This window comes from Oreochromis aureus, linkage group 3 (assembly GCF_013358895.1).
Source record: "Oreochromis aureus strain Israel breed Guangdong linkage group 3, ZZ_aureus, whole genome shotgun sequence".
Lineage (NCBI taxonomy): Eukaryota > Metazoa > Chordata > Actinopteri > Cichliformes > Cichlidae > Oreochromis > Oreochromis aureus.
The window spans coordinates 108945695-109017783 of record NC_052944.1 but is presented as its reverse complement, the minus strand read 5'-3'; the positions used below and the strand labels follow the sequence as shown (position 1 = coordinate 109017783).

Below are 72089 nucleotides of genomic sequence, written 5' to 3'. Positions count from 1 at the left end.
GCCGATGCTAATTGTGTTAGCGTGTCAATGGGAAATTCCATTATAAGTTAGCATTAAGCTAGCGGGATTTGGGGTTTACATATGTTCATTTATTTTTCTTGGCTACACAAGCAGTAATTCAAGTCTTATGTCTGTACTTTGTAATGTGAGAAATATATTATGTTCCAAATGTATGTTTTAATATGCTTTTCTTATGTTTGTAGTTTTACAGTGCCTTCATTAGGGAGACAAATAAACCCTGCAATGAGAACTGGAAGCCTTTGCCTCTCCTTTTGAAGAACTGTTTATCTATCTGCCAAACTGGGCATCAACGTACAGGGAGGGCAGAATACATGTTAAGCATTTTTTCAGCTGTCCATTTTACTTTACCAATATTTCTACTTAAGTTATTACTATTCTGCTAAATCAAGGTTAGAAATATGGACACATATGGAAACACAAATGCACAGAGACACACGGACTGGATCTAATCCAGTCAACCAGTCTGAATATATTCAATTTGAGTCCTACAATGAGGGTATTCAGGGTTTATTTTTATCTTCACTGGGCTGGTGCAATATTAGTAGGGCAATGTGCAATCCCTGAGCTGGGCTCTTACCTTAGGGAGATTAGGTCTCGCAGAGGTGCTCCGTGTGGATTTGCTGTGATTGTAGTGCTACCAATTATTGCCTGAACTAAAACACTTAGTGCATGTGATAAGTGTTCTGTTGGGCTCGTATTTATTTGGGGTGGATTTGTTTCTTTTAAAGCAACGAGCATCTGGGGCTGTCGGGGGAGAGCAAGCCCTCAGGTGATAGATGCATTGCAGGGTGCACCAATAAGAGCATATTGTGGTCATTAGCGACCTTTTTATTGTGATGTTTTAGGCCTATTGCAAACCCTTTGTGTTTTCTTTTAAAATAATAAACCTTAACGTCTCTGGCTGATATTGACCCTCTTGTCCTGTTTATTCTGGGCTTGTTCCTGCAAGAGCTTTGGGCCTGAAAGTTTGCACGAGTAGTATAGAGGCCCTTAGCGGTTACTCGGTGGCTTTTACTCGCTACATAAACATAAAAAACCCCCCAAACACACACACATTTTATAAATTCGCTGGGAAACTCAGTTCAATATTTGTCATATCAAAAAACATTTTTACATTGATACAGTATTAGTTCTTTGTGATTTACAGCAAAACATAATGTAGGAAAGGTTGCAACTGCAAGAAAATATTACTGTAATTTGATTTTGATTTATAGTAGCATGAGCATGCTAACTTAGTTGAAATGTCTGTTGAAGATTCATTTAATTATTTATAGTGTATCTATATGGGCTCAAATTGTGGTCAGAAGTATTTTTTACTTGTAAATCAAATCAAAGCGCTCCTCCGACAGCCAAACCCATCTGTTCTCTGATTGGTTTCTTAAATTTGTGATTGGCATGACGTTGACCAATCAGCTGAAAGGAAGAAAAATCGGGTCAAAATCCGTACTTTTAAGTTGAAAGACACACACAGCAAGGGAACCTGAGTGCAGAGCTTCACACGTAGTTCTTTGCTTTGTATCTGTAATCAGACCTTAACAAAAAACATGAACTTATGTAACTTGTCTAAATATTTTTTACAAACACACAAATTCTTATCTATAGATGCACAAACATAAAATTTTCACATATTTTGGTTTACAAGGTTACAAAACTCAGTTCACAACTACCCATTTCATTTACAAGTACAAAATATTTATTTGAGCCCATATGTCTATTACGTATATAATCATATCAATTTAACAGTTAAAGAAATCCAGAGTAGAAGGTCCATCAGGCTATATGGCTTCAATTTCCTGTGCAGAACAAGAGAAAAAAATTATTACATCTTGGTCATATATATATAGATAGATAGATAGATATATATAGGTATATGATGATACCTGCTCTCACTGATGAATACACAAGATCCAGAACAGCTGGTTGTTCTGTAAGACATAACAGCGGCTTTACATACCTTGCACTACAGATTAGACCAGATCTTAAAAACCTATGGAAATTGAACTTTTCTACATTGCTCATAAAAATAAAACAAGATTTGGATAGATGGCAAAAGTTGCCACTTTTCTTTTTTGGAGCGTGTGAGCCCCTTCTTTATGGGAGTGGTTACATGATTATCTTAATTCTTATTATCTTATATCTTATTCTCATCTAGACTCTTGGTCTGTTTCACCATCTTCACTTTGGACCCTAGTTGTCTGTGACAAAAGGAAATTACAAACAGAGAGTTTAAAACTGGAGTTAAATGCATAAAAGGTTGGGCAGAGAAGACTCCACTTCCTTCTTGACTCTTTTGTTGAGAAACAAAGATGTGGTGTGATTAAGGCATGGCGGGTCCAGACGTAGGTGTTTTGTCATTGTTTCATCTTTATTCGTACATAACACCACCACAACACACACCACAAACCTCATGTTTTAAGTTGGCGGACCTGATTGCGGATGCTGTGCAGGTGCGTCCGCCTTCCCTGCAAGGCACCGCAGACCACGCCTCACCACATACCCCCATCGCCTGACTGGAGGAGCCATCCAGTCGAACCTTCTCCCCCCGCCGCTGGCTTCCTACTAAAGATGTAGGTAGGACATCAACTGGACTCATTGAGGGTTTCATTTGCTTGCTCAGCCCTTCACTTATGCAGGCTAGGCTGCATAAGTGAAGGGCTGAGCAAGGCGATGACCCGAACGTCCACCCCCAGCACCGTCACCACGTGCTCGTCCGCAGACAGAGGAGCCTCAAGACTGAACTTGCAATGAGACACTCGAGGTCAGACACAAAGTCCCAGCTACTGGGCGTCCCCGTGCTGGCCGTGTAAGTCTGTGACACACAGGCAAGCACCAACAGGGAGCCAGCATTGCAGGCTGGGGACCTCTCCCTCACTGGCTGAAGTGTCAGACATAGCGAGGTCTGACAAGCGCTACCCGCGGCACGCAGTTGGAGCGGCAGAATGCCAGATGCATGGGGCCGTCGGTTAGGACCAGCCCGTGCGTACGCTCCCCAAGGATCTCCAGCTGGAGCCTTCAGGGCCCGAACCCGGAATCCCAGGAGCAGAGAGAGGAGAGGTAGCGTAGCTCACTGAGGCGCTGATAGGGGACCCTACTGGGTGCACAACCCTACAAGAAGCAGGCAACAGCACACAGGGAGCCAGCGCCGCAGGCTGGTGAACAACCAATCGCTGGCTGAGGCATCAGACACAGCGAGGACCGACTTGCAGGCAAGCCGGTGAATGCGGCAATACGCCAAGAGAACACAGCCTGCAGCCACAGCACCCTATATGCCAGACAGAGACTGGCTAAAGGAGGCTGGAGAACACACATGCGCCGGCTGAAGAAACAGACACAGCGAGGTCCAACTGGCGCATAAGCCGGTGAATGCGGGCAATACGCCAGGGGAACACAGCCTGGAGCTGCAGTGCACCCAGGGACGTGACTCGCTGGGGGTGTCCGCTCACTGAGCGGGCCCTGCTGGCCACATAGACCCGCAACATTTGGGGAATGTGCCAGACAGAGAGCTAGAGGCTGGAGAACTGTCAACCGCTGGCCGAGCCGTCAGACGCAGCAAGGTCTGACTGGTGTATGAAATATGCGCGAAGTGCGGCCAGGGGAACACAGCCTGCAGCAGTGCTGGCCACTAGGCCCAACTCAAAGGATGTCAGGAGGGAGGAGGGCGGCTGTAGGACAGCTGAACCTAGGTTCCGAGTCCACCCCGTCTCAACTGAACATGGCCGTCTCTGCACGCCTGCATAGGCCCCTTAGCTTCTTCATAGCGAGGTGTCCACAGGGTAGACAGGCAGTTCCATCAGCCAACCCTGGTCGCTCATAAACATCAACCTCCTGACAATCAAACCTCCACCAGCACAGGACTCAAAGAGGCGGGGCCATGGGAGGGAATGCTGTGGGAGGGTCCCAGAATCAGGTGATCCAGACATGGGTTCACCCGTCCGGGCCCCACTCCAGTGGCAGCTAGAGGGGATGGAAGCTTCTTTAACATCCACCTTATGATAATCAACCTCCACCGGCCCAGGCCTCACAGAGGCGGGGCTATGGGAGGGAACGCTGCAGCCATCATCCTATTTAGCCTAAGAAGCACGGGAATGAGGTGGGCCCTCCATGCCCAGCCCGCCTGCAGCCATCGTGTCAAGCTCCATCCATAGAGGGAGCGACAAAATGGCCACCAGCAGGGCATAAGTAACCCTGCCGCCACCCTGCCCAGAAAAGGCCCGAAGGGGCAACTAGGGACCAGTTGGGGGGCTAAGGGAGGAGGGGCCAAAGGCAACTACTCCTGCCATGCATGGCAGCAACCAACTGCGGGCAGGGGACCATAAATGCTGGGAGGCAGAGCACTCACTGCCTGCAACTAGGCCAACCAGGCAGCAGCAGCACCTTAGACAGTAGGTGCTGAGGCTGCATGATAGCAACAACCTTGAGGTCCACTCTGCTAGATAGTTATTTATTTTTCCTTTTTCGCCCAGGCACAGCCACACTGCTCGTGCCTATCGTAAAAAGGCAAAAATGCCATTCACAGACATGTTTGGGACGTGTGGGCTACCATACTTCTGCTACCAAGCAAGGGGGCGGGGCCACACACTAACCAGGAAGTGTTAACAGGTAGCAAGCACTAGCCGCAACCTGAATTCCCCTTTCACTGTTTATTAGCTCCTGCGTCACAGTGCTGACAGGTAAAAGCATATGCTTGGAACACATTTCCCTAATGTAGTCGGGCTACGAGCGGAGCACTGTTAGCCGCGTTAACCTGCGAGCTGCGGGCAACACGCCAGACAGGCTAACCAGCTGGAATGCTACTCGCAGGCCGGCTAACGATTAGCTGGCACGAACCATAGCATAATTCCCCACTGTTTATCCCCCACAGTGTTAAGCAGGCCAACAGCAAACACTTGGAACGCTGAAGCCGTATCCCCTTTGTGTTTACATACATAGCAGCTGAGCTGCACAGTGCCCAGGCGACAGCATATGCTTGAACACTGAAGCCGTGCCCCTGCTGTGTTTCCTCGTTGTGGCCGAGCTACTCGCTAGCTGGCACAGCGTGGTCCGACTGGCGCATAAGCCTTTTTTTTTTTCTTGGCGATGAGCCAGGGAAGGGAGACCAACCAAGGGGAAGCCAAGCTAAGGGATACCAGGGCATACCAGGGGAATACCGGGGAACACCAGGGCATACTGGGGGAATACCGGGCCTACCAGGGGAGTACCGGGGCTACCAAGGGAATACCGGGGAATAACAGGGGAGAGGCAGCGCCCACGGAGGATGCTGAAGCATGCTCCTGACTGATGCACATGCATACAGCACTCTCAAGGCACTCACACACACACAACACAAGTGGAGATCAAACAATCACCGGTGTCATGTCTGCACAGCTGTTTTATACTGTGTCGAAGAGAACCTTAGGATTTCTTTTTCCTACTGCGAGTAGTTTAGCGAAATAAGTGGTTCTCGCATCTTTCACCATGTTGATCAAAGTAGACAATAGTTCTTTTAAGTGTAGCTTATGAACCTCAAGTTTTGTGGCTTTCCACAGGTGCTCAGTTTTACGGCAAATTCGCCTAAACCTGCAATTAGCTTCTGTGAACCAGGGCAGGGATTTAGTAGTGCTGCCTGTCCTGATTTTAAGAGGATTCACTTTATCTAGAATTTTTTGACATTGTGAATTAAAGGAGGCCAAATGCCATTCTATATAATCGGTTTGAAATAAATTATTATCAAACAATTATACAAATTGTTCCACCGCAGAGTCAGTAATTTCATTACTTCACATGAACAGAGGACAATGTGTCTCAAATAAACGAGAGATCAAATAAAATACATTTATGATAACTAATTAAAAAAAAAGTTAGAGAAGCACGTTCCACCCTCTCTCTGGATATTGTTTTTAGGAATGTCTGGAAGCCATCCCTTAAGGATTATGAAGACTACCGTATTTTTCAGACCATAAGGCACACCGGATTATAAGGCGTACTTTTAATGAACGTGTCTGAATGGGTCTGTTTCATACATAAGGAGCACAGGATTATAAGGCACATTCAGCAAAACAAAACAGATAAGTTAAACTTTACTCAACTCATTCTTCTTGCTTCCTCCACCTCCATACCATTAATTCATTATTGTTAAATTCTCTCGCAGCTGCTCTATTCCCATGTTCTACTGCCTGATTGATAGAGTTTGAAATTCGCTTTGTAAGCATGTTTCTTAACAGGTGCCATTTTAGGGTCCCCATACTAACACAATACACACAATTCAGTAATATGTTAAGCCACAGCACGTATCCATCAAGCGGTGCGGCTTCGTAGCTTACCAAAGTCGTACTAAAACATTTTTTGACAGATTTTTAAGCGTCATGTACCACATAAAATCAGTTTGAGGTCAGTAAGCACAAACAGAATTCATACATAAAATGCACCGGATTAAGGTGCACTGATGATTTTTGAGAAAATTTAAGGATTTTAAATGTGCCTTAAAGTCTGGAAAATACGGTACTCATATTGTACTCTGTGTAATGCCCAGGTGGACGATAGATAATATATGCAATATTTGGTTTTCTTCCTGAATACTGTCGTTGTTTATATTTACTGCAGGAAGAAACTGTAAAAACAGCGTTTTATAAGGAAAGCGCTCGAAAGCACTCTCTGCCTATGAGCAAAAACAAAACCAACCCCTTTTTTCCTATTGGTCAAAAAAATTACCATGTCGACCAATCAAAAACTGATATGGCAACATGACATCTAGTTGTTAAGAAACTTGGGGGGGGGGGTTGTAGTGTAGTCAATAGTTTTGTTGTGTGTGCCAGAACAATGAGGCGACTGCTGAATGTTACAGGTGTTACATGAGTCATACACCTCCTGTTGTGGGTGGCTGTGGCTCAGGTGGTAGAGCAGATCAGCTACTGATCGGAAGGTCGGTGGTTTGATCCTTGGCTTCCCTAATCTGCATGTCAAGTATCCTTGGGCAAGATACTAATCCGATGCGTTCATCGGAGTGTGAATGCAGGTTAGTTTGCACTTGTGTATAGAAGTGCTTTTATGAGTGGGTGAATGAGGCATGTTGTATAGAGCGCTTGGAGTACTCCGGGAGAGTAGAAAAGCGCTATATAAGAATCAGTCCATTTACCATCTGTTATCAGGCTGTTAATTATGAAATTATTTTTTGGAGTGGCACGAATAATTTGTGTGGCATCAGATTTGATGCAGAACAGCTGATTGTTCTGTAAATAGTTTGAAATGTTTATTTAAAAAAGTCTTGGCTGCATTAAAAAAAAATAGCTGCAAAAAACTTTGTTGTTTGCCAAACTGAGTTACTTTTTTGAAGAAGTAACTATATAATTAATTGCCCAACATTGGTCATTATATTCTGTATTCTGCAGACAGAGAGTTACAGGACTCTCCCAGACCACAGACTCATAATACAAGTCAGAGCTTTATGGGGAAAAAAAGATAGAAAGAAAGTTGTGTTTTCAAAATTGGAGTTCAAGTTATTTTTACTTCCAATAGTGTTAACATACTGCACAGGTCATGAACAAGATTTTTTTTTTTAATTTTCATTGTAAGTGGGCTAAAGCAGTTAATTAAAAGTAGTCTAACATAAATGTAAATGCTGTAATTTGATTATTTTAATAAACCATGTAACTTGGATTGATTAGATGCTGGCATGACCACAGTGCACACGTCTGATGTCGCTCACAGTGGTCCAAGGGATCGCTCAGGGAGTTTGTGTGTTCGCTCAGACACATGAAAAATTAGAGGGAACATTGCACACCGCCCCCTCGGCCTGTGCTTCGAGGTTTCTGGTAGTTAGAATGACTCGGGGGTGTTGATTCATTTAAACTAACATAATCATCCGGCTGCAGCCAGGTTTCTTTACGGCAGAGTAAATCCATTTTTTGATCAATTATGAAGTCATGCACTAACAGAGACTTGGAGGAGAGAGACCTAATGTTTAATAATCCACATTTCACTGTTTTACTTGTAAGACAGCAACTCTTCTTCCTGGTCCCAACTCTGGATAGTCATATGTTGGGGGCTTCAATAAATTATATTCCCCACCAAACAGGTGACATGATTTGAACTACAAGCCAGTTTTTGAAGCTGAGGAAAAGAGTGCTAGTGCATCGAACTTGACTGCTGCCTGATCCACCAAATACTTACTACCTACTGTTACAGCCTACCTTTTGTGCTGGACATCTTTCTGAGTCTGACATCAGCATAAATCACATCTTCAGGGGGAGTAGAGTTGTTACCTCCTGAGCAGAGAGGAAGAAAAACATAGACACATGCTAACCAGACTCAACTACCTGTTAAAATGTTTTCAGGTGGTTTTGCTCTTCCTGCATTCAGTCAGGATTACCCTGAAAACTAAACTATAAACTGAGTTGAATTTCATGATTTACTTGGGTTCCAGTGGCTCCTTTTAGGAACTTTCAGTAAAACTGATATAAATTTGATGTCATGTAAAACAAATCAGATATCTGTGACTACTTTCATAAACTGTCAGATAGTCAGAACTGACTAGATTTAACCCTCTCAAGCTCAAATTAAGTTTTAGTTACAGGAAAAAACTGATATTTGGGGAAAATTATCAAAAAAAAATCATAAAATATGTATGTGGGGTAATCAGGTTGTTAGTTTTTAACTGTTGAAAATCGGCAATGCCTGCCTTGAGAGGGTTAGTGTTTAAATGTGTCCAACCCCGCTCTAATGTTGAGCTGTCTGTGAACACGCATTACAGACCCGGTTGCGTTTTTGAACATCTTTATTAATACTTACACGGTTGTTGTACGCTCTCCGCTGCAGCTTTAGCACTGCCAGCCACACACATCACCAACAACTCCAAACAAAGGACCCAGTACCACTCTTAAAGTGGGAAGACGTGATTGCGATGCCGTGCAAGTGCATTGAGGACCTAGAGGGTCCTGCGCAGTATCTTTACCTTCACCCTCCAAATTTTCTCAAGCTCTTCTATGAGTCCTTGATATTTCTCCAGCTTCTCGTGTTCATTCTCCCTGATGTTGCTGTCATTCGGAACTGCTACATCTATCACTACAGCAATCTTCTTCTGTTTGTCTACATCCACTATGTCCGGTTGGTTAGCCACCACCATTTTGTCCGTCTGTATCTGGAAGTCCCACAGGATCTTAGCTCCGTCATTCTCCACCACCCTTGGGGGCGTCTCCCATTTTGACCTCAGGATTCCAGGCCATACTCGGCACAGATGTTTCTGTATACTGTGCCGGCCACTTGGTTATGGCGTTCCATGTATGCCTTGCCTGCTAGCATCTTGCACCCTGCTGTTATGTGCTGGATTGTTTCTGGGGCATCTTTACACAGCCTGCACCTGGGGTCTTGCCTGGTGTGATAGACCCCAGCCTCTATGGATCTTGTACTCAGAGCTTGTTCTTGTGCTGCCATGATTAGTGCCTCTGTGCTGTCTTTCAGTCCAGCTTTGTCCAGCCACTGGTAGGATTTCTGGATATCAGCCACCTCCTCTATCTGCCGGTGGTACATACCGTGCAGGGGCCTGTCCTTCCATGATGGCTCCTCGTCCTCCTCTTTCTTGGGTTTTTGCTGCCTGAGGTATTCACTGAGCACGCGGTCAGTTGGGGTCAGCTCCCTGATGTACTTGTGGATGTTTGTTGTCTCATCCTGGACTATGGTGCTGACACTCACCAGTGAACTCCTCCATGCATGGTCAGTAGCTTTCTTGTCTCGATGTCAGTGACTTCGATTTCCTCCTTTGGCCAGGTTATTATCCCAGCAGGGTACCTGATCACGGGGAGGGCATAGGTGTTGATAGCCCGCATCTTGTTCTTACCGCATCTTGACTTGCCTGACCCTCTGCAGGTACTTCGTGGTTGCAGCTTTCCTAGCAGCCTCATCATGATTCCCATTTGCCCGTCTTGTAAATGATCTCAATGAGGGGGTTCAGGTCTATGCAGAACAGCAGTGGGGAAAGAGCATCTCCTTGGTAGATCCCGTACTTGATGATCACTGTGCTATGGGCTTGAAGTTGGCCTCTAATGTTTTACGCCACATCCCCATTGAGAACAGGCTTCCAAATGAAGCCTCTTAGAGTCTTGTTGATCTTGTACAATTCTAGGCATCCCAGTATCCAGGTGTGGGACATTGAGTCTTAGGCCTTCTTGTAATCAATCCAGGCAGTGCACAGGTTGGTCAGCCTAGTCTTGCAGTCTCTGCTGACTGCTCTGTCTACCATTAACTGGTGTTTTGCACCTCTGGTATTCTTGCCAATCCCTTTCTGTGCCCCTCTCATGTATTGACCCATGTGCCCATTCATATAAAGCACCTTGAGGTGATGGTTGTTGTGATTTGGCGCTATATAAATAAAATTGAATTGAATTGAATCTTAGCCTCCGTGATGCCTTCCTTGTGGTACTGAGGTAGGTCATTGGCCAATTGTTAGATGGAACTTGTACCTTCTTGAGGTCCTTGAGGTTCACTATAAATGCCCTCCTGAACAAGATTAGTCAGACCCTGCAGGAACTGAAAACACTTCTACCCTCCCCTATTTTAGAAGAGGTTTACAAGTTTGTGGACAAGGCTCAGCGGGACTAACACTCTAAAGAAAAAGAAAGACAACACAGGAAATTCCACACTTTGCTAACAAAAACTTTTACTTCCCAGTAGGAACCTACACAACACAAAGAAGAACAGGAGAACTTCGCACCTGAAGACAGTAATCTTACTGAACCTGAAAAGAAAGTGCAAGCCAAAGTAATCAATCTTGCCATTTCTCCTCAACAGTTGCCCATAGTGGACCTCATCACAGCCACAGAAAACTTCATAAGGATTAATAAGTTATCACAAACAGAAGCCAAGCGATCAGGATGAAGAAAGAACACACACATGTAAAGGAAGCTCTTAAAACACGTGGTTATCCAGACTGGGCTTTCATCAAGTCAGCAAAGAGGCACAGAAAAAAAGCTCAGCCACCAACTAGGGAGGATCAGAAAGACAATTGCAATAATATTGTCATCCTCTATGTAGACAGTTTATTTGACAAAACTCAGGAGAGTCTTCGCCAAGCACGACATCCCAGTTTATTTGAAACCCAGCCATGCACTCAGACACAAACTGGTTCATCCCAGTGACAAAACTCCTAAACACAAACTTAACAATGTAGTGTATGCTGTACAGTGTAGCGAGGAATGCTCAGACCTCTACATTGGAGAGACCAAATAGCCACTTCATAAACACATGGCACAACATAGAAGAGCCACCTCCAGGGGACAAGACTCGGCGGTCCATCTGCATGTAAAGGACGAAGGTCACTCTTTCGAGGATGCCAATGTTCACATTTCGGACAGAGAGGACAGATGGTTTGAAAGAGCAGTGAAAGAAGCCATTTATGTCCACTGTGAACGACCATCTTTGAACAGAGGCGGTGGCTTATGACACCAACTGTCTGCCATCTATAACCCAGTTTTGAGATTGTTCCCAGATGCCTTAACCCGCACTCACATCCTGGGCCTCCTGATCTCAAGAAAACACATGCTAGGGTGGGGCTAGGTTTCACAATGAGCTCACCTGAAACCTTGGCTGATTGTGACCTACGCCCGTGTTCATACCTTGACTTGTGTGATTAGGTAGGGGATCAACAGGGAGTCTGTCTCCCTCTTGGGGGGACACCCCCATAGGGCTTCAATCTGGAACTCTCCACCATTTGACCCTAGAACTGAAGAAGCTTTTTGGATGAGAGGTGAAACATCTTGCAAGCAACAACCCTAACCCATTCACAGACATTTATATGGGTAATTTAGAGTTTCCGCTTAACATAACCCCACCAACTCCATATCTTTGGACTGTGGAAGGAAACTGGTGTTCCCGGAGACAACCCATGTAAAAATGGAGAGAACATGCAATCTCCAAACAGAAAGACGCCAACCTGATGGTAAAATAAAACTTAGGACCTTCTTGCGGTGATGCAACAGTGCTAACCACCATGCCACTGTGCTGCCCCTTCAGTTAATCCAAAATGCTGCAGCAAGAGTCCTGACAGGGACTAGAAAGAGAGAGCAGATTTCTCCTGTATTGGCTTCCCTTCATTGGCTCCCTGTTAAGTCCAGAATTAAATTAAAAATCTTACTCCTCACTTACAAGGACTAAATAATCAGGCCCCATCTTATCTTAATGACCTTGTAGTACCATATCACCCTGTTAGAGTACTTCGCTATCACACTGCAGGCTTACTTGTTGTTCCTAGGGTATTTAAAAGTAGAATGGGAGGGAGAGCCTACAGTGTTCTATGTTTTCTTTTTAAGTGAAGGGTTTTTTAAATTCAGAATTGTGAAATTGTCATTTGAACTAAAGTATCATCATTATGTTATATTTCAAATGAGAACAATCAATGTTTATAAGAGGACATTCACCAGACTTTAGGTTTTGCCCAAGTCCTACACAGTTCATTCTTCCTGCAAATGTTTTTTTAAAGTGACAGGAGTTTTACTTCTGCCCAGGTTTCTCAGTTTCTCACCTTTTATTTCCCTGCAGAAGAACAGAACTCCACCCACAACTAGAACCAAGAGAACCACAGAGACGAGACTTGCTACAACTGTGACCAGGAGAGAGGGAGGAGTGGGGGAGGAGGCTGGGGGGTGAATGGAAAGAGTAAAAGAAAGAGGAGAGTTTACAGGGGGAGAGGAGGGAGATGGTGTTTGAAGAAGATGAGGATCTGCAGGAGAGATGATGAAGATGATTCAGTCACTTTATTATCAGCTCAGCAGGTTAATTCATGTCTTTAAACAGGAAGTGATGTCAGTGATCTGACCTCTGACCCTCAGAAAGCTCTGAGGAGACTTTCCACCGTCATCAGTAGAGCACCAGTAGAGACCTTCATCAGACTGCTGGATGTTAGTGATGCTGTGCTCTCGTTTAGGACCAACAGAACTTCCTTTGATGGAGAAATAACCCTGAACTGTGTCACCATTCCTTTGTTTGCAGCACAGTGTGACATCACTTCCTGTCCTCACAGGAAGTGCAGGAACCTCAAGGATAAGATGTTTTTCTGACCAATGGAGACAAACAGAGTTAATGATAGTAGAGTCATATCCAGATGTTGTACCAGCAGATGGAGCAGTGTGTTTGTGTACCAGTTACAGTGATGTTGATCTGATCACTCCTCTGTCCAGAACTGGTTTCACACCAGTAACCTGCAGAGTCTGACTCGGAGATGTCTGAGAAAATGCAGGTGTAACTTTTAAACTCCCCAAAACCTGCAGCTGCTCCACAGTCCTCAGTAAGTCCTCCTCTGGTCCTCTTCACTGTCCATCCATCAACTGTCTGTCCATCATCAACACAACTCAGATACACTGAAGAAGGTCCACTGAAGAACTGCTGAAGGTTTGGGCTGACAGACAGAGACACTGGAGGACACACACACACACACACACACACACACACACACACACAGAATAAATGTATTCGTGTTCTTGTTGGAGTCTCACTGATTGTTTTCATTTCCACCAACTCACCTGCAGAAACAGTCAGTGCAGACTGCAGCAGCACATACACACCTGCAACAGGAGGTCAGAGGTCACTGAGGTTCAGAGGTCACTGAGGGTCAGTGGTGCCTCTGTAAAAATTTATTTAGCTACAGAGAAATGTAGTTTATTAGACAAAAAAATTGAGTTGTGCTTTTAAATTAACACTGTCATTTATCTTTACAGACGGGCATTACAGACATTTGCTGTGTGTTTCATCATTAGCTTTACAGTTTTACTATTAGCTACAGCCGCTGCCTAATGACAAGACACAATTCCCGTCTGATTTCCTGTACCCAACCAGAAAGTCAGGGTGTCAGTAATCCAGGACAACTTGTGTTTAACATAAACATGAAACAGTCACTTTTTAAGAATGTGAAACTTTAATTTGTTCAGATGGCCTCTTTAAAACCCATCCATCCATCCCTTCATCTATCCATCCATCCATCCATCTGTCAGCATGGCCTGAATGGGGATAGAACGAAATAAACCCTCATTTTAAACAGCAATTAAATATGACACTAAACAAAAACCTAAACTGGGAGAACTAAAACTAAAACTGAACACAAGAAACGTGAACACCTGGTACTTGGGACGTGGAAAACAGACGTCCTGACAAATAAGGAAGTAATAACTCACACAATAAACACACACAAGGGTGACAAGGGAACTGGAAACACATGGGGAACAGCAGATGCAAATGAATATGACGCCACAGGGGAAGCAAAACTAAACACATTGAACATGGAACAGTAGACTGTCAAAATAAAACAGGAAACAGTGAGCTGTAGACTGTGATAACACAAGCTTGACACAGGGGTCGAGGGGACACATAAGAGAGAAAAACAGAGACATCATGGGCAGGGGAAACGTACATGGAATCACATGACAGACAGGGGAGACATGAAATGAAACACTGAGAGGAGAACATTAGAACAGAACACGGAGACAAGACACAAAGATCTGGAACACATAAAGGGTGAGGGAGACTTAAACACTGGGGAAATGACACTATAAACTTACCAAGGAGACAGACATGGAAGGAACCTAAACAGACAAGAACTAAACAGGGAAACATAGAACTAACTGAAGGTTGAGCTATATGAATATATATATCCTGTGTTTTCATTTTGACATACTGTATTAACACAGTTCACCTAAAATCGCACAAAAAAGATACAATCTGAGTAAAAAGATATTTTTTTTTACTGTAACAACCACAAACATGTTTAACAAATCCTTTTCATAACTTGACATAAAAATAGAAATTGTACATTTTAAAAACTTATACACAAGTTTTGCAAATAACAGTTATTTGCAACTATTTACCTAAAAATGCACTCAAGGCATTTTTTAAAACCATCTCAAACTATTTACAGGGCAATCATATGCTCTGCATCAAATAAGAGTCACACGAATTATTTGTGCCACTTCAGAAAATAACTTTTGTCCAAGATAAGATAAAGAAGAACATCACGAACCTGATAACCTGCAGGCCTGACAGCAGGAGTGTCAGGCGTTGTGTGGAGGCGAGGAAGAAAGAACCCAAACGCAGGACTCGACAACGATCGGATGGAACTGAGGACTTAAATATACGCTGGGTGATGAATGATTAGAAACCGATGACTACACAGCTGAATTTAGTCTGACTAATAATACATGGAAATAACTGGAACACAATACGCACTTCCTGTTTTACGTTGGCACAGAAAACAGGAAGTGAGAAAGTAAATGTGGCAAACTAAACTGAACATGAACAAACTGAAATCACTGGGTCAACGACCCAGGAACCCTGATAAGGAGGTGTATCACTCCTCCTGTTTCCCACCTGGAGGCAGGGTTTACACTGCAGTCTGCCTTTTGTGGCTTTTTGGCAAAACTGTGACATTCACTAGTACCCTCACTGACACACAAAACAAAACGACTACACACAACACACTAACTACACACTCCAAACACACTAAATATCTCAAAAATCGCTGTCTCTCATTCCTTCGCTCACTCCTTTCTATGCCATCATTCTTTCTTTTTTGCCGTCATCACTCCTAAAACTTCCCCCTCTTACCCTTACTCATGGCCACATCATTTTTTGATTGGTCAACATGGTACATTTTTCCACCAATAGAAAATGGGTGATTTGTCTTTTCTTTTCCCTTTTTTTGGGGTGTGAGCAGGGAGTGCTTGCCATGTGATATCCTTAGACACTAAACGTATTGACAGTATTCAAGAAAAACCATTACTATATATTTTTATCATGACTCTGGTTTTACGTGGCCTATTACGTGCGATTGTTTTGCCCTCCCAGCTCTCAATAAGCATTTTCTTGTTAGTAACAGTAATGGAAATAGTGATTAGTTACATTACTAGTTACTTAAAAATATATCAACGTTGGTAACGCCATTACTTTTAATGCTGTTTGTTGGGTCTGCGCTTTCACAGGCCCCGCTGGTTTAGAGACTTATTCCTCATGAAGAAAGCAAGACAATCAGCGATTGATCGACTTTACTTGCGCAAGGGAGGCCCCGGTCGGTGACTTAGAAAAGCACAATCCAACCACAGACCTCGACTCTGGCCTTCGCTTGCCGCCTTTTATTGAAAACAGTTACAATACACACAAGCACCTCCCATTGTACAACCCCCCTATGGTCACAAAAGACAAGACACTGTGTGTGTATGTGTGTGCACGTGTAATCATGTGTATGCATGTGCGAGAATGTGTGTGTGTGTGTTTGTGTTTGGGGGTGCATTTGTGTGACCTCCTGCCCACAAAAGGGTCATAAAAGCAGGAAGCTTACAATATCTGTGTATGTGTAATCGATCGGGGGCTGCGACATAGTGGTGGTTCATTCTACTTCTTGTGGATGTATGTGAAGCAAGGATTGGAATAACAGTGTTGGAGTCAAATTGTTAAGTGTTGGCATTGTGTCACTTATATTTGTAAGTCTTAGTTCAAGCAGCATGATCAAAGACAATCCTTTGTCTGTGACCACCTCTCCAGCCAGCCTGTTGGTAGGGAAGCTGAAGTGTTTTATTATAGGGACATCCTATCTGAAGGTTCTGAGAGACAGCATCCTTCCCACTTTGGATGGAGAAGCTCTCATTTCTAGAAATCTGGGAAAATATAATAAAAACCCCAAAATGTGACTATCCAGAGTTGGGACCAGGAAACAGAGTTGTCCCCCCTCACCAACAAAAACCCATCCCCTTAGAGACTGTCTCAGCTCCCAAAAACACAAAAAACAAACTAAAAACCAGCAACAAACAACTAAAAAACACAAAGAAAGAACAATACAGTATCCACATCTGAACCAAAGAGTAAAACAGTGAAATATGGATTATTAAATATTAGGTCTTTCTCCTCCAAGTCTCTGTTAGTACATGACTTAATAATTGATCAACAAATCGATTTACTCTGCCTTACAGAAACCTGGTTGCAGCAGGATGATTATGTTAGTTTAAATGAATCAACACCCCCGAGTCATTCTAACTACCAGAAACCTCGAAGCACAGGCCGAGGGGGCGGTGTGGCAGCAATTTTTCACACCAGCCTATTAATCAACCAAAGACCAAGACAGACTTTTAATTCATTTGAAAGCCTGATGCTTAACCTTGTCCACACCAGCTGTAAAACTCAGAAACCAGTCTTACTTGTTATCATCTATCGTCCACCTGGGCCTTACACAGAGTTTCTCTCTGATTTCTCAGACTTTTATCTGATTTAGTGCTCAGCTCAGATAAAATAATTATTGTGGGTGATTTTAACATCCATGTAGATGCTAAAATGACAGCCTCAACATGGCATTTAATCTGTTGTTAGACTCAATTGGCTTCTCTCAAAATGTAAAAGAACCCACCCACCACTTTAATCACACTCTAGATCTTGTTTTAACATATGGCATAGAAACTTAACAGTTAACAGTGTTTCCTGAAAACCCTCTGCTGTCTGATCATTTCCTGATAACATTTACATTTACAATAATTGATTACACAGCAGTGGAGAGTAGACTTTATCAAAGTAGATGTCTTTCTGAAAGTGCTGTAACTAAGTTTAAGAATATAATCCACCCACTGTTATCATCTTCAATGCCCTGTACCAACATAGAGCAGAGCAGCTACCTGAACGCTACTCCAACAGAGGTCAATTATCTTGTTAAAAATTTTACCTCCTCACTACGTACGACTCTGGATACTGTAGCTCCTGAGAAAAGCCCTAGATGGTTGGTCCTATAAGAAAGCCCTAGATGGCTGCTAACTTTCAGCTTCTTAATTCAGATAAAACTAAGGTTATTGTACTCGGCTCTGAAAATCTTAGAAATATGGTATCTGACCAGGTTCTTACTCTGGATGGCATTACCTTGGCCTCCAGTAACACTGTGAGGAAATGATGGCAAGCAATCAAAAATAAAAGCTCCTTGGCAGCCGTAATTATCTATGGAAAAGTGACCCTTCTTCTCAATTTATGATAACAGAAGATACTTTTTTAATAAGTTTATCCTCAAAAAAGAAAAAAGAAAAGCAGAAAAAAATTAAGTGCCTTGAGGCGACTGTTGTTGTGATTTGGCACTATATAAATAAAATTGAATTGAATTATTATGAGAATGTCATAAAAACTCCCTGAAAAGCCTTCAGTTAATCCAAAATGCTGCAGCAAGAGTAAAGATTGCTGAAATATTTATTCATTGTATTGCATTTATTCCTTACATGAACCCTCTGTATCACCTTGCATTATTGGTGTCTTTAACGGCGTCTCCGTTGTCTTTAGTTACAACACAGGTAACTGTTCATATTCGATTTACCTACATGAAGAAATAACCGAAATAACTCCTTTTTTTGTTACAGCTAAAGTAATACTTACAGTGAGAATTACAGTTCTTCAGGAGGTGAATTGAATCTCTAGTCAACTGCATTTTACATATCCCTGTACCTCTTTGCTGCAGATGTTAAAATGCAACACCAAAATGTCAGTAAATTCACTTGAAGTGTTTCACATTTGACTTGATTGACATTGCAATAGGAAACATTCATTTGAATGTGAAAGTATTTCATTTGTAATATATGAAAGCCATCCGTCTATCCTTTTGCCAGTGTTGTTAACATAGAGCGAGAGCCAGGCTACGCCCTGCTCAGGTCACCAATCTGTTGCAGGGCTAAAAGAGGCAGACATTCACTCACACTTGAGACTCTCCAGTTAATCCAACTCCACATCTTTGGACTGTGGGAGGAAGTACCTGAAGATAACCTGAAAACTGATTGTGGAATTGAAGTCAGGACCTTCTGGCTGTTAGGCAATAGTACTAATCACTGTGCCATAACTTCCCTTCCAGCTGTGAGAGTCAGAGACAGCTTCCAGATACATCTAATGGAAATGTGTATTTTCTTTAAAAAGTGTTGGATTTCTGCTGAATGAAAGAATGAATGATGGTTGAGTAAAGGAGATGTGAGTTGGACTCACCGATAAGCAGCGAGATAGCCGCAGTCTTCATGTTGTCTGGGTCACGACTGATCACGTCTCCAGTCTGAGCAGCAGAGAAATGCCTTAAGCTTCGTCACTTCCCCTTTAACACATGCAATGTTTCACTGGCTGAACACCAAGTCGCCACACTGCTGTGATGATATGCTGCTGTGATCGCTGAGGGCGGGGCATACTTTAATGACCTGCATCCTGTAGTCATGTCTCTTGCCTGAAATAATTATGTTTACACATGTATATATAATGCGCATGTAAGATGTTTCACCATCGTACAATGCTGTGATTGCAGTCATTCCCCAACTCTCTGTGAATGGTACTCATGGCCATTGATCAGTGGTTGTTCATCAATGGTCATGAGAATTTGCATTTTAATGATCATAAACTGTCCTCACAGCCCACTGTTCATTTAGTGGCGCTAGTTTCAGTCATGCAAATGTGCTGTTCATAAGTTTTTTGGGAAACCTGCAGTCAGCTGAGACTGAAGAAGTCACTCGATGATGATGAAACACTTCTCACACTGAAAACGCTACCTCCAGATGAACCGAATCAACCTTTTGAAGTTGTCTTACCTGGATGATTGAACATGCATCAAGACACATTATCATCTCTCCTAACACCTGTTACAGGACATTTCCATCCACCCATTTTTAAACACTTATCCAATTCAGGATTGCACAGAAGGCTAGAGACCTATTTCAAAACTACCATTTATTGCCAAGATTTTAGAGAAGGTTGTGGCCAAGCAACTCACAGTGGTTCTTGATGAACATAAAATTCTTGATAATTTCCAATCTGGTTTTCGTAGAGCTCATTCCACCAAAACTGCACTTCTTAGGGTGTCCAGGCCTCTGGGCCTGCGGCTCGGTTCACTCTGGCACAGCTGGCTGCTGGCAGAGCCGGCGGGCATGCCAGTGCAGCCCCCTCTGGTTTCTGCTCCATGGCTACTGGGTGACCCCTCATCTGGGGCTCTTCTCAGCTCTTCCCAGGAGCGTGGCACGGTTGCCCCCCGTTGCCCCCTCCGGTGGTCCTCTGTTGCACTCTGGGGCCTCTGGATGTCTGGAGCCTGGATCTCCTCCATGCCTGCTTCATGCCCTGGGGGACGGGGCTATGGCCCTCTACATCCTCTAGCAGACCATTACATGGAGAAACCTTGTGAATACAAACGCGCTGATCCACACAGGTGTGCACACGGGTGTTCACTGTTCATAGACATAAACTACACCTTTATTGGCTGCTACTTCAAAGTAGGTCCTTTGTGCTGCACAACAACATTCAATATTTAGTATTTACTGCTGTTTACACTTAGCTAGATTAATGCGATGGTGTTGTGTTTAGTATGTTGCTCTGTTTTTTTTTTGCTTCCAGGCTGGACGATTGTAATTCATTATTATCAGGATGTCCTAACAACTCCCTGAAAAGCCTTCAGTTAATCCAAAATGCTGCAGCAAGAGTCCTGACAGGGACTAGAAAGAGAGAGCAGATTTCTCCTGTTTTGGCTTCCCTTCATTGGCTCCCTGTTGAATCCAGAATTCAAAATCCTGCTCCTCACATACAAGGTCTTAAATAATCAGGCCCCATCTTATCTTAATGACCTTGTAGTACCATATCACCCTATTAGAGCACTTCGCTCTCGCTGTCAGGATCTGTGTTGTGGATGAGAGAAGGAGGACCCAAATGCTGGACTCACAGGTAGGTAGGTGAAGGTTGGTATTTATTGCCGATGGAGTGAACAAACAGAACAGAGGTAGGAAATGGCTGGCTGGCTGGCTGGCTGGACGACTGACTGAATGACTGACTGAAGGACTGACTGAAAGGCTGAATGGCTGGCTGACTGAACGCAGGCGTAAACAACAACATAACATCAATGACACGACACCGGACTGGTTGAACTGAGGAACATAAATACACAGGCTGAGTGAGGAGCGATTAGAAACTGGTGAGTACACAGCTGAACATAATGAACTAATGATAAATGGGAAGAGGACTGAACATAATGCACATGGACCAAGGTTAACACAATAAAACAGGAAGTGAAACAGGCAGAAGATAAACAATGAGGACGAACTGAAAACACTGGGTCAACGACCCAGAAACCCTGACAGTACCCCCCCCTTCAAAGGCCGGCACCCGACGGCCAAAAGAACGAAAAACCAGAACAGGGAGGGCGGAGGGGGCCCAGGACGGAGGGACGGAGTCCGAAACAAAAACAGTTCAGGCGGGCGGCCACGCGGCCAGTGGCTGAGCCCGGACAGTTCAGGCAGGCGGCCACGCGGCCAGTGGCGGAGCCCGGACAGTTCAGGCGGGCGGCCACGCGGCCAGAGGCTGAGCCCGGACAGTTCAGGTGGGCGGCCGCGAGGAAGGCGGTGGCGATGCTGAAGTCGGTCCGGTGGGCGGCCGCGAGGAAGGCGGCGGCGGCCACTGAGGAGGTGATCCGGTGGGCGGCCGCGAGGAAGGCGGCGGCGGCCACTGAGGAGGAGGTCCGGTGGGCGGCCGCGAGGAAGACGGCGGCGGCCACTGAGGAGGAGGTCCGGTGGGCGGCCGCGAGGAAGACGGCGGCGGCCACTGAGGAGGAGGTCCGGTGGGCGGCCGCGAGGAAGACGGCGGCGGCCACTGAGGAGGAGGTCCGGTGGGCGGCCGCGAGGAAGACGGCGGCGGCCGCTGAGCTGGTCCGGTGGTCGACCACGCTGGCGATGACGTCCAGCTGGTGGCCTGGAAAGTGGCCAGCGATTCCGAGGCGCAGGCTCGGGCGGCGGCGTGGCAGCCGCAGGACCAGGCGAAGCTGAGTCTGGACCAGGCGGAGCAGAAGCCGAGGCAGAGGCTGGACCAGGCGGAGCAGAAGCCGAGGCAGAGGCTGGACCAGGCGGAGCCGGCGGTGACGAAGCAACAGCTTCGGAGGCTGGGCCAGTAGGCGCGGAGGCCTCTGGCTGGAGACAGGCTGGGCCAGTAGGCGCGGAGGCCTCTGGCTGGAGACAGGCTGGGCCAGTAGGCGCGGAGGCCTCTGGCTGGAGACAGGCTGGGCCAGTAGGCGCGGAGGCCTCTGGCTGGAGACAGGCTGGGCCAGTAGGCGCGGAGGCCTCTGGCTGGAGAAAGGCTGGGCCAGTAGGCGCGGAGGCCTCTGGCTGAGGAGCGGCCGGGCCAGCGGGTGCGGAAACCCCTGGCTGAGGGGCGGCCGGGCCAGCGGGTGCGGAAACCCCTGGCTGAGGAGCGGCCGGGCCAGCGGGTGCGGAAACCCCTGGCTGAGGAGCAGGAGAGCTCACAGCTGGCTCTGGATACTGTGGCTTCGGGTCCGGGAACTGAAATGGATGGTGAATGAGTGACTGGACTACAGAAGACTGGACTACAGAAGGTGAGAGAACAGGTGACTGAACCACAGGGTGCTGGATGACAGACTGAACTGACTGGAGGACAGGCGACTGGATAACAGACTGGACTGACTGGAGGACGGGCGACTGGATAACAGACTGGACTGACTGGAGGATGGGCGACTGGATAACAGACTGGACTGACTGGAGGACGGGCGACTGGATAACGGGGGCCTGGAGGACGGGAGCAGACTGGACTACAGGAGACTGGAGAACGGGAGGAGACTGAACTACAGGAGACTGGAGAACGGGAGGAGACTGAACTACAGGAGACTGGAGAATGGGAGCAGCCTGAACTACAGGAGACTGGAGAACGGGAGCAGCCTGAGCTGCAGGTGACTGGACGGGAGCAGGCTGAACAGCAGGAGAGGGAGCTGACTGGGCTGGAGGCTGAACAGCAGGAGAGGGAGCTGACTGGGCTGGAGGCTGAACAGCAGGAGAGGGAGCTGACTGGGCTGGAAGCTGAACAGCAGGAGAGGGAGCTGACTGGGCTGGAAGCTGAACAGCAGGTGAGTGAACTGACTGGGCTGGAAGCTGAACAGCAGGTGAGTGAACTGACTGGGCTGGAAGCTGAACAGCAGGTGAGTGAACTGACTGGAGTGGGGATGCTAAGGGATGAATAGAGGTGGGTGAGGCTGACGACGGAGCTGTGGTTGATGTGGCTGGTGGTTGAGCTATAGACTGTGCTAATGAGGGAGATAAAGCTATAGCCTGGGCTAGTAAAGCTGGTGCCTGAGCAGGAGAAACCTCAGCTAGCTTAACCAGTGATAATGCGAGGGCGTGAAAGGCTGGATCAGGAGGTGGATGAAGAGGTGAAGTAGTAGATGGAGAGGCTAGCTCTTCCGAGACTCTAGGGAGGTCAGGCTGGGTTCTAGCTGCCTTCAGCCTAGGCGCTGGGACAGGCACGGGAGGTGGCTGGACACCAGTCACCCCCACCCGAGAAACAGGAACGGGTGTGGAGGTAGGCTGGGTCGCAGCTGCCCTCCTCCTGGGAGCTGGCACAGGTGTGGGTGTAGGCTGGCTGATAGGAGTGGAAATAACAACTGGGTGAGTGACACTGACAGGTCTAACGGGTTTTAGTCTGGTCTTTCTGCCATCACTATTTACAGTCTTTGGGGGAGCAGAACAGAAAAGATCTTCCCAGTCCACAGAATCCTCCAGGAGGGAAACATCCCATGAATCAGAGATGGGTTCATCGGTGGTTTTAAATGAGGAATCGAATGAGGGTGGAAAACAGTCACTGGAACTCACCACCGGGAATTGCTGGAAATAGTCCATTTTATGGCGGCGTGTCGCCCTTTCTCCGGAAGAGGAAGCGGGCGGGGTACACATCCGAGCCTCTGGCTCGGGAGCCTCTGTTGAGCCGAGGTGGGAGGCGGAGCCGCTGTGCCGTGGCGAGGTTGAAGGTCCGGTGAATGAGGCAGATGGCGCGTGAGCAAGGAGCGGACCCGCGAGAGGGAACGGCCGCAGCGCCGGGCGTGAAACGCCCACTCTCCGCGCGAATGCTCCGGTGCAGGTGAGGCAGCAGGTGGGGAATGCGGCGTCTCCGAGGCCCGCCCAGAGCCAGGCGAGTTCCCTCGAAGATGTGCTCTTGCTCCGCGAAGAGCCGCTGTTTCCCCTTGAGCTTCTCCATCCAAATGGAGAGCGCTGCCTCCTGCCGCTCAAAAAGGTCCGAGTCCGCTGGGTCAAAAGCGGGTCATGTCATTCTGTCAGGATCTGTGTTGTGGATGAGAGAAGGAGGACCCAAATGCTGGACTCACAGGTAGGTAGGTGAAGGTTGGTATTTATTGCCGATGGAGTGAACAAACAGAACAGAGGTAGGAAATGGCTGGCTGGCTGGCTGGCTGGACGACTGACTGAATGACTGACTGAAAGGCTGAATGGCTGGCTGACTGAACGCAGGCGTAAACAACAACATAACATCAATGACACGACACCGGACTGGTTGAACTGAGGAACATAAATACACAGGCTGAGTGAGGAGCGATTAGAAACTGGTGAGTACACAGCTGAACATAATGAACTAATGATAAATGGGAAGAGGACTGAACATAATGCACATGGACCAAGGTTAACACAATAAAACAGGAAGTGAAACAGGCAGAAGATAAACAATGAGGACGAACTGAAAACACTGGGTCAACGACCCAGAAACCCTGACACTCGCACTGCAGGCTTACTTGTTGTTCCTAGAGTATTTAAAAGTAGAATGGGAGGCAGAGCCTTCAGTTTTCAGGGCCCTCTTCTGTGGAACCAGCTTCCAGTTTGGATTCGGGAGACAGACACTATCTCTACTTTCAAGATTAGGCTTAAAACTTTCCTTTTTGCTAAAGCATATAGTTAGGGCTGGACCAGGTGACCCTGAAGCCTCCCTTAGTTATGCTGCAATAGACATAGGCTGCCGGGGATTCCCATGATGCATTGAGTTTTTCCTTTCCAGTCACCTTTCTCACTCACTATGTGTTAATAGACCTCTCTGCATTGAATCATATCTGTTATTAATCTCTGTCTCTCTTCCACAGCATGTCTTTATCCTGTTTTCCTTCTCTCACCCAAACCAATCACAGCAGATGGCCCCGCCCCTCCCTGAGCCTGGTTCTATCAGAGGTTTCTTCCTGTTAAAAGAGAGATTTTTTTCCCCCCACTGCCAAAGTGCCGAAGTGCTTGCTCTTAGGGGGTCATCTGATTGTTGGGTTTTTCTCTGTACATATTATTGTAAGTAGGGATGGGTATCGTTTAGGTTTTATCCGATACCAGTACCAAACCGGTACTTTTGAAATGGTGCTGGTGCTTAAACGGTGCTCAAACCGGTGCTTAAAGAATGGAAAACACAAATTTGTCCTAAAACCTCTCATTTTTAGCTGTTCTTTTGTAAAAAGATAACAATGTTAGCCTTTTCTTCAGCTATAGGACATACATGGTATCACTCTTGGCTGGAAGCAGTGCTTAAACAATGGAAAAAACACAAACTTTGCCCAAAAACCTCTCATGTTTAACTGTTTCCCACTTTTTCTTTGGTCATTTTAGCCTTTTTGGCCAGGGTGAAGGGAGTATCTGCTATCAAACAAGAAGACAGCCGCATGTAGCTATGATGATGTTTGCTAGTTCACCTTACATGCATTAATTTAATAATGTGGTTAGCCTACTCAACGTAAATTACACACGAAGAACATTAAGCTACTCACGCAGAGGAGAACGGCTGCTGCTGCCATCATCATCCGTCATCATTTCTGCTACACTGGCAGGGCTAGGGGCCAGGACTCTTCTCTTCGGGTTTTTGGGGGATGTTGCTAACTCCGGGTCCGATAACAGGCACCACACCCGCAGTAGATGTGCTCGGTGTGAGGTCTCGCAGCAAGCTATCAAATACGGTGCATTTCTCGGCTTAAAAAACGCTATGCATCACCAGGCGTTTCATCAGCTTCGCCTTGGGTATTTTTAATCTGTAGCTCTGCTCTAAAAGAACGGACGTACCTGGGCCCGCCTACTATCCTCGGAAACGTAAAATGATTGGCTCGAATCCAAAGTGTATGACATCTCAGGAAAATAAAGCACTGAAATAAAGCACCGAAATGTGCGCTGCTTTTCAGTCTGGTTACTACCGTTTATGTCAGAATCGGTGCCATAATGGCACCGGATACCGGTACCCATCACTAATTGTAAGGTCTACCTTACAATATAAAGCCCCTTGAGGTGACTGTTGTTGTGATTTGGTGCTATATAAATAAAATGGAATTGAATTGAATTTCTAGAAATGAGAGCTGCTCCATCCAAAGTGGGATGGATGCCGTCTCTCCTAACTAGACCAGGATTTCTCCAGAAGGTTTGCCAATTATCTATGAAGCCCACATCGTTTCTGGGACACCACTCAGACAGCCAGCAATTTAAGGAGAACATGCGGCTGAACATGTCACTCCTGGTCTGATTGGGGAGGGGACCAGAGAAAACTACATAGTCCCACATTGTTTTGGCAAAGTTGCACACCGATTCAATATTGACTTTAGTGACCTCCGATTGACGTAACCAGGTGTCATTACTGCCGACATGAATTATAATTTTACTGAATTTATGACCGTAAGCCAGCAGTTTTAAATTTCCCTCATTGTGGCCTGGTAGGGCCCCTGGAAGAGATGGTTTTTCAAGTTTGCTAAGCTTTGTTTCCAAATCAGTGATCCTGGCCTCAAGAGCTACAAAGAGTCTACATTTATTAAAGTATTTAAAAGTAAAGTTAAAAAAGACTTTTAAAAGTTGGGTTTTTAACAGTTTTTTAAAAGAACTGATCTCAAGCTCAAAGGGAGAGAGTTCCACAGTCTGGGGGCCACAGTAGCAAATGCTCTGTCTCCCTTAGTTCTCAGCCTTGTATGTATAACAAGTAGGCCCTGACCACATGACCTCAGGGACCTGGCAGGGACATAGGGCTGTTCAATAATGTAAGCTAGTGCTTCTCCATGAAGAGCTCTAAAAGTCAGAACCAGAATCTTAAAATGGACTCTAAATTCATTGGGGAGCCAATGCAGTCCGCCTGTCTTCGCAACAGTATTAGCAACAGTATTAGCAACAGTATCACATGTGAGTACTTAGAAGATTTGGTCAGAAGCCTTCCTGCAGCGTTTTGAACAAGCTGAAGATCTTCCAGGAAGTTTCTGCTTAAAAATATAAACAGTGAATTACAGTAGTCCAAATTTGATGAAATGAATGCATATATAACAATCTCCAGTTCAGTGCGAGATACAATAGGGCTTAATTTAACAACATTTCTTAACTGATAAAAAAAAACAACAACAGAGATTTGACATGAACATCCAAAGTGAGCGCCGCGTCACAAATTACCGCAAGGTTCCTTATGGATGACTTAACAAACATCAAAAGGGGACCAAGAGCATTCATTATCTTAGGTAAAAATCTGTCAGGAGCACATACAAGGACTTCAGTCTTTCACAGTGTTGGTCGAGTTACTTGAAAAAAGTAATCAGTAACCTAATTACTGATTAATTCCCCCTAAAAGTAATCCCGTTACTTTACTGATTACTTATTTTCAAAAGCAATTAGTTACTTAGTTACTTTTTAAGAACATGATTTACAACCTGAATAGGTGATAAAGCGATAGATCTTTCAGCCCAATTCTACTTTTTCTGCATAATCCATCATACAAAATTAAATCAGATGACAAAGTCGCTTTTTAAAACTAGTTTTATTAGTTTTAATCTTTTGACTTTATGCATCAAGCAAACATTAAATTATGCAACATTTTCTGACTGGAGGAAATTTGTTTAACATTTAAACCTATTTTCTGCACATTCCAGCACATAAAATAAAAAGGTTTTGTGTTTACACTCAGTCTTTTAAATAGATGCAAGTAAAACACAGCAGAAAATGAATAAAATCAAAGACTCAGCGGTCCTGTTGCTCTATTTTCATTTGTATAGCAGGAGTGAGGCAGGCTGAAGTTTGCCCTGGTGCAGGTGAGTCGCAGCAGTCAGTGGAAGGATCTGGGAGTTTCTCTGTGAATTTCACATTACCGTGGCAGCATACTCTCGGTGCTTGCTCGTAAGTTAAGGGGTTTTTTTGCTGTAAAAAGAAGTTTTCATCATATGCAGTGAACAGCGGACGCTAATGTTTTTGTCACTTATGGAATCAAACTCAAAGTAAGGTCAGTACTTTCACTCTTTGCTGCACGGTCATACTCTTTCCCGCACTCGATATATTATCCATTGTTGATCTGCAGACAGCTGTTGCCATGAACGTCACACTCGCTTATGTCATTGTCATGAGACAGTCTTGCAAACAATTTTTTTATGGTTTTAGTAACGCAGTAACGCAGCATGCTAAGGGGAAAGTAACAGTAATTTTATTACCTTTTTTGCAATAGTAATCTCTTACTTTACTCGTTACTTGAAAAAAGTAATCAGATTACAGTAGTGCCCATCTCTGGTCTTTCAGCATTTTCAGCATTCAACAATGCATCTGACAGTGCAGAAGAGACAAATGAAGTGTCATGATCCTGGGCCATGTTGGCCCAGCATTCTTGGTTCTCTTGTATTTTTGGTATGTTGTTCTGTATTTAGGCCATGGTTCCTGCCCTGTTACGTTGTTCCTTATGTGTTTTCCCCCTTGTGGCTCTTACCCCCTGTGTGCCCCTCTGTGTATCTGTGATCCCTCGTCTCTCCTTGTGTTTTATTCCATGTTTTCCCCAGCCCGTTGTGTCTGTGCTCTCCCCGTGCTCTCTCTCCTCCTGTCTGAACCTCTGTACTTCCTGTTTTACTTTGTCAGTCTCCCGTCAGTGTTGCGTTCACTCCTGCCGTGTCTTGTTATGATTATCAGTGTCACCTGTGTTCCTCGTGTGCTCCCACTTCCCTCGTTAACCCTCTGTGTATTTATGTCTGTGTCTCCCTCAGTTCTGTGTCGCGTTCTCCCTCATGGCTGTGTTTCCCTGTGTGTTAGTTATCCATGTCCCAGTTTAGTTTTGTTATATTTTTCGTGCTAGCCTGCAATAAAGCAGTGTTTTGAGTTCACTTTTGTCTCGGTGAGTTTTGCGTTTGGGTCCTTCTCCTGCCTGCACACAGCCGAAACATGACATGAAGAGTAAATAGTAAAGACAGAGTGAGTGAATACTTTGACTATAAATTAATTAATTGCAGAAAAGCTACACAAAAACACTACTGTGTGTTGTAACAGGACCAGTAAGTGATACTCTACCACAGAGAGACCAAACACCAAGTGACAGCGCCACCCACAGGCAGCTGATGGGTGCTGATAGGCCAAGCAGAAAGCGGTTCGGGTAGTGGCTGAAGCAAAAACTTGGGTGTTGGAGGAGCCATATAAAAGAGATTATTTTCACAAAGCTTAGAGATTCAGTGGGTTTTAACTAGAGATGGCACGATACCACTTTTTTATGTCCGATACCGATACCGATATCATAAATTTGGATATCTGCCGATACCGATATGAATCCGATATAGTGTGTTTTTAAATCAATAAAACCTTTTTTTAATATCTTGCTGCATTTTCTATAAGTTCATACTCAGGTTTAAATAAACAACAACACTAAAGCTATTCTGTTATACCTGTAAGTAAAAAATACACTGCACCCAAAATATGTCATAGTTCAGCAACACTGATCAATCTAATAAACTTAAACCTACTCCATCCTTCCTATTCTGGTATTTTAAAGAGTACTTAGCAGAAATATTAAGCAACCTAACTAATAGGGTTGCAAACTCCCAGCAAAAAAAAAAATAGGGAACCACCCCCACCCTCCACCTCATGATGCTTAATCGACGTAATCAACTTTAATTTGATGCAGGGTGAAAAAAAGTGCACAGAAATAAATTATTTTTCAAGAATAATTAAATAAATTCAACATCTTTCTTCAACAGAATTGCAGACTGCACAGATGGTACCTTCCCAAAGGAAAAAGTACTATAGCTTACTAGGGTATATTAGACTTAACAGTTACTATATACAGTAATGGACTTCTATACATTTTACATCAGATTAAAACTTTGGGTGTAAGATTCAGATAATTATTTATTAAAAGCTAGACATTTTAAATGAGAATAAGAAAGAAAAGTATGTCTTTGTGCCCCTTTTCCCTGTTCATGCCCTATTGGCCCCTGGCTAAACTTTGCTAGATCCGCCTGCACAGTTACCAGCCGTCAGCTGCGTGAAAAGGATCCTGGTGTAGAAAGTAATATTAAATAAATTCTAACAACAGCTTATCAAGCTTAAACGTGCTGCTGTTGTTCAGCCGCTAGTTTCCTCTTTCTGGTGCAAAGTGGACCAAAAACAAAGAAGAGAGACGGACTCGCGACAGAAAAGCCGATCAGCTGATCATTAATAAGTTTCACGATTGAAGTAGCAGCAGGAAGGGGAGGGAGAGAGAGAGGCAGTCGCTCCATATATCGGTTGTTAAGCTTAACATGGGAACGCTTTACAAACATTCAGAGATGAACTTACACACTTGCTTTACTTCTCTCTGGGATAACTTCCTCGGAGATGAAATGCTGGTTTGGTAGTGAGGCTACAAATACACACAGCCGCTCTATCACGTGACACATACTGCTCCGACGTGCTACGGTTATGAGCAAAGTTACGCCGTGTCGCAAGTTTTGTGAGGTGTTTTTTTGATATTTAATGGATCGGATTACATTTTTTATTTCCCTCAGATATCCGATCCAGTAATTAAGGTCAGTATCGGACCGATACCGATACGTAATATCGGATCGGTCCATCTCTAGTTTTAACCATAGTGTGCTTAGTTTATGTAAAACAGTGATTCCTCAGATTAGGGACAAAACAGGTTTTAATTTTCTAAAATATATTTTTTGATTTTTCAAAAACATATTTATATATAATTGTTACACAAAGTTTTGGCTGTCTCACCGTGTTTTGGTACCATCTCTCAGGTGTAACATTTTTTAATAATTTATGTTTTTGCTGGAGAACTGCAAGGTTTTTGTCAACACCATCAGACACAAAGAAATGCAAAAATATATATTTTAAATTAAGTTGTTTCAGCTATTTTGACTATTAGCAGCTTCTCTATTCTATTGTTTATGCACATATGTTTTCAAACTAATTATACCACATTTAAAAGTAAGATTGTTCTGGCTTTTTATTATTAGAGTTACAGTCATACATATTTTCAGAAGCTTGTATTTAATCTCTATAAGAAACAATCATATTAAGCAGAATGCAAATTACACATTTATTGAGAAAATTACGTTAAGGCGTCTCGGGAGGGAACTCAAAACTGGATTATAGATGGCAGACAGTTGGTGCCATCTAGGCGTCTGGGGAGGGAACTCAAAACTGGATTATAGATGGCAGACAGTTGGTGCCATCTATAATCCAGTTTTGAGTTCCCTCCTCAGACGCCTTAACGCCCACTCACATCCTGGGCCATCTGACCTCAGGAATTCACATGACAAGGTGGGGCCAGGTTTCACAATGAGCTCACCCGAAACCCTGGCTGATTAGGTCCCACACCCGCTTTCACACCTTGGCGCATGTGATTAGAGGATCACCAGGGGGTCCTTTGTCCCTCTTTGGGGGGATACTCCCACTGGGTTTAAATCTGGGACTCTCGGCCATTTGACCTTAGAACTGAAGAAGCTTCTCAGATGAGAGGTGAAACATCTTCAAGCAACTTAAAGAAGTCCAGACGCTTTTCTTTGCAAACTCCTTTGACTCTAGCCTGAAATGTACCATTTTGTAATTACTATAGTTTTTCTGAACCTTATGCTTTTTTACAGATTAAGGATGAATATTCACAACACAATTATGTATTAAGCAATAGAGATGCTATCCGGTCTTTAAGTCTGATGTCATTAGCCGTTTCCAGGTCCAAACTCCACTGCAGATCCCAAAGTCAAAGGAACTCTGCGGCATCACTGAGCGTTACAAACTGTCTAAATTCTTTCATCTTTAATAAAATGATCAGTGTGGCTGCTTTACCAGGTGTAACATCCAGGCATACGTGAAAACAGAATATATGAAATTTAACAGAGTTAGAAGTTAGATTGCTCGTTTCCACCTGAACATGATATACCAGCTCTGCTACCACTTCCAACATAAATGAAGACAGAAAACTAAACAGCAGTGACTATTGTCAGGTTACTGAAGTTGGGCTAGCTGGTATATAGTGATGTGCTACGTGATCGCTAGCGACACAGCTATGTTAGCATAATATAAACACAGTGAAGCTGGAGGATGAACGCCAACTTTTTTCCACTTGATAAAAGTTAACGTGAGGGTTCCCGATGGTTAGGCTGACGGTGATCACTGACTGTTTTTAGGGGCTTGTTTAGATGTAATAGAACAAGATAAAAAGCATTAAAACATTTTAACAACACAACAGACTTGATAAATACAGAGTAGTTTGGGCCCGGAAGCAGGATTCATACATCATCACTTAAAGACCAGCTCTCGGGGCACAGCTAGCTCAGTAGATGCCACATAATCGGAAGATTGGGCATTCAAATCCAACGAACAGTGGCTATCCTGGATTTGTAGCTGCCCACTGCATCACTGAGTGAATGGGTTAAATGCAGAAGACTAAGCATTTTCCTACAGGATTAATAATGTATACATAAACAATGAGATTCAAGATAAGGCAAATTTGATAATATTTGACACATCTGTGAAGCAGAAATATCAGTAAAATACACAGGAAGTAATATATCTGAAATATGAGTAAAAAATAACTTAATATAAATATTGCACACTTTTGTGGCATTTGTCAACACCATTAGAAAAAGGGTCAGACAAAAATCCTGATGGTGTTGACAGAATACCCTACTTTCTCTCATAACACATGTTTTTCTGACAGAAGCCATCTTGTTTTTCATCATTTGCTTATGGCTTCTACAATCTACCTAAATTAAGCTCTTTTTACAAAAAAATAATTAAATCTTGGATTACATCGACTTTGGTGTTGACGCACTATGGTTGTGACACAGTTTTATCAGAAAGGTAAGCAATAAATGAAATAAAAATAAAAAAAAAATATCACAGCAGTGACCTCATGGCATGTGTATCAAACAGGAAGTGGTAAAGGGGCCCTCAGAGTGTAAGCTACCCACAATAATTCCTGATTTTTTTGTACTTTTAAAAAAATCTGATGGTGTTCACAAAAACTCTGGACACGATTTTAATCACTTAAAAAATATGTAAAAATAAAATTTCAATTGCATATTTTGATATTATATAAGGTATTGACTTAAATACTTAGTGACGAGAGCCATGATGTTTAATTTTACATTACTTTTAATTTTTTTTCTGTATTTTAATATTATCACACCTGCTTCTGGACAATGGATTTTTAAGGTACTGGTAATGTATTGTACCATTTAAAATAAATATATATGTATAAAAAATGAAAAATCATACTTTTGTTGTATAAAAATTGCCTTGGTTTGTCTTTATAGGCAGTTGGGTTAACACTTGTATGCATATTTTTAACCACAAAATTGGGTTTTATCTGCCGGACATGTTTTGTCCCTTATCTCAAGAATCACTGAAAAATATACTTTGCTGTTGTTTTGATTTATGAGCTATATGAGTGTTATGTTATCTAGTTAAACATGTATGGATTATATAATGTCAAATTCTGAATACTGATTTCTAAATAATGGAATTTCTAATAAGGAGTTAGGAACAGAAAACGTGTAAACTTCATTCTGCTCCTTACATATAGTATAAACATTGTGTAGATAGAAACATACTCATAGAAATGTTGTTTTCATGTTTCAAGTTTTTCTTTGATCTTGTTATTCCAGTTATATTTACATGTTTGAAATAAACATCTATATCTATCCAGGGAAAAAGACTTTCAGACTGCCTACATTTGTGAGCACCCAAACAAAAAACAGTTGAAATCAACAATCAGCCCAAGCCTCTCCCACAGATAAATCAGTAGGTGGGGAGGATGTCTGGAAGCATCTTCAGGAAACTGTTGATGTGCTTTGGTGCCGTCCATTCATCCATGCATCCATCTCTTCCGCTTATCTGGGGCCGGGTCACAGGGGCAGCAGCCCAATCACAGAAGCCCAGACCTCCCTCTTCCTAGCCACCTGCCAACTTATCTGGGGAAACACCAAGGCGTTCCCAGGCCAGCCGAGAGATATAATCTCTCCAGTGTGTCCTGGGTCTATCCCGGGGCCTCCTCCCGGTGGGACATGCCCAGAACACCTCACTCAGGAGGCACCCTGGAGGCATCCTTGTCAGATGCCCAAACCACCTCAGCTGGCTCATTTCGATGTGGAGGAGCAGTGGCTCTACTCTGAGCCCCTCCAGGATGGCTGAACTCCTCACCCTATCTCTAAGGGAGAAGCCAGCCACCCTTCGGAGGAAGCCCATTTCCACCACTTGTATCCGCAATCTCGTTCTTTCAGTCACTATCCACAGCTTGTAACCATAGGTGAGGGAAGCGACGTAGATCGACCGGTAAATTTAGAGGTTCACTTTTACACTCAGCTCTCTCTTCACCACAACAGACCGGTACAGCGACCGCATCCCTCTGGCCGCAGCACCAATCCATCAGTCAATCTCCGGCTCCATTCTCCCATCACTCGTGACCAAGATCCAGAGAATTTTGAACTCCAGGTCAGGAACTCGTCCCTGACCTGGAGTGGGCACTCCACCCTTTTCCGGCTGAGGACCATGGCCTCAGATTTTGAGGTGTTGATATTCATTTCAACCGCTGCTTCACACTCGGCTGTGAACTGTTCCAGTGAGAGCTGCAGTCCATCACCCAATGAAGCCAACAGAACTACATCAGCCACAAAAAGCAGAAATGAGATTCTGAGACAACCCAAGTGAAAGCCTTCCGCCATTTGGCTGCACCTAGAAATTCTGTCCATAAAGATTATGAACAGAATCAGTGACAAAGGGCAGCCCTGGCGGAGTCCATCACACACCAGAAATGAGTCCAACTTGTTGCTGGCCATGCGGACCAAGCTCTTGCAATGATTGTATGAGGCTTGAATGGCCCGTAGCAATGGGCCAGACACCCCATACAACCAGAGAACTCCCAACTGGAAACCCTGAGGGACAAGGCTGAATGACTTCTCCAAGTCCACAACGCACATTTAAAGTGTATAAGTGACATTTACTAAGTAAATAGGAAGCACAACTCCACGGCGAACCTAGGCCAAAACAATAAACAAAACAAACTAACCCTGACATGTGGAACTAACTAATCCCTACAGAAACACAAAGGAACCAAAGACAATACAATCCCTAACTTCCTAACCCATAAACAAGAGAAAATGGTCGCAAAGAAAAAGGCAGTTCACCCTTCAGCGTCAGCCTACACATGTACAGCCTAAGCCTACACAACTGCAGCTCTCCAAGAGAACACGCTCAAATGTTCACAGAATACAACAAAGGTTTGGTGGCCAGGGCCGGGTCACTTCAACTGTCAGTCTGGTCGCTCCACTCCCATCACCAGGCTGTCAGCGCGGCTCTCTTTTAAACCCGGTCGCATGGTTCAGGACCCAATCAGCAGCCAGCATCTCTTCACCAGCGCCACCGCCCATAGGCTAACCAAGCCCAGTAGGACTCCTTTTTCAGTACCAAGCTGAAGAAGAACTCCAATTCTCCGAGGTTTACCACCACGACAGGCACCAACCAGCACATATGGCCGCAGATCTGATTATATGATTACAAAATTGATCATTGACCTGTGGCCTAGAGTGCCCTGGTGCCACATGCAGAAACACCACAAACTTCAAAAAGCACATACAAACTGCAAAGCACATACAAACTGCAAAACACGTACAAACTCCAAAACACTTACAAACTGAAAGCACGTATAAAATCCAAAACACTTACAAACTGCAAAACACGTACAAACTCCAAAGCACGTACAAACTACAAAACACTTATAATTTCCAAAACACATACAAACAACAAAACACAACGGAAGTGCTCCAGGATGCTAGGGGCAGTGTTGAGCTTTTGCTACCTAGTGGCTACACAAGCCAGGAAGTACCAATGACCGGATTTGATGTGTGGTAGTAACAGGTAAATGAACTTTATATATATATATGAGTGTGGTTGTTTTATCCTTGCAGGTGTTTTCCGCTGGTATCCAACTCCATGTGTTTGCAACACACTTGCCGTTTATTTTGCAAATCGAGCTCAACACTGCCCCATAGCGTCCTGGGGCACTTCTGTTGTGTTTTGGAGTTTGCATGTGTTTTGGAGTTTACACGTGCTTCTGAGCTTGTACATGCTTTGGAATTTGTAAATGTTTTGGAGTTTGTACGTGTTTTGAAGTTTGTCAGTGTTTTGGAGTTTTGTACATGTTTTTGAGTTTTCTACGCGTTTTGGATTTTGTACGCATTGTGGAGTTTGTACGCAAATTCGTGAAGAGTTCCACATTTTTTTGATACCACTTCCGGCGCCCCCCGTGTGCGGCAGCCTGTTACAGCAGCTCTGCTCATTCTGAGTTTCTTTCCTTCTTATCTTTTTTCTTCTAGTAATTTTTATAACTAACGTATTAGTAATTAGACTCTGCAACCATGTTCTACCGTTTTGTGCTAGTTCTGGTTGTTTTTCTTAGTTTTTTCTATTTTTTCACCCGTGTCTGGGGACCCAGAGCAGGGATCCTTTGTTTACAGTAGGGATCAGCTGTTAGCGCTGCGTCCCGCAGCGGTACTGCCGGCGGACAGACTCGACATTCCCAGTGAACTGAGGAAGAAAAGACGGGGGTGTCGTGCTGGGAAGGAGCGCCGTCGCCCGAGAAGGAGACGTTATCGACCATCTCTTCCTTCTGTAATTATTGGAAATGTACGATCTTTGCCCAATAAGATGGATGAGCTAACGCCGCTAACCTGGTCACAGAGGGAGTACCGCAATGTAGCATCATGATGCTAACGGAGTCGTGGCTAACACCGCTAACTCCGGACACGAGCGTGACACTACCGGGATTCCAGATGCTGCGAGCGGACAGGACGAGAGAGAGCGGTAAGAGGAAAGGAGGGGGACTGGCAGTGTTTGTGAATGACAGATGGTGTAACCCCGGGCACATCACTGTAAAAGAACAACTCTGCAGCAGAGACATTGAGCTGTTAGCCGTTAGCATGCGTCCATACTACCTGCCCCGGGAATTCTCGCATGTTATCGCGATAACAGCGTATGTCCCCCTCGCCAACGCGATGCAGCCTGTGACTCTCTCCACTCTGTGGTCAGCAGACTGCAAACACAATCTCCGAGAGCCCTTCTCATAATATCAGGGGACTTCAATCATGCCTCACTGGACTCCACACTGCCCACCTTCACCCAGTATGTGACCTGCCCAACCAGAGACAATAAAACACTGGACTTACTGTATGCCAATGCTGAAGAGGCATACAGTTCATCACCTCTCCCTCCCCTAGGCAGATCTGATCACAACCTGGTGCACCTTGTCCCTGTGTATGAGCCCTTAGTGCGCAGGGAGCCACCAGCCACCCGCACAGTGCAGAGATGGTCGGAGGAGAGCGAGGAGGCTCTTAAGGATTGTTTTGAGTCGACTGTGTGGGAGGTGATCTGTGACGACCACGGAGAGGACATCGACAGCCTTACTACATGCATTACTGACTATATTAATTTCTGTGTGGATAACACCGCACCTACCAGGACTGTACGGTGTTTCTCCAACAACAAACCCTGGATTACTTCAGAAATTAAAGCTGTCCTCAAGCAGAAGAGGAGGGCCTTCAAATCCAGAGACAAAGAGGAGTTGAAAAGGGTGCAGAGAGAGCTTAGGGACTGATAAGGAATGGGAAGGACAGCTACAGGCAGAAGATGGAGAACCAGCTTCAGCAAAACAATGTTGGTGAAGTCTGGAGAGGCCTCAGAACCATCTCAGGCCACAAACATCAGAACTCTCTGCCTGGGAGGGATGTGAGGTGGGCAAATGAACTGAATCATTTCTTCAACAGATTTGATTCAGCCATGAATCAGTCTCCAACATCGGCTGCAGACTCACCCACCCCCACTGCTGCTGTTCCACCTCTGACACCTCAGACACTTCACACCTCCTCTATTCACCCTGCTCTCTCCTCCCCACCCCCAACAACAGCATCCAATACACACTCAACACAAGGCTCCAGCCTGTCTCTCTCAACCACCCAGGTTCGGAGGAACTGAGGAGGATTAAAGCCAAGAAGGCAGCGGGTCCAGATGGCATCAGCTCGAGGGTCGCCAGGTCCTGCGCGGACCAACTGTGTGGTGTGATGGAGCACCTCTTCAACCTGAGCCTGAGGCTGGGAAGAGTCCCACAGCTCTGGAAAACTTCCTGTGTTGTTCCAGTGCCAAAGACTTCACGCCCCAAGGACCTCAACAGCTACAGGCCGGTGGCTCTGACATCCCACCTGATGAAGACCCTGAGCGGCTGGTCCTGGCTCAGCTTCGGCGCCTTGTGAGCTCATCACTGGACCCACTTCAGTTTGCCTACCAGCCTGGCATTGGAGCGGATGATGCCATCATTCACCTCCTACATCGCTCCCTCGCCACCTGGAGACCGCTGGGAGCACTGTGAGAATCATGTTCTTTGATTTCTCCAGTGCCTTCAACACCATTCTTCCCTCGGTTCTGAAGGACAAGCTGGAGAACTCTGGAGTGGACCATCACCTCACTACCTGGATTTTGGACTACCTCACCGACCGACCACAGTATGTGAGGACTCAGGGCTGTGTGTCGGACAGGGTCGCCTGCAGCACGGGGCCCCACAGGGAACGGTTCTGGCTCCGCTCCTCTTCACCATCTACACTGCAGACTTCTCCCACAACTCCACCCAGTGCTTCCTGCAGAAGTTCTCTGATGACTCTGCAATAGTCGGCCTCATCACTGATGGGGACGACAAGGAGTACAGAGGACTGACTCAAGACTTTGTGGACTGGTGCCAGCTGAACTACCTCCAGATCAACGCCAGTAAAACCAAGGAGCTGGTGGTAGACTTCCGCAGGCACAAGCATCCTCCACTGCAACCACTGAACATCCAAGGTATGGAAATCGAGGCTGTGGACAGCTACAGGTACCTTGGTGTTCATCTGAACAAGAAACTGGACTGGACTCATAACTCAGACGCCCTCTACAGGAAAGGGCAGAGCAGGCTGTACCTGCTGCGGAGACTCAGGTCGCTTTGGAGTGGAGGGCCCACTCCTGAAGACCTTCTATGACTCTGTGGTGGCCTCAGCCATCTTTTATGGTGTGGTCTGCTGGGGGCAGCATCTCTGCTGGGGACAGGAAGAGACTGAACAGGATGATCCGAAGGGCCAGCTCTGTTCTAGGATGCCCTCTGGACCCAGTGGAGGTGGTGAGTGACAGGAGAATGGTGGCTAAGCTGTCATCCCTGTTGGACAACATCTCCCACCCCATGCATGAGACTGTGACAGCACTGAGCAGCTCCTTCAGTGGGAGACTGCGGCACCCACGGTGTGGGACGGAGAGATTTCGCAGGTCTTTCCTCCCCACTGCTGTCAGACTCTACAAATAAAGACTTTTGCAGCTGATCAAACACACAAACCCACACATGTGCAATAAGACTGCTATATCGCAATTCTTCTTCTGACGGTTGTGTTTTTGTATTTTCCTACTCAGTTGTATATAGTATTTGTATTTCTATTTTATTCTATTGTATATATTATTCTATTCTATTTTATTCTATTGTATATAGTATTTTATTTTATTTTATTGTATTCTATTGCATTCCAGTGTTTTCTAATTTCTGCTACATAACTTTGCACTTTTGCTGTAACAAAACAAATTTCCCACCTGTGGGACTAATAAAGGCCATCTTATCTTATCTTATCTTGTAAGTGTTTTGGAGTTTGCATGTCTTTTGGAGTTTGTAAGTGTTTTGGATTTTGTACATGCTTTGGGATTTGGATGTGCTTTGCAGTTTGGACGTACTTTGCAGTTTGTTCATGTTTTGGAGTTTGTACGTGCTTTGCAGTTTGTACGTGCTTTTTGAAGTTTGTACGTGTTTGGAATTTGCATGTGCTTTGTCTGTAGGGGCCACCGTATCTTTCTCATCACATAAGAAGAAAGAAGAAAATAAAAATGTTCAGGAACTAGAAAAAAACATCAAATCCTTAGAAAAAGCCTATGTATCACACCAAGATCAAGAAATATTGAACAAAATACACAAAACAAAACTAGAATTAAATGAAATTATTAATAAAAAGACCCAATTCTTAGTACAAAGACTTTGCCTGCATAATTTTGAATTTGGTAACAAATCCGGACAATTTCTAGCTAACCAGTTAAAAATCAATAAAGAAAAAACAACCATATGTGCTGTTAAAGATTTATCTGGGAATACAATATATGACCTTAAAAAATTAAACAAAATTTTTAGGGATTTCTAAAAAATTTTATATACACCACAAATAAACCCATCTAAAAACGAAATTGATCAATTTCTCGACAACGTAACTCTTCCAAAATTATTAGACACCCAAGCAATGGCACTGGATTCGCCACTGACGCCATGTGAACTCCAGGAAGCCCTGATAAGCATGCCCAATAATAAGGCTCCAGGTCCAGACGGCTTTCCTGAATTTTACAAAGAATTTTGGACGATTCTAGCCCCAATTCTTCACAGAATGTTGCAGGAAATCAAAGACAATGGCAGACTTCCACCAAATATGAACTTGAATTTGGTTTTGGAAACTCTTTTTAAGCTGGTTAAAAATACAATACAATTCCCCAACAGCTTCTGTCAGAACAAATGAGTCTGTCTCCTGAGGGGCACCAGGCAGGGATGCCCACTCTCCCCTTCACTGTTTGCAATTCTTATTGAGCCACTAGCAGCAGCAATTAGACAGGCTACAACAATTAAGGGCATAAAATGTAAGAATGTAGAACATAAAATCAGCCTTTATGTGGATGATGTGTTACTTTTTCTCCAAAACTCACAAACCAATATCTCTGGGGTAATTGCATTGCTAAACTCTTTCTCAAGAGTCAGAGACAAAGGAATGTCTTGATCCTATAGATTGAACTAAGACCTTACAAATTTAAGAACATAATGACAACATTCAACAATTAGACTTAACAAAGGGATCAACAAGAAAAGATTTTTGGAATATCAACAAATTAAATCAATAGTAAAAAAGAACATTAATCCCAGTGAAGCTGAATTACAAAGTGTGGTAAAATTTTTTAATCTTAACCCCCCCACAAATTATTGTGTAAAATATACAGAACACTTTCTAAAATAGATGAATCAATACCCCTTCCTACTGCAAAATGGGAAGCGGATTTATCGATCAGCTTAGACCAAAGCCTTTGCTCTCAGATATGCTTAAAAACCTTTCAATGGATCAGAAATCACAGTTTTCAATTAAGTCAATACAAAATATTACATAGAGTGCACTATACTGGTCATAGGATGTTCAAAATGGGCTATATGTCTTCCAACAGCTGCTCACACTGTCAAGCAAATACACCAGACAATTACATCCAGGCTCTTTGGTTCTGTCCACCAGTTCAGAAGTTTTGGCGTGAGATATGTGAAGACTTATCAAAGTGTCTGAAATGTAACATTCCAGCCCCTCCTCTAGTATGCTTGCTGGGCAACTTGGATGAGGTCATTACAGAAATAAACACATCCCACATTGTTTTTACGGCCCTATGCATTGCCAAGAAAACAGTCCTCATGAACTGGAAAAATAAAAAATAATCTTAATTCTAACCAATATAAAAACCATCTAATAGATCACATTAGTCTTGATACAGCCTCTGCCATCACATTTGATCAATCCCTCTGGGCTCCTTTGATCAGCTTCATCACCTAGTGGGAGTGGGGGGTCATGGTTTGGTCCTGCCTTCGTTATTGTGGTTGATATGGGGGTAGGGACGGAATTGGGGCATCTGGGAAGTCCCTAGGGACATTTTCCCTGGAGGCCCTAACCCGGGGGATTGTGACCATGACCTGGTTTGAGGCTCTGGTGGCTCTTAGATGGTGTTTTCCTTGTGGCTGCATACAGCGGAGATGGGGTAGGGTCTGTGCTGGTGGACGTTGGTTACTGGCCTGGTGGCCTGGCTGTCCCTGGGTGGGACCGGGACGGGCGTGGAGGCTTGGGGGCCTGGGGGTGCTTCACTCCTGGGAAGTAGCTCTGGCTGGGCCTTGGGGGCTTGGGTCCTGGTTGTTGTGTCACTGGGGTTGTGGGTGGGTGGGTGCAGGGGGACTCAGCCTCGGTTGGGGGGATGTCTGGTGCATTGGCCCAACTGGAGAGCTCTCTAACTGGTGGGAAGGCTGTTGTATCTTTGCAGGAGGTCTCCTCTCTACAGGAGCTCACTCCGCAGGTGGGGGAGAGATATAGGAGAGGTGCAGAATGAACTCAGCCTGGGTGTCTATTGTTTTGTGTAGTCTGGGAGATGATTGAATGATGGGGCGGGTGCAGTTTTCTCTGTAGTGGGGTCAGGTGGGCTGCCCCAGACTCTGTGAGGTGGGGTGGTGCTGCTGCTGTGGGCTCTGGTGCGTATGGGCCTGGGCCCCCTTGCCCTGGTGGGTTCCAAAGTGTGGGGATGCCTACTGGGGTCAGCGAGGGGCCACTTGCCCCTCCCTTTCTTCCCTCCCCATCCTCAGCTGCCTCCCTCTTCCTGCTCCACCACACCCACCCACACACATGCAGGGCTTGGGGTGCAGGTGTGTCACCAGGGTGCAGGGGAGGCACTCCCCCTCTGTCCCCTTCTGGCTGCCTGTGCCTCAATTTTATTCCGCAACCTAGACATCCACATTACTCATACTCTCATAACACATACATATAGGGCCTTGGGGGTGGGCATGTTATACAGCGTCCAGAGGATTGTCTGTGTATTCAAACCCACATCTGGCACTGGTGCCCTACCCTCAATTTTAAATGCATATAGAGACTGAGGGTTTTCGGGAGGAGTCGTGCAGCTCTCTGGCAGGAAGCACCATGTCCTCCTGTGTTTTAAATGCACCTCAGAGAGAAAGGTTACATCTCCTGGGTCTAGGTACGGTTTGCCCCACTGGGGGCAGGGGCACCTGGACCTGGAATATAGATTATGTTTGGGGAGTGTGAATGTGTGAACAATGTCTATTTGTGTCTGTCTCCACGTTGGGTGAGTGCCGAGTATTTGTTTGTGTATATGGGGGTGGGAATGCAAGTTTGTGTCTGCGTGCGCCTGTTTGTCTGTGTCTATATGTCAGGTCGGGTCTTAGAATCCACCTCTCTGGGAACATCTCAGGCTCTCCAACGTATGGAGGCCTATCCCCCCTCACCACATTCCCTGCCGGTGGCTGATGCCCTCAGACATAGGTGTGTTGGTGGTTCTTGGTGTCTGGGTTTAGCCGCTCATGTATGTACCGACTCACTCCTGATGGCTGAATGGCGGGGCCTGGCGCATGTGGCCTGGCGGGGCCCCATCTGGGGGGTGGGGTGCCCTCAGGCCTCTGGGCCTGAGGCTCAGTCCTCTCTGGCACAGTTAGCTGCTGGCAGAGCCCGCGGGCATGTCACTGCAACCCCCTCTGGCCTCTGCTCCTTGGCTGCTGGGTGACCTCTCGTTTGGGGCTCTCCTCAGCTCTTCCCAGGAGGGTGGCACGGTTAACCCCCGTTTTGTTTGTTTTCCCTTCTGTTTTTTTTTTATATATATATATATTTTTATTAGTTTTATTTTTTTATTTTTTTATCATACGGGCAGCACGGTGGCACGGTGGTTAGCACTGTTGCCGCACAGCAAGAAGGTCCTGAGTTCAATTCCACCATCAGGCCGGGGTCTTTCTGTGTGGAGTTTGCATGTTCTCCCCGTGTTTGCGTGGGTTCCCTCCGGGTACTCCGGCTTCCTCCCACCGTCCAAAGACATGCAGCTTGTGGGGATAGGTTAATTGGATAATCCAAATTGTCACTAGGTGTGAATGTGTGAGTGAATGTGAGCGTGAATGGTTGTCTGTCCCTGTGTGTTGGCCCCATGCGACAGACTGGCGACCTGTCCAGGGTGTACCCCGCCTCTCGCCCTATGACAGCTGGGATAGGCTCCAGCGCCCCCCGCGACCCTGGAAAGGATAAGCGGAAGCGAATGGATGGATGGATATTTTTTTATCTCCATACAGGTGATCCAGGTGTTTTGTTTATTTTTATTTTTATTTTTGCCAGTGTCCGGCAGCCTCACCTCTGTCAGTGCACCTCAGGATGGCTGTGGCTACAATGTAGCTTGCCATCACCAGTGTGTGAATTTTTGTATGAATGTGGATGACTGAATGTAGTGTAAAGTGCTTCGGGTGTAAAATGCTATACAAACACAGGCCATTTACCATCCCTTCTCCCCTCTATTTTTCTTTATCTCCCTTTCTTTCTTTCATTTCTTTCTTTCTTCCTGTCCTACCCCCCAGTCATGTCTGTCCCGTCTGTAACAACCGAAATTCAAATCAAATTAATACATAATTATAATAAAGGTCAATCAAATGGATGATCCACTTGGTAAAGTAAATCCGCTTGGCATCTTTCTTGGCCTTCAGACAACAGTTCTGATGCCTGAAGATCCAAATGGGACAGGCAAAAACAAGAAAAAAATCTGAAGTTTCCCGTATATCTCTTCTACGTCTGCATCTTGTGGTCCTTCTTCTTGGTGTTTTTATCACTCGGTAGAGCTACATCTCTCACTATGGCCATCTTCTTATGTTTGTCCACTACTAACATGTCCGGTTGCTTAGCCATCACCAGTTTATTTACTTGTATGTAGAAGTCCCACAGAATCTTAATTTGTGCATTCTTGACAGTCCTAGGTGGCGTGTTGGTTGGTAATGGTGTTCCATGTATGCCCTGCCTGCTAGCATCTTTCACCCTGCCGTTATATGCTGTATTATCTCAGGGGTATCTGATCAAGATGAGACAGCAGCATGCAGTCAAGAGGTAGAGAATTTGTCCACTCAAAACTGAGCGTCCTTAAAACAGAGGCACAGACAGGTCCACTCCCTACTCATTACAGATAGAGAATGGGTGGACTCTCCACCTTCAGGTGTGTGGGCACCCAAATCTCCGCCAACCTCACCAGTGCCCTGGTAAAGAAAGTACAGTAGTGGCTGCTCTTCCTCCATGTCCCAAGGAACAAGAAAAACCTGAACCAGAACCCGCTGCTGGCCTTCTACCGCTCCAAAGTGGAAAGCGTACTCTCCTACTGCCTGAACTCAGAGGCCAAAACCGAGAACAGGAAGGCTGTGCAAAGGGGTAATTAACAACACACACAAAAATCATTGCCATCCCTGGAGGCCATCACCAGCTCCTGGATTTGATCAATTGTAGGATGACGTAGAACCACAGAGAGATTTGCAACATGCTTACACACATCACAACTGCTGATGAGTAGCAGGTGATGGTCGGGTCAGGGAGTCCAAACAAGACGTCCTGAATGGAGCCTTAGAATCAGCAGAAGAATAATGGGTAATAACATCATCAAGGCTATGCAAGGAGGTGTTCTTCTTTTGTCTCTTACAGAGGAGGGAGCAGATACGAGGTGAGACGTGGACGGAGGAGGATTATAGCAGACTGCTATGTTTATGTTGGGAGAAGAAAACCATAATAATCATTTGTTATTGTCACTCTATAAAAACCTGTAAAGCCCATCTCAGGGTTATCTTTGGTGTGACTGAACGCTGTTTCACATCACGGTCCACAACACTGTGTTACTTGTAATTTTAACTGAATTAAATCTTTTTAAATGACAGAACCTTCTCCCGAATTCCTTCTGAAAAGGACACAACACAACATTTTTTGTCATTACTATATAAAGAGACAGAGTGAACAGCACAACTGTCTTTTAATGCAGTAAATCATTGTCATTTTGTTTCGAGTTCTGCATTTAAAACCAGAGCAGCTACTTCCTGCTGTTGATTCCATTTGACACGTATTCTCACACTGCAGAGACAACTCACCACAGAGTGCATTGGTTTGGCCAGTAACAATCTTCATGTTGTGAGAAAGTGTTCCTTTGTGCTTTGTGGTGAAATGTGTGAGTGTGCAGTGAAAAAAAAGAGGTCAGCTTTGTGGTCGCCTTTTGTTTCCTTCTCACCCAGTTCTTTGTTTCACAGCAGAGGTGTTCAGAGGTTGGAGGAAAAAACTGTGAAAACCTCTTAACAACTATTACTTAATGTCACCTTAAACAGAAAGATATTTTGCCAGAGAGCTACTGTAATACTATAACAGTACTGTAGTTGTGGTGGCCGTGGTAATTTATCTGTGTTTTATTGTGCAGAGTATGATCCAGCTGCAAAGATGGCTGCTTTTAGTTTGTATGCAAAGCTAATTACATTCTCATTTAGACTTTGTCTCTAGCGGCCACCGTAAATATACTTTTATTTATTCACTCCACATAAAATGTAATAAAAAAAATTATATAATACAAAAAAACAACTATTCACATTTCAGCTTTTAACTATTTACATTTTCAGCCTTTTCCTTTTAAACAAATTTAAAGTGAAACCAAAACACAATTAATTATAAAATAAAATATGCAAAACATTACATTCTCTGTCATATAGGCCTGGGATGATTTTTTGGGAGAGCGTTTTACTGCTTGGAATTGCATACATAGGATTCACTTCATGAAACTTTCTGAATCCTTTATCATCCGCAACAGAAAATAATTGCGGATTTGCTGATGTTGTCTCTTGTTGTTGTCCCTGGCTCTCTTTCTCTCTCTCTGGTTAATAACGGAAATGAGGCTTTGGTGATAAATGCAAAGTGTGCATTGGTTGAAAGCACACCCTGTTATCCCCCATGGTTTGATGCAGATAGGGTTTTAATGCAACACAAAGAATATTTGTGCGCATACATGCAATTGTCATTAATAACTCAGTCAAAACAAATCAAGATGCAATGATTTTAAATGTCACTTCTCAGTGTGTCTGAAGGCAGCAAATGTTTAGTTTCTAATGTAATCTAATGCAGTTAATAAGCTCACAGACATAAAGGTAGAGGTTTCATAGACAATGGATGAAGAAGCAGAGAGAGTGTGTGGATTATAAAATCTGTGATTTGAAGCTGAGGTGGTACCTGTGCATTAAAGTTTGAACGGCTTGTAATCACGTTTCCTGTTGTTTGAAGTGTGTGTGTCTGTGTCACACTGGAGCCAGGCGTCGTCTATTCTTCACTGAAGTAGTCCATCAGTCCAACCACTGACGTCCAGCTGCTGCTCTCTAACTGGTATACAGTTTTTAAAATGTTTTTAATAAGTTTATAGTTTTATATATTTTGTTTGTTTGTTCCTGTTCACACAGCAGAGATGTGGTTTCTCTGCAGGATTAAACCGGTTTTGCTCTTGCTGGTTTTTCTCGTGTGGTTCTGTGGGTTTCACCAAGGTGTCTAATGGGAAATTTATCTCTTCCAGTTTGGTTGTGGCTGCGCGATGCATGCCTCTGTTCAGCACAGAAAAGCATCTAAAAAACATAAACATTAAGCAGCTTTTCAGCGTCTGTGAACTGGACAGAAGAGCTTCTGTACTGACTATATGAAGAGCTCTAATGCCTTTATTTCACAATGAACCAGACACCAATCAAAAGATGCTGACATGGAAAACTGTTTCATTTTTATTAATTAATTGTTTAATTTTAAGCAAATAAAGAAAGTAGTAGTCTCTAGTAGCAGCTTTAAAATGTGAATTCTAACCTCATTAATGTTTATTTTTAATGATTTAAAACTCTTAATTTGGGGTTTTGTCTGCTGTTCAGTCAAAACAAAGTGATTTCAGTATATTACCTTAGATCCTGCCAGCTGTACTCTATTAAAACGATATAAGCACAGAGGAGAGTAAACCCGGTTATATCAGTAGATGATAAATGTTTGATTGTGTATTTATTAGAAAGCAGTTTTATTTATCGCTCCTTCCTCAGGGAAACATTCATCGAGTCTCCCTCAGTGGTTTAAGATAAAAACAGAAAGCTGAACTGTTTTAGTGTCTGATAAACTACAAACTCATGAACATGTGACTGGATCACATCTCTTGAACCTGCTCAGAGCCTCTCTGGTGTTCCTGAACCGCTCAGTCAAGTCTGCTGCCATCTAGTGGTCAAACTGGACACTGCACCAGAGTGGCTGCTTCAGTAAGATAAACTCTTGGGTTCGTAGAGTATATTTTACTCACATACCAAACAGCAGTTTCAGAAATGCAGGATGCAGCATCATAATTAGAGAAAACAGTTTTCATATTGTAACAGTTGGTGTTGTAATCCAGTGTATCACCACATGGCAGCGCCTCCTGTCTCATAACTGGTGTGTCACCCCCTTTTTGTTCCTCTTCCCCAGATAGCAAGGAAACATTGAAACAATGTTTAGTCAATATCAGGCGATGTCATTGAAGTAATCGGATTACAGTAACTTGTTACTGCCCATCTCTGGTCACCCCCTTTTTGTTCTTATTCGCACTCTCCCTGTAATGGTGTGGATCATTAGAATTGCTGATCAAAAAATAAATAAAAAGCATGATTAGATATTGTATGGGGGAAGGGATTATTAAAGGGATCTTTGGTATCTAAAACACTTGCCTTGATGCTGGTCAGACTGTGTGTAATCCTTCTTCTATAGCTATAAGAGAAATAATATTTAGAAGAGCTTCAGAGGTGCGTGACATAAGAGGACCTTAACCCTTTAAGGCCTCGAGTGTCAGGCTTGAATCAGGAAGTATTTAAGTTTTAAGAGTCCCAAAACATCAGAGTGATTTTTACCATCCAAGAAAGTAAATAAATGAATAAATTGCACTTCATGAGTTTAAGGAATAACGTGCAAAATGCTGTTTTCAGCAAATGCAATATGGTAACTTTTACATATGCAAAATTACTATTGCTTTTAATTTATCAAGTTTAATAGGTATTGTGGGAAATTTGGGGGCAATTATTTCAGGAATCAGGATTTTGAATAGTGACAGGGTTAATCCCACAACTGCATCTTGTCACTTACAGGAAAGTTGAGCAGAAAAACATAAAAACTGTTGTATATGATAATAAAGCCCCTATGATCTTGTTTTAGTTTTACAAGGAAAATAAAATAAAAGCAAATATAGATAAATCTCTGCTGCCAATAGGAAACAGAAAGCTCCCTGAATAAGCAGTGTGCATCATGCAGGTGGAAATACAGAGGAGCAGGGTTTGAAGGGGATGACAGAGCCTTTGTTCCAACAAAAGCTGGTAATTAGAAAGAAATCACATTGACCTAAAATGCAATAAGCAGAAATCAAAAGTTGAGCCTTTGTACTAAAAAAACAAAAAACAAAAAACCATGACAAAAGTGATTATGGCTTAGAAGAGGAGAAGTAAACATGAGAAAGTCTGAGGTGTAGGAAGTTAGATAAGGGAGCTGAAGAGTAAAGAGTGATTAGACAGGTGGGACAAAGAAAGTTGTGAGTCAGAGGAAAGGAAGCTAAATAGGAGAATTCAAAGACCAGGAGTAAGATAACGAAGAGTAACATGAGGTCGAGCTCACAGGCAAAAGAAAAAAGTGGGGCAAATGACTAACTAACTGATGTATGCACATACTCGAAACAACGACTCTCCTGCTGTGAAAAAAAAAAAAAAAAGAACTCCTTACAGATGAAGGAGCTCACCAACTGAAGGGGAGAAACACAGAGCACCAGTGAAAGACAGCAGGCCATGAGTCTGTGGAGAAGAGCAACACTGGCACTGTGAAGGCCTACATCACTGACTGAGCTCATTGTTAAACCTGGCCCCACCCTATCATGTGATTTCCTGAGGTCAGATGGCCCAGAATGTGAGTGGGCGTTAAGGCGTCTGGGAAGGGATCTCAAAACTGGATTATAGATGGCAGACAACTGGTGTCGTAAACCACCGCCTCTGTTCAAAGATGGTCGCTCACAGTGGACGTAAATGGCTTCTTGAGCTCACCCGAAACCCTGGCTGATTGGGACCCACGCCCACTTTCACACCTTGGCTCATGTGATTAGGTAGAGGATCATCAGGGGGTCCTTTGTCCCTCTTTGGGGGGATACTCCCACTGGGTTTAAATCTGGGACTCTCCACCATTTGACCCTTAGAACTGAAGAAGCTTCTCGGATGAGAGGTGAAACGTCTTCAAGCAACTTAAAGAAGTCCAGACGCTTTTCTTTCCAAGCTCCTTAGAAAACACACATAACTTAGGCTGCATGTAAATGGGCTCTGTGCAACTTTGAATCAGCTCCTGTTGGCCTCCAGGTTCTGGAAACACTTCCAAGCAGAGCTGCTGCTTTGCAAACCCGACTGGGAACAGTTCCCACAGCAGGTGGTCCCCATCATGTCAGTGGTTAACGTGTGGGTGAGGAAAGGACTCACAGGTAGGTGAAGGCTGGTGTTTATCATCATGAACACAGGATGACTGACTGAGCTGAAACGACTGAAGCGAACACACGAACAGAGTCGAGCACATTAACATCAACAATGACGCTGAACAGAGAGAAACTGAGGGTTTAAATACTCTGGCTGATGATGATGATTAGGGACACACAGCTGAACAGAGCTAAACTAATAACACACAGGAAGCAAACATGAAAACAGGAAATGTGAACAGGTGAATAAAGTGAACATGAAACAAGTGCAAACACTGGGCGAACACCAGGAACCCGACACATCAGTGACACCGGGATGGGAAGTAACTGTGCATGTCATCAATGTGGATCCATGAAGACTGAATGACTGATTTCCTGATATATATTGTGATATATGTGATATATCTGTATGAACTGTGTGTTTCCAGCTGGTTCGAGGTCACAGCTTTATATTCATTAGATATGAAACCTTGATGCTTGTTTGAAAGGACACAGATGGACCTTGTTTCCTTCTTTCCTTCCTTTTTGTGTCCTCTGTGCTTCATCTGCTGCTCTTCACTCTGTTACTTTGTGACTCTGGTTCTCCTAAAGACACCTGTAGATGGAGCAGCAGCTGGTCTGGCTGAGTTCCTCTGACTGCCTTTGATTTGTGCTTCCAAAGTTTAACAGGAAAGTGAAGCGAAAGAAAGAGCAGGAAGAAAAGCTGAGTTTCCTCTCTGTGTCACATCCACAGTGTCTTTAGATGATGGAGTGACTGCAGAGAGAGTTCACAGCTTCACTGTTTGTGCCCTTTAGATGTGCACTTATTCCAAATATACCATCATCATTATGAGCCTGTTATTATGTTTATTTTTCCTTTACTCTGCTTCATCCCAAAGGTGTTCTTCCACACCAAACTCCCTCATCTGTGTCTTTATGAACTTTGCTGTCTTCACTGATAATAAACGTCTGTCCTCCATCTACGGGAGCAGTCAGCTGACTGTGACTCAGTGTGTAAGTGATGATGTTTGATATTCAGGCAAATGAAAGTGTTTGAATTTAAAATGGTTGTAACATCAGTCCATCCCATCCTTCTACAGCTCACAATACATCAAAGTCCTCTTGGAACATGTGCTCTTATTGTGAAAATCTGCCTCCTTCTCCATCAGAGGTGGAGCCCTGACTCCTTCCTGTCTGTCAGTGCAGCAGGTTTGGACTTGTTGGTCTGAAGCTGAAGCTCAGTGAGGAGCTCAGACTTGTGAGAACAAGAGGACTCACTTGTAGAACTTCTATCAGACACTTTAAAGGTTTTTCATGGAAATCATTGAGGACCCATAGTGGGCCCACAGACTGTGAAGCCTTTGATTTATTATTTATTGCTGCAGTCACTGGAACATTTAGAAAATAATGATGAATGTCATGGAAACAAGTTTGAACTGATTAAATCTAAATGAATGTGTAAAATCAGCTCCAAACAAATCATTAAAGAAGAGCAGTTATTCACTGGAGTGAGACAGGAAGTCAAAGTTTCCAGTTAAAACAAGTAGAAGAAGAAACATGGAGCTGATAAAGTGTAACACGAGTTTGTCATGAAGAGGCTTCCTGCTCTGCAGCTGTTCACTTCAGTGTGGATTAAGGACACAGCTCAGCTAAAAACAGCTTCCACTAACAGTGTTTCTGTGATCTGCAGTGGAACCAGTTTAAAGTGTCACTACAATATAAGCTACAATAGAAACACAATTTTAATGCTGCTCTCAGTGACAGGACAGAAAGCCCCCAACAAACATTTCTACATGTTTCTAAAGTCCACACTCCATTTCTGCTTTTGTTTCATCCAAACGTCCTCATAAATACCCGTGTGTTTGGTTCCTTTTTTAAAGTTTTACTTCACTTTCCTGACCTCATTGTCACATGATCATCTCCAGCACAAACAGCACAAATCTGCCGCTCCATATTTCATGGTAACTGACTCAGAGCTGGACCAACAACGCCGAGTGGAATGAGAGCAGGTTTGAATTAATTTTTAATCTCAGACATTAGAGGCAGTTAAAAGTTTGACCTGCTTCTGTAACTGAAAGCACAAGTGATGTGTCAGTCGCGAACGAAACGGCTCTTAATGCCGGATCACTGACGTGAACGACGCGAGCCATAAGGAGCCATGTTTTTTTTTTTCTTTCTCTCACCCTCTCTCTCGCACTCTTTTTCCGCTTCACTCCGCACACAAGCCTTGTGCTTTGCGCTGGGCAGAGGGGGGAGGGGCGGTAGATACACTCGTAGTAGCACAGGAACAGAGCGGGAGGGAGAGACAGAGACAGAGAGCCAGGGACAACAACGTCACATTAGAAAGGTATAGTAATCATCCACAACGTGGATGTTAAAGGATTCAGAAAGTTTATTAATGCAGGCCCATATGACCGAGAATATTTTGTTTTCATATTTTAATTTATATTTAATTGTGTTGTGGTTTGCAGTGTTTTGTGTTGTTTCATTTTAAATTTGTTTAAAAGGAAAAAGCTGAAAATTTAAATAGTTAAAAGTTGAAATGTGAATAGTTGGTTTTTGTATTATATGATTTATTTATTACATTTTATGTGAATTGAATAAATAAAAGTATATTTACGGTGGCCGCTAGAGACAAAGCACGTACAAACGCCAAAACACGTAAGAACTCCAAAACACGTAAAAACCTAGTGGCTACACAAGCAAGGAAGTACCAACGACCAGATTTGGTGTGTGGTAGTAACAGGTAAATTAACATTTTTTAAAATTATTTAAATATACACGAGTGCTTGTGTATAAATACACAAACAATACACATATGCTTTCAATTGTGTAATTTAAGTGATCACGGTAGCTCTGTTTTGGAAGTTCAGTTAACGCTAGAAATGTGTTTTGGTATAAGCATATATAAATAAAACCACCCTTTTTTACATTAGTAATTCCTTTTGTGCATAATTTTATATTATTGTTAATAATAAATTAATTAAAGCAACAAAACAACCTGAAGAGCCGGTTGGGAGCAGAAAGAGTCGGATCTTTTTAGTGAGCCGAGCCAAAAGAACCGGTTCTCTAAAAAGAGCCGGAAATCCCATCACTAGTCCAAACGGCAAATGAATCGCGCATGAGCGAAGCCGCTGCTCCCGCACTGACTGTAATGCAGTCAGTTCTTCTTTTACTGTTATGCTGTTTTTGGATCACAAGGTTTAAACATAAACACACACACACAGAAAGTAACTCCAAAAGAGCACCTATTTCGGGTCACTTTTGGCGGTCCAAGCCCAGATAAAGGTGCAGGGTTGGATTTGTGACATTAAAAAAAACAATAATTGCTAAAAGAAATTTAATTTGTAGTTCTAAATAATTTCTAAATGCATTTAGGGTATTTTTTACTCACTTTATGTCTCTTCCACGATGTTATTTCTCTGTCCAACAACATAGGGTTACAATTACATTAGCATGACCAATTATGGAAATTATGCGATGATGTCATTTGGCGACTTTTAGGACAGCCAATAGCGATTTTCCTTACTTGGGAGTTGCCAAGACTGCGCACCACCGCCCTCTCTCCTTGCGCTGTCTCTCTTTTTACCTTTTTCCTTCTCCACCCTGTGTTACCTTCACAGACCATATCCCCGTAGGAAATTACACTTCTCACAAGCAATTCACAATAAAAGAAACATGTTTTAAATCATTTTACCTGAACTTTGATCTTTTTAACAAACAACAAATTCATTTAACTAAATGAATTTTACTCTTTGATATTTATATTCTTAGACTTCACTTATCTTTTACTATTTATGCATCTTTTTAATCCGGGTCACAAAATGGATCCTTGAAGGGCAGCCCCTGAATTGGGATACAGCCAGAGTGTAAAGAATGGATGTTGTAGGAGGTGTTTCTGAAATGAAGAGGCTGAGTGTCTGTAGGACTCCAGCTGCTTCAGCAGATGTCTCCTTTGTGCTTTGCTTCAAACGCAGTGTAGGTAGGAACTTCCACTCAGTTGTTTCAGGTGTTGCTGGATGGAGGAGCACAAATTGTTTAGTGAGCATTTGAAATGGCCATATGAAAACAGCATAAAGTAGTTTTGACTTTGATTTGTATGAAACTAGTGTGATGTTGTAAAATGAGTGCGTCATTTCCAGCCTGTGTTTTCAGCCCTGAGTGGCTTTAAGTTGAAGTTGATCCTCATGTGTTTGTCTGCTCTAACCTAGTTATCCCATCATCAGATAATTATACTGTAACTTTGATTACTATACATTTCTTCTTGGTGCCAAATTTCTGACTCTAGTTCAGTTTTAGAAACCTCATGTTAAACTGTGCAAGTATATATGAAACTCCTGATAGAACTAATTTGAGTGTTCATCTTTGTCTTGCACCTTGTCCTTTTATTTTCTTTATTTGATTTGTCATTTTTTTTAATAGACTTCTGTTTATTTTAAGCAGTTGTCTAAAGATTGCAAGCTCTCTTTGTTTTTTGGTTTTTTTTGACAGTTTGTTGGATTCCAGGAGTTTCTCTTTAATTTATATATTAACAGCAGTGTTACAGGTGAAAGTACATTAAATAAAATATACCATTCCCATCACAGAGGAATCCATCCACAAAAGTCACTTCTAAGTAAATCCTAAATAAACCAGATTCAATTTGTAATCTGCTCTGAAATATACTAAATAAGTAAAAAGATGTGATAAGACTCACCATTTACATGTCGGCATGTTTTACAGATCAGAGATGGAGAAGGCCTTACCAGTTCAGCTGCTTGAAACGTTGAAGAATTTGGGAGAGGAGGAGCTGAAGCTTTTTCACTTTTACCTGCAGTATGAACCTGGAGGTGAATTCCCCAAAATCTATAAGAGCCAGCTGGAGAATGCAGACAGGCTGAAAACTGTAGAAGTGATGGTGCAGGCGTATTCAGACCATGTGATGGAGGTAGCGATGTTGATTTTAGAGAAGATGAAAGAAGGTCAGTAAAAGAAAAAAGACACATTAAAAGCTCAGTGCAGTATGCAGAAACAACAACAAATTGTATTTTATGAAATGTGTTAAACTTGTGCCTTTTTAGTTTGACTTGTTAATTTAGTTTCTTTTCTCCTCAAACGATGTAGAAATGTTATATTTACATCATTTTGAAGCCATGATGGTTTTCATTTTTGAAAAGACCAGCTCATGATTCAAGGTGCACTTTCCTCCAACAGGAAGTCCCTCAGCACAGAAAGCTTCATCACTTTCATCAGAAGGTAAGAATTCATTAGTTAGTGTGTAGAGACTAAGAAAAGATAATGGTAAGATAAGATAAGATAAGTCTTTATTAGACCCACACGTGGGAACTTTTATGGGTCACAACAGAAAGAACAAGTTTAAGAGCAGTAATCACAATACAATAGGATAAGATAAAATAGAATAACAGACTATATAACAACAATAACATACTATATACAGTACAATAGAATGAAGTACCAACAAAATAGAATAAAGTTCTCTGTTATAGTAGGAAGAAAAAAATTGCAGTTGGTATTGCACATAATATTGCATATAAGGGAGACTGGGCGAAGGCTATCATGGTGTATTGGATGTTTGTGTGTGTCTGTCTGCACATTCATGGTCATCTGCAGAGACCATGTTGTAGTCCGACAGCAGTTGGAAGGTAAATCTCTATGTCCCACTGAAGGAGCTGCTTAGTGCTGTCAGAATGTTCTGCATTGGGTTGGAGATGTTGTCCAACATCCTAGAACAGAGCTGGCCCTCCGGATCAGCCTGTTCAGTCTCTTTCTGTCCCCCGCAGAGATGCAGAATTGCTGCTGCCCCAGCAGACCACACCGTAAAAGTTAGCTGAGGGCACCACAGAGTCATACAAGGTCTTCAGTCCAAAAGACCTGAGCCTCCACAGCTGTCTACAGGCTCAATGTCCATACCTTGGGTGTTCAGTGGTTGCAGTGGAGGATGTTTGTGCCTAGCACCTTGGTTTTTTCCAGTGTTGATCTGGAGATGGTTCTACTGGCACCACTCCACAAAGTCTTGGGTCTCTTCTCTATACTCCCTGTCGTCCCCATCAGTGCTGAGGCTGACTATTGTACAGTGATCAGAGAATTTCTGCAGGAAGCACTGGGTGGCGTTGTGGGAGAAGTCTGCAGTGTAAATGGTGAAGAGGAAGTTCCCAGATACTGTGGTATCCATGCAGCAAGGTGATGGTCCGCTCCTGTGTTTTACAGTTTGTCCTTCAGAACTGTGGGAAGAATGGTGTTAAAGGCACTGGAGAAATCAAAGAATATGATTCTCACAGTGCTCCCAGCGGTCTCCAGGTGAGAGAGGGAATGATATGGGAGGTGAACGATGGCATCATCATGAGCTCGCCAGGAGCTGAAGCTGTGCCAGGACCATCCACTCCAGGGTCTTCATCAGTTGGGATGTCAGAGCCACCGGCCTGACTGTTGAGCTGTTGAGGTCCTTGGGACGTGGAGTCTAATTGGGGAGCAATCTCACGAATAGGTCCTTAGAATGTGACGTAAACTGATTTGCAAAAACACTAAAAGATCTGTTGGAGAGGTAAGACTGAAACCACTTCAAAGCCAGACCGGACACACCGACTATGTTCCGGAGCTTGTTAATCAGGATTAACCACTGACGGCCGTTGACACCATCAATGGTGTCAAAGGCAGATATTAACTCCAACAAAACCATGACTGTGGATGCTCCGGAGTCAGCTGACATCATAATGTCACTAGAGACGGAAACCCGACTGAAATTTGTCATAGATTTCATGTTTTTCTAAAAAAGCGGTAAGTTGATCTGCAACTACCATTTCCAGATTTTTTGACAACAATGGAGGCTTAGAGATATGCCTATAATTCTTAAGCTGAGTTGGATCCAAACTGCTCTTTTTTTAATATCGGTTCAACAACAGCATGCTTACAGAACCTAGGGACCACACCTGTTGAAAGAGAGGGATTGCTTATCTCTACAATAGAGGGGCCAGTGGCATAGAGAGCATTTTTAAACAACCCAGCAGGTAGAATGTCATTTGCACAAGTGGTAATTTTCATTTTATTCAGCAGGAGTGAAAAGTAATGCATGATCATTGGGTTAAACACTGACAGTAAATGAGGGGGAGGTGGCCCAGAGACACAAACAGACGGTATTGAAGAAGCAGTGCTCATACAGACATTATTAACTTTATCCACAGAGAAGCTTAGAAAGTCATCACTCAGATATAGAGGACATGGATACTTGGGTGGACCATGGGGGAAACTTTAGGTTTAGTTGATTTCCTAGGACGTTCTACTTTCCTACAGATTCTTTTGACCTTCTTTATGTCATCATTTATCTGTGGATGAGCTCTTTTTGGGGCAGCAGTGACAGATTTCATAGGTACCACCGAATTTAAAATCTCCAAGCAGTGATTGTTGAAACACTGTGTAGCAACATCAGCATCAGTGCAGTCTTCAAAGCAACATCCTGATTTATGAACCGCTTATGGAACATGAGATTAGAAGATGGTGTGTACAGAGGGAAGCTAAGAATAAAAATAACACCGGAATGGTCACTCACTTGTACGTCCTTAACACAGACATTAGTTATGTCTAAGTCAAGAGAAAACACGAGGTCCAAGGTGTGGCCTTTAACATGGGTGGGTCCAGAGACATGCTGAATAAAATTAAAAGAGTCTGTAATGGATAGAAAGTCAGAGGCCATGCTACAGCTAAGATCATCCATGTGAAGGTTGAAATCATTAAGACCTTCAAAAGTCTTGAATCTTGAATACAAACACCAGTTTGTTTTTCTTGTGACATTACCAAAACGTTTGATGTGTCACATGGCCCTCTTCCTATTGAAAAAACAAAAGTTGTTTTCAAGATGGGCGACTTCTTAATGGCCACCATGGTCACCACCCATCTTGAGGAGTTTGCCCCCTCACATATACTAATGTGCCACAAACAGGACTTTAATACCACCAACCATTCCCATGTTATTATGGTGTATCCATATAATGGCCCACCCTGTACAATGAGATATATCTGATGAACCAACCTTAAGAAGCTGACTCAAAGGAAGGGAAAGACTCAGAGTCCATAGCTCTGCAAGTGAAACTGATCTGGTGAATGGTTACCAGACCACCACCACGGATTACCGATCCAATCGTTTTGTTTGCCCGTGATGAAAAGCCGGGTAGGCGGTAACTGATCGGCATTATCCGCGCTCTGGAAGGGAACTGGTACCAAATACTGGAGACGTTCTCTACCATGGAGCAGAAGAATTCCCCTCTGTCAGGCGTGTTTCCTTTTAGCCTACACACCAGCCCTACAGCCCCTTCTAGACGATCTCCTTAACCTTGTTCTTGCTCCTAGGTTTTTGCTTGCAGCTAAGAACAGGTACAGGTAGTTGGGAGAGGGAGGAGGGCGGACAAACGGTGGAGGGAAAGCCTGGTGGTAGCTCTGCCAGCTGTCAAAAGTTTTTTCCATACATACTTTGATACTCAACAAACTTTGTGAACTGTAGATCCGAGTAGCAAATAGACCATGATATATCACAGCTGAGATGACAAGAAAAAAAACAATATATTGAAACAGTCGACAAACACATGGAGCAGCAACAGCGGCCAAGCCGAAAACAGGCGCCATGTTGCCACCCCCCCTCCCCCCACCAAGGAATTCAGAACAAAAGAATGATTACTTATTTTAAACGACGTCAACATCTTTTAAACCATTTTACATGAACTTTGACCTTTAACTAAATAACAAGATTCAATAAATCAATTTATCTCTTTGCTATTCATATTATTAGACTTCACTTGTCTCTTGCTATTTATGCATCTGTTTTTTCCTGGGTTACATTTATATACCTAAAAATGGAAGCCCATCCACACTTTGTACCATTTTTTAAAAATGAAAATAAGACATGGTCGAGTAGAAGGCCTAATTTGATGTGAGATTATGTGACTGAAATATCTGATGAGATTTAAGGTTAGGTTATCATAAAGATGCAAAAAAATAAACAATTAAAAAACAGTTCTCGAAACTGTTTAAATTGACAAATCATCTTATCTGCTGTGTTTAATTCAGAGGTTCTTCAAAAGTGTCGGGGTAAACTTAAATCTAAGCTGAAGAAGAAGTTCCAGTGTGTGTTTGAGGGGATCGCTAAAGCAGGAAACCCAACCCTTCTGAATCAGATCTACACAGAGCTCTACATCACAGAGGGAGGGACTGCAGAGGTCAATGATGAACATGAGGTCAGACAGATTGAAACAGCATCCAGGAAACCAGACAGACCAGAAACAACAATCAGACAAGAAGACATCTTTAAAGCCTCACCTGGAAGAGATGAACCAATCAGAACAGTGCTGACAAAGGGAGTGGCTGGCATTGGGAAAACAGTCTTAACACAGAAATACACCCTGGACTGGGCTGAAGACAAAGCCAACCAGGACATCCAGTTCATATTTCCATTCACTTTCAGAGAGCTGAATGTGCTGAAAGAGGAAAAGTTCAGCTTGGTGGAACTTGTTCATCACTTCTTTACTGAAACCAAAGAAGCAGGAATCTGCAGCTTTGAAGACTTCCAGGTTGTGTTCATCTTTGATGGTCTGGATGAGTGTCGACTTCCTTTGGACTTCAGCAACACAGAGAGTGTGACTGATATTACAGAATCCACCTCGGTGGATGTACTGCTGATTAACTTCCTCAGGGGAAATCTTCTTCCCTCTGCTCACCTCTGGATAACCACACGACCTGCAGCAGCCAGTCAGATCCCTCCTGACTGTGTTGGCATGGTGACAGAGATCAGAGGGTTCACTGACCCACAGAAGGAGGAGTACTTCATGAAGAGATTCAGAGATGAGGAAAAGGCCAGCAGGATTATCTCCCACATCAAGATATCACGAAGCCTCCACATCGTGTGCCACATCCCAGTCTTCTGCTGGATCACTGCTACAGTTCTGGAGGATGTGCTGGAAACCAGAGAGGGAGGACAGCTGCCCAAGACCTTGACTGACATGTTCATCCACTTCCTGGTGGTTCAGGCCAAAGTGAAGAAGGTCAAGTATGATGGAGGAGCTGAGACAGATCCACACTGGAGTCCCAAGACCAGGAAGATGATTGAGTCTCTGGGAAAACTGGCTTTTGATCAGCTGCAGAAAGGAAACCTGATCTTCTATGAATCAGACTTGACAGAGTGTGGCATCGATATCAGAGCAGCCTCAGTGTACTCAGGAGTGTTCACACAGATCTTTAAAGAGGAGAGCGGACTGTACCAGGACAAGGTGTTCTGCTTCATCCATCTGAGTGTTCAGGAGTTTCTGGCTGCTCTTCATGTCCATCTGACCTTCATCATCTCTGGAATAGATCTGCTGCAAGAACAACAAACAACCTCCATGTGGTCTAAATTATTTAATACACCAAGACTAAAATCTCTCCACCAGAGTGCTGTGGACAAGGCCTTACAGAGTCCAAATGGACACCTCGACTTGTTCCTCCGCTTCCTCCTGGGTCTTTCACTGCAGACCAATCAGACTCTCCTACGAGGTCTGATGTCACAGACAGGAAGTAGCTCACAGACCAATCAGGAGACAGTCCAGTACATCAAGAAGAAGCTCAGTGATAATCTGTCTGCAGAGAAAAGCATCAATCTGTTCCACTGTCTGAATGAACTGAATGATCGTTCTCTAGTGGAGGAGATCCAACAGTCCCTGAGATCAGGAAGTCTCTCCACAGATGAACTGTCTCCTGCTCAGTGGTCAGCTCTGGTCTTCATCTTACTGTCATCAGAAAAAGATCTGGATGTGTTTGACCTGAAGAAATACTCTGCTTCAGAGGAGGCTCTTCTGAGGCTGCTGCCAGTGGTCAAAGCCTCCAACAAGGCTGTGTAAGTTAATATGTTTGTTCTCACTGAATTTAATAATTGCCAGCACTTACAGTCAAATGGTATTTGGTGAAAGTCTTTGCTGTCTTTTGGACTTTTTGTTTTTGTTTATTTTGATTTGTTTGTTTACTGTATTTGTCACACTTAAATGTTTTGGATCATCAATGAAAGCAAAGTACTTTCATACAAAAAACTTTCATACAATGAGCTCACCTGAAACCCTGGCTGATTGTGACCCACACCCGTTTTCACACCTTGGCTCATGTGATTAGGTAGAGGATCATCAGGGGCTCCTTAGAATATTTCAGCCTACATAGTAGCCAGATGAAGCTTATAAATAAGTAAGTAAAGTTTATTTATTAAGCGCTTTTCACAGACAGGCAGTCACAAAGCGCTGTACACAAAGATTAAAATAAACAGTACACTCAATAGACATTATACGCAATGCAAAAGGTTAAATGTAAATGTAAATGTAAAAAATACAAAATACATAGATCAACAAAAGGCTTGTTTGAAAAGAAAAGTTTTTATTTGCATTTTTAAAAGAATCCACAAGTCAAGCAAATTTAATTGTGGTGGAAGACTGCTCCACAGCCTTGGTGCAACAGACTGAAAGGCTCTGTCCCCTTGTGTCTTTAGTCGTGTACGGGGAACATCCAACAGACTCTGAGTCTGTGAGCGGCGACGGCGAGCAGCGGTGTATTTTGTAAGAAGCTTGGATAAATAATCTGGGGCCATTTAGTGCTTTAAATACTCTACAGTAATCCAAGCGTGATGACACAAATGCATGAATGAGTTTTTCCAGTTCAGCTGAAGAGACGATATGTGGCAATTTGGAGATGTTTCTTAAATGATAGAAACAGGAACGAGACAACGATTTTACATGAGAGTCAAGGCCAGAGAAGAGTCAAATATTACTCCAAGATTTCAAATGTTTTACTTGACGGAAGGACAGAAAGAGGCAAGAACCTGACTAATTTTAGAATGTAGCTCAGGAGGAGCTATGATCGTGGTCTCAGTCTTGTTAGTATTTAGAATGAGGTAGTTGCCTGAAAGCCAATCAGAAACCTGAGTTAAACACTGGACTAGGTTGGACAGTCTATCCAGCTGATTCAATTCAATTCAATTCAACTCAATTTTATTTATATAGCGCCAAATCACAACAAAAGTCGCCTCAAGGCTGATGAGGCTTAAATGGTAAATGGCCTGTATTTGTATAGCGCTTTACTAGTCCCGCCTAGGGACCTCAAAGCGCTTCACACATCCAGTCATCCACCCATTCACACACTGGTGGAGGCAAGCTACAGTTGTAGCCACAGCTGCCCTGGGGCAGGCTGACAGAAGCGAGGCTGCCATATCGCGCCATCGGCCCTTCTGGCCAACACCAGTAGGCGGTAGGTGAAGTTTCTTGCCCAAGGACACAACGACCGAGACTGTCTGAGCCGGGGCTCGAACCGGCAACCTTCTGATTACAAGGCGAACTCCCAACTCTTGAGCCACGATCATAAAGGCTCAACTCTTGAGCCTTTATGCAGCTGAGTTGACATTCAGCTGCATATGTCCTTTATGCAGCTGAATGTCATCAGCATAAAAATGATAAGACAGGTCGCTAAAAGATTGAATGATACCAGCTAAAGGAAGCATATAAAAAGAAAATAATAATGGACCTAAAACTGAACCCTGTGGAACCCCACAGGTCAGGGCAGCAATGTCAGAGTTGAACCTGTCAGTCCTAACAGAAAAGGTCCTGTCTGATAAATAGCAAGAAAACCAGTCTAGGGCAGAGCCAGATATACCAGCCAAAACCTTGAGTAAGTAGGATTTTGTGGTCGATGGTAACGAAGGTTGCACTAAGATCAAGCAAAATGATCACAGAACAATTCCCTGCATCAGATGCCATTAATAGATCATTATAGACTTTTAAGAGAGCGGTCTCTGTAGAGTGCTGCTTTTGAAAGCCAGACTGAAAAGGGTCAAGAATGTGTAATTTACATAGCAGGGACCTAAACAGATTTTCAACAATTTTCTCTAGTAATTTACTTAAAAATGGCAATTTTAAAATAGGCCGATAATTACTAGTGGAGCTAGGATCAAGATTCATTTTTTTTTAATAGAGTTACTTCTGCATGTTTAAAATAGGACGGAACACAGCCTTCCCTCAGTGAATTGTTAATAATGGATAGTAATGTGGGACCAATGCTGGTGATAGATCCAAACAGAACAGAGGGAGGTAATATATCTACAGAGCATGATGCGGATTTCATTTGACCTAAAACTGTTATTAAGTCAATATGTGTGATTGGAGAAAAGGAAGTAAATGAAAAGGAAGTAAATGACCCAAGACGCAAAAATTTCCCCGTCGTGGGATCAATAAAGTCTTATCTTATCTTATCTTATCTTATCTTATCTTATCTTATCTTATCTTATCTTAAGACAGCAAGGGGTGTCTTCATAAGGCATAGCACTTGGGGAAAGTTTGGATCTCAAGTCCTTACTTACGAAGTGACTGAGGAAAGTATTACAATCTTCATCAGAAAGTAACTGAGCATAGAACTCTTGAATTAACTCTTGAATGACCCTCAAAACATGCAGTGCCAACTCGTTTATGAGCACACTTGCATTGTGTATAAATAAAATAATAAAACAGCTTTATCTAATGATTTAAATAAAAAAAAAAATCTGTGTTTTTTTCCAACCTAACAGCATGAAGACATTTAATTGTAGTGATTTTGTTTTTTCTGTTCTTTATTTTTAGAGTGAGCGATTGTTTCCTCTCAGAGAGAAGCTGTGAAGCGTTGTCCTCAGTTCTCAGCTCTCAGTCCTCAAGTCTGAGAGAGCTGGAGCTGGGTAACAACAACCTCTGCCATTCAGGCATGATGCTTTTGTCTACTGCACTGGAGCATCCACACTGTACCTTAGAAAGTCTAAGGTCAGGATTCAGTCTTTTTCACTTTAACAATCTGTGTTGCATTACTGAATCACTGAATCACTGGCAAAAACTGATAGAATTGTCAGGTGCTGGATTTTCAGCTTTCAGACACTTCTTGGGTGGAAACAGCACAGAGTTTTGGTTTGGGAGACAGACGCTCTTCATGTGTTTAAAATAAGACAATAGCAATTCCAGCCACTTGTGAAACATTAAATATTGCTAAATCTGCTAACTCCTCACTGCAGAATCAAAACACTTTTTTTTCTCTTTTCTTTATTTTTAGATTAAGTGGATGTTTTCTTTCAATGAAAAGTTATGAAGCACTGACCTCAGTTCTCAGCTCCCAGTCCTCTAGTCTGAGAGAGCTGGACTTGAGTAACAATAACTTACAGGATTCAGGAATAAAACTTCTGTCTGCTGCGCTGCAGAGTCGACATTGTATACTCAAATCTCTGAGGTCAGATCAAAGAATATTTTATTTTTCATTACATTCATTACATAGACATTTTCATGACATAATTAACCTGTTAAAAATGTAGTTTCAAAAGTGCACATTCATCCATTTGTTGTTGTAGTTCACTATTTGTCATTATTTCCTAGTCACAGTTAGGTTTCATTCAATTTCAATTCAATTCAATTTTATTTATATAGCGCCAAATCACAACAGCAGTCGCCTCAAGGTGCTTTATATTGTACAGTACATCGTACAATAATAGATATAGAGAAAAACCCAACAATCATATGACCCCCTATGAGCAAGAACTTTGGCGACAGTGGGAATGAAAAACTCTCTTTTAATAGGAAGAAACCTCCTCCGACTTGAGGAGGTTTCATGCTTCTGATGTTTTTAAAATAAGGTGATAGCAGTTCTAGCCAATGAATCAACATTACATATTGCAAGTCTAGTAGCTCCTCACTGCAGCACTTGTCTTTGTGTTCTTTATTTTTCAGACTTAGTGTCTGTAACCTGTCAGGGAGAAGCTGTGAAGTTCTGGCCTTAGTTCTCAGCTTCACGTCCTCTAGTCTGGGAGAGCTGGACCTGAGTGACAATGACCTGGAGGATTCAGGAGTGAAGCTTCTGTCTGATGCACTGGAGAGTCCACATTGTAAACTAGAAAGTCTCAGGTCATGATTTAGTGTTTTCCACTCTGTATTATTTAGAATCTGCATTATATTACTGACTAAAAAAAAGTAAAAAAGTACATTTTATATACTTTTTGGTTGGATTATTAGATTCTGAATTATTGTTTGTAATTTTCATATACTTCACAAATTTTCATAAAAGGATTCTCATAAGACTACACTAAATCTTGAAGTTCTTTTTGGTCAAGTTAGGTTTTTCCTTCCTTGATCTATATTGATAAAATTTAGAGTGAAAAAAGCTTTTAGTTGATCCAAAATGCTGCAGTGAGAATTCTGACAGGGGCTTCTCCTTTTTAGTTCTCTGTTAGGGTTTCTTCTTTGGCTCTTGATGAAGGCGGTCGCACTTTCTCCCTGTCCCTTCCCTTATCGTTCCTGCTTGGCTTTCTCATGTCTCTGTCTAGTCTTGTCTACTTCTCTCCCTCTACCCTGGAAGAGTCTCACAGACTGTTCTCTAAAACTTTAAAGAAGAATTATGGATTAGATCAACTTGTCCCTGAATGCAATTGACACCCTCTTCTCGATGAGAAGCCTGGGTTTGGGAGAGCCCGTGTGTTCTGGAGGGACGTTCCCTGCCGGATACACGATGGACGGGTGGAAGGACTGGAGGGTCGTGTGCCTGGCGGGACTGTTGATCGAGGGCATCTACCTTTTTGGAACCGTGATAACAGGGTTCTTGCTGATTGGCGCTGGTTTGACCCTGGTTTGGCCCTGGCTTATTGAAGAATAAAGAAATCGGAAACGGCTGTTCACATCCCCACAAGGCTGCCCGCTATTTTGATTGGAATGATGGAGCGAGCCGTGGCTTCTCAGAATGGGCTCATTAGACGCAGCACGGATGACATCTTGGAAAAGTTTGTGAGTACTGTCAGTACTGAGACTCTGACAACATCTGACAAATTCTTGGAGAGGCTCACGGCTGTCATAAACACACATGCTCTTTGAGCAAACGGATAATATCATGGAGAGGCTCATGGCTCTCCAACCGGAATGGTGACAAAACAGTGATGGACATTAGAGCAACTGTAAAATTGACATGCAGTGGTTCACACTAAAGCAAGAACACCACCATTATTTCATGCGGCTACCATATTGGCGCCAGCTGGAGGCTGGAGCTGAACATAACAAATAATTTCTCCCCTGATAACAAACTGTGTTTAGACTCTTCGTTCCAAGCGCCCTCGTACGCTTACTTCCAAGGCCAAGTCGGATGGCGGATCTGGGCCCAGCACTGGATGAATAGCTGCAAGGCAGGATGGCTGTGTCTGCATCGGCTTACTTCTCACCCCTTACCCACCTCTGTTGCTTGTCACGTGCTTCATGATGTTGTGATGTGGACATTTATGTGCTCTTTGTGCAGAGGAGTTTTTTTGTTTCTTATTCTCATGCTGTCCTCCCATACTGGCCCAGCATGAGTAGAGGTATCTTTCTTTTCCCCCTCCTCGACTTGCCCATTGTATTGTACATTTCAGTGTTTTCCATAATACTAACGGTCTCCGACCTGTCTCCCCATGTGATGTCTGTGTTGTGTATGTAAGGTCGGTTGGGGGGGTCCCATTTCACTGCAGGGCAACTTGCATGTGACAAATAAGGCTTTCTTGACTTGACTTGACTTGAAATCCAGAACCAAAGTAAATATAATTCTTTTTATATGCAAAGTCCTGAATATTAAGGCCAGGTCATATGTGAAAGACCTTTTAAAAGCATATTATTCGATGGGATCTTTATATACTCAAAGACTGCAGGCTTAAGGTGCTGATAAACCCTCTGCATTGGTCACTTTGTGCTACAACATCATCATCAAACTCACTGCTATACAGCCTGAGCCAACTTTTGATATTGGTTGTCGCTTCATAAAGCTAACTTGAATTGAATGGATGCAATGAGTGGGGCTCATTGTATTTAGGGAAAACAGGCAAAACAAAGACAAACCTTATGTGAAAGTTCACAAATGAAGTGTTTTGTATGTCTGCAGTTTGTCACACTGTCTGATCACAGAGGAAGGCTGTACATTTCTGGCCTCAGCTCTGAGCTCCAACCCCTCCCATCTGAGAGAGCTGGACCTGAGCTACAATCATCCAGGAGACTCAGGAATTAAGCTGCTGTCGGCTGGACTGAAGGATCCAGGCTGGAGACTGGACACTCTCAGGTATGGAGAGAATGTCTGATAGAGGAGGAAGAGCTGGAAACATTTCCTGTGTCATGAAGAAGGTGAATAAAATATCAAGATGGAGCATAAGAAACTAGCAGAGGCACTTAAGCCAAGGTTTACTTTTCCATGGGTATACTGCAGTGAGATATGATAGGCTTGATGTAGATAGTGGAGGGTGTGCAACATTCATTAAACCAAACATCACATATAGCGAACTGTGTAAAAGAAATGATCTGGAGCACCTGGCATTATAACTATGGTTAGGTATGAAGGCTCTTACTGTAATACACCTTTAAAATAGTTGTAAAAAAACTACATGTTTATGTTTGGGAACATGAAGGCACTCAAGAGTAAGAAAACAATCCTGCGTGGAGAGCTCAATGAGAAAAGAAAGAAAGAAAATCTAAAGTTAAGGTTAAATGATGTTAGGATGGAGGAGGACAGAGATGATATGCATAGAAAGCTGAATGAGCTTGGAATAAATGCAGCAGAGGAAGCTGTCCCAGTGAGTAGAGGAAGAGTACACAGGATGATGGTGCCATGGTGTGATCAACAATGTAACAAAACAGTAAAAGACAGAAACAGCATTTAGGCATCTTAAAAGATACACAATATAAAAAGAACTTGATGAAATGCAGATAATATAATAATGCAATAATTGAAGTGATGAATGTGATCAACAACAGGTGGTAAACAAAAAGGAATCATATCCAAATGTTAAATCATTGAAAATCCTGTAGATGAGGAAAGTTCTAATGTTCACTTTGCAATGTGTGAATTAAAAGCAGAACTTACTTTCCCGGAGAAGGATCAGGTGTGTTACATCATGATGGAGTAGTTAGAGAGTGAAGGACTGAATGCTCTGCTGCTTTTCTATGTGGAGAAATATGCTGTTAAATCAGAACAGAAACAAGTTTAAGGTGGCATGAAAACACATGACAACAACACTGCACTCATTCAGAGGTCAGAGGTCATGTACAGTAACCACACTGACACAAACAGGAGAAAACAGCTGGCAGCAAAGGCAGGGAGGTGTCCTTTCCAGCTAAACAGAAGAGGAATATAAAGATAATGAAGGTCACAGTTTGAATCAGTCATATTTCATTCAATACAGTGGTGTAATGACAGATCAGGATCAGTACAATCATCAGCAGTTTGATCCATGTATGGATTGAAGTGTATTTGTGAAAATATTGGACTGTTCAGTTTCTAACGGTATGTGTATGAGAGCCATGTAATGTCCATGTGTGCATGCTGACTGTGCTGGTCTAACCCCCCCCCTTTCAGGGTGGAGCCTGCTGGAGTCCGATGGTTGAGACCAGGTCTGAGGAAGTGTAAGTGTGTTTTTAATGTGATTCATGAAAACAAAGCAGCACACATTCAACCATCTTCATCATGTCAGGAGTCATCATCAAAGTGTCAATCAATGAACAGATGATGGATCAATAACTGCAGCTGGATTGTGTTTGTTCTCTCCATCAGATTCCTGTCAACTCACAATCGACACAAACACAGTGAACACAAACCTCCAACTGTCTGACAACAACAGGAAGGTGACACATGTGATGGAGGTTCAGTCATATCCTGATCATCCAGACAGATTTGATGTTTATCGTCAGCTGCTGTGTAGAAATGGTCTGACTGGTCGCTGTTACTGGGAGGTCGAGTGGAGAGGAGACGTTTATATATCAGTGAGTTACAGAAGAATCAGAAGGAAAGGAAACAGTGATGCCTGTTTGTTTGGACACAATGATCAGTCCTGGAGTCTGGAGTGCTCTGATGATGGTCCTCGTTCTGTTTGGCACAATAACAGACACACATCCATCTCCTCCTCCTCCTCCTCCTCCTCTGTCTCTAACAGAGTAGCAGTGTATGTGGACTGTCCTGCTGGCACTCTGTCCTTCTACAGAGTCTCCTCTGACACTCTGATCCACCTCCACACCTTCAACACCACATTCACTGAAACTCTTTATCCTGGGTTTTGGCTCTGGTCTGGTTCCTCAGTGTCCCTGTGCTGGGTTGAGTGTAAAGAGTTTCCTCCTGTTAGAGAAACACTCTGACTGATGAACAGATAGTTCAGTCTGTACATGTCTGTCTCTTTCACTCAGAAACACGTTTTCAGATTCATGGATTCAATCAGTTGATGTTTGAAACTGTTCTAAATGATTCCTTGTAAACTTTGTTGTTTTTCTCTGGAGCTCAGTTCACAACCAGCTCCTCTGCATTTTCAACAAGTCTGAGCTCATTAAAATGAATCAAAATGTTTGTTACTGGTGTCAGTACAGTGATGTAAATGATTGAATATATCCATAAATAAGCAGAGTCACCATTTGGTGTTTTTACCATCTGGCGGTACAGCAGCGGAGAGCTGACAGTAAAAATGCCCGTGGTCCTCTGCTATTTAAAACAAATGTATTTTTTTTAATTTTTATAAATGTATTTTTTGGGGGGACTTCCGGTTTGGAAAGCTACAAGATGGCAGCATAGGAGAACGTGTACCTGATGCCTGAATTAAAAATAATTTAAAATAGCCCATAGAGACCCGATTTCGTAAAGTTTCTTATAAAAATAAGATAATTGAGTAAGATGCCAAGAACTAAAAATAGTAAGAAATCTAAGCAGCATGAATTGCGACGAAGACGGAGAAGGCCAGAACTCAGCAGCTGGCAGCGTCATAGAGGAGAGTGATATGCTAGCAGAAGCAAAAGAACACGCTAGCACAGCAAGCTTGGAGCTTATTTTCCGAGAATTAGGGGAATTCAGAAAAGATAATTGTGCACAATTGAATGAAATCAGAGAGGAAATAAACAAAACCAACAAGAGAGTGGAAGAGGTAGAAGAAAGAATTGTGGATGTTGAAACCCAAGTACAAGCTAATGAGGAAGCAGTAACAGAGATGCTTAAACTGCATATTGAGATGGATGCCAAGCTAACAGACCTGGAGGGACGGTCTAGAAGAGAAAACATTCGAATATACGGTGTCAAGGAGGGGTTAGAAGACAATTCAACATCAATGGTGGTATTTGTGGAGAGTTCATTACGACAGAATCTGTAGTTGCCGGACTCCGCTGAGCAATGAGTGGAGAAAGCACATCGCGCTTTGATGTCAAAACCACCCCCAGGAGTGACGCCACGGTCAATCGTCGCCAAACTGTCTAGTTACAGAACGAAAGAAGAAATATTGAAATTGACCTGGCAGAAGCGTGGATTTGACTACCAAGGCAAGACAGTTAACTTGGATCATGATTATGCATCAGAGATTTTAAAGCAGCGAAGGGAATACGCAGAGGTGAAATCTGTTTTAAAAGACAAGAAAATCCGATTCCAAACTCCTTTTCCAGCAAAGATGAGATTCTCTTATCCTGAGGGAACAGTGCTATACGGCTCGGTGGAGGAGGCAACAGGTGACATGGCAAAGAGGGGATTCCCGGTGACGATCATCAAACGCCCGGAGACGCTTCTGGAACAGATCCGACGTTTATCATGGCGCATAGAAAGGAAAACAGGGAGCCAAGTAAATAAAGACCAGACCTGAGATTATAAGGAAAGACTCCGAGTATTTAGACGTCAAAAGCAAGAATGAGTGGGACACCGAAAATTGAGGAGTAAAGGGAACAGGTGGTGAGTCTAACGTAATTAAAATGTCCTCTGAGGAAACTAGCCATATACTTGGTAAAGACTTCTTATTTCGAAATAATATACTGAAGTGGCAATGCAGAAATTGAAAATAGGCGGATGTTTTACCTATGCTATTAGTAGAATGGACATTGGCCGGCTGGCAAAGGAAGGCCCTGTCTCACATAGAGGTGAGAGAGAGAGGCCCCCCCCTCGAAGCCCCCCTCTTAATCGGGGCTTACTTAGGGTCATATCGGAGACCCCAAAGTTGGAAGTCTTTTTCTTTTTCTTTATTTTATTTTTCTTTGACCAAATAAAGTTTATTTTCATAGCTGTTGTTTTAGGGAGTGGTCTGATGGTACTTGTCGTTGCTACATTAATAATTAAGGGTATGCTTAAAGATAAGGTAAAAATCATATCATATAATGTAAATGGCCTGTCGAATCCAATTAAACGTAATAAAATTTTAACTAAAATGAAGAAAGAACAAGTACAAATAGTGTATCTACAGGAAACCCATCTAGACTGTAAGGAGCATGAAAAACTGAAAAGAATGGGTTATAAAACAGTTTTCTCCTCTTCCTATAAAACTGGATGAAGGAGAGGAGTAGCAAATACTGTTATCAAGGAAATTACTCTTTGAAAAAAATATCCGAGATAAGTGATAAAGAGGGACGCTTTATTTTGGTAAGGGGAAACATTGAGGGGAATCCAGTCATGTTGTTAAATATATATCCGCCCCCTGAAAGTGATATTTATTTCTTTAAGAAAATTATAGATATGATGGTAACAGAGACAGTAGGTTTTCTAATTTGCGGAGGAGATTTAAATATACATCTACAACCAAAGCTAGATATTTCCAATAGGAAAGCACAGAATACTAAAACATTAATTAAGAATATAAATACATTGATGAAGGAGGTGGGACTAATTGATATATGGAGAAACTTGCATCCCTACCAAAGGGATTATACTTATTTTTCCTGACCGCACTCGTTATACACAAGAATAGATTATTTTATAACTTTTGGGAAAAATAAAGCTAGAATAAACACTTGTGAAATTGGAGCAATAGTGACCATGCACCAGTATACTTGTCCGTTGATCTGAACCTGCAACCAAAACTCAATAATTGGAAGTTAAATTCAAGCTTACTGAATGATCCTCACTTCGAAGAACAAATTAAGAAAGACATTCACTTCTATATGGAAATTAATGACAATGGTGAGGTGCCTCCTCCTATTTTGTGGGATGCCTTAAAAGCTGTCCTGAGAGGAAAAATTATAGCAATATCCTCTTATAAGAAAAAGA

The 72089-nt window shown here is 43.4% G+C and overlaps 2 protein-coding genes across 2 annotated transcripts; one reads left to right on the top strand and one right to left on the bottom strand.

The window, feature by feature from the left end:
- Nucleotides 1-1729: 1729 nt before the first annotated feature.
- On the bottom strand, nt 1730-19020 carry LOC120438787 (low affinity immunoglobulin gamma Fc region receptor II-c-like). The gene is made up of 8 exons (XM_039609218.1): nt 18967-19020; nt 13506-13547; nt 13125-13397; nt 12803-13039; nt 12509-12706; nt 8187-8261; nt 1902-1946; nt 1730-1814 (listed from the first exon to the last, which is right to left on the bottom strand). Exons 1-8 carry the CDS (start codon nt 18995-18997, stop codon nt 1807-1809), a joined length of 909 nt encoding a protein of 302 aa, XP_039465152.1. The 5' UTR covers nt 18998-19020; the 3' UTR covers nt 1730-1806.
- A 32976-nt stretch (nt 19021-51996) lies between these two features.
- Nucleotides 51997-60949, top strand: LOC120438781 (protein NLRC3-like). Its single transcript, XM_039609209.1, has 4 exons — nt 51997-52102; nt 54816-55054; nt 55287-55328; nt 59148-60949. Exons 2-4 carry the CDS (start codon nt 54823-54825, stop codon nt 60947-60949), a joined length of 2076 nt encoding a protein of 691 aa, XP_039465143.1. The 5' UTR covers nt 51997-52102; nt 54816-54822.
- The last annotated feature ends 11140 nt before the right edge of the window (nt 60950-72089 follow it).

Coding starts and splice junctions, on each gene's coding strand:
- LOC120438787 (XM_039609218.1), bottom strand. CDS start 18,997: ATGAAGACTGCGGCTATCTCGCTGCTTATCG. Junction 13,040..13,124: donor GATCAACATCACTGTAACTG/GTACACAAACAC, acceptor TCCATTGGTCAG/AAAAACATCTTATCCTTGAG. Junction 12,707..12,802: donor GAGCTTTCTGAGGGTCAGAG/GTCAGATCACTG, acceptor TCTCTCCTGCAG/ATCCTCATCTTCTTCAAACA.
- LOC120438781 (XM_039609209.1), top strand. CDS start 54,823: ATGGAGAAGGCCTTACCAGTTCAGCTGCTTGAAACGTTGAAGAATTTG. Junction 55,055..55,286: donor TTTAGAGAAGATGAAAGAAG/GTCAGTAAAAGA, acceptor TTCCTCCAACAG/GAAGTCCCTCAGCACAGAAA. Junction 55,329..59,147: donor TTCATCACTTTCATCAGAAG/GTAAGAATTCAT, acceptor TGTTTAATTCAG/AGGTTCTTCAAAAGTGTCGG.